We start from the raw sequence: 72,089 nt of genomic DNA, 5'->3' as shown, positions 1-72,089 counted from the left end.
ATCAGGGTCTGACACAAGCTAGTGATGATGCTTTTTTATCTCATTTGGTTTCGATGTGAGTATTTTCCCCAACTCTCACTGGCAAAATTGCAATCACAGCCTCACTGATAACAAGAACATAATTCTTTGTGGTTGCAAAAAGCTGACAACATTTGTATCATGACCTCTTTTTTTTGGAAAAGCTCCCTGTATCACCACTTGATAGACCTATCACGCATCATCAGCCTGTTAATGAGAAGAGCTGAGGCTGAGGCACTCACAGATGCCTATCGAGGGCAGAAAACAAAAAGAGAATGTAAGTAAATATGGACTGTAATTAGTATGACAAGGTTGAAAAAAACAGATAACACACCGCAGCAGCCGAAAGGCCTTTCGCTTTCACACAAGCACATGCACACGCACTCCTGCACACGCACGGCACACACACAGGGAACAAATCAGATGTTTTAATCAGCTTGCTACAGCACATAATGAGGATTCACTAAGCCCCGGTTATCAGCTGCCATCGGCCACTTACTTGTGCCTTCAAAGAGCAGATTTTTCACTTCTTCTACAACCGGCTTAATATAGTAGCTATCAAGAGTGAACACAGTCTGTGCATGGGCAATAAAACCTGAAAAGTGTTAAGTGATGTTTCAGCAAGTGATATATATGCAGTAAAGCAAGGAAGCAATTATGTGCAAGTGGACTAGACACTGCTGCCTATGGGGAAAGCGTGTGGGACCTGAATACACCCTATTTGTCACCACTGTGATTTACAGCAAGGAAATAGAAGAGAATAGTTGTCTCAGGTCTTGGAAATGACAGGAAGGCACATGATCTGCAACGCTTCAGCCCATAAATCTCAACTGTACATGCGATGACCTTACATACCTTACATAACCCCACTGACTCCTACTCTAACAGATACTGTATCAGATTTACCTCTCGGCTTGAGTGCACACACCTTGTGATGCGGCTCGGAGTGCACCTGGCCCGGCCACACCTGCTGCATAGCACAAGGCACATGAATCAGTCAAGTCGGTTACAGGCAGGACTAACTTCCACAGAACATACCGGTATGTCAGAAATCTTTCTCAACCGACCAGGTGTTAGTGCGTGGATGAGTAAGCTGTGTGTGTGGGTGTGTGCGTGTGGAGACGCACAGGATGTGTGCAGGTGGGCCTCCTGGTGCAGTTTCTGGCCTCCTGGCACTGCTGTGACCTCTGGGGGGTGGACTCGGAGATGCAGCCCTCCAGCTGGAGGAGCGATGACCTGAGAACTGAACGGACTGAGAGTCCTCCTGCCCTTGTCTTCCTCCTGCCTGCCGAGTGCAGTGTGTCCTAACTGGGGACACATGTCTGATGATTTCTAAAAACACTATTTTACTCTCAATTTCTTTTTCTACAGCTTGTCTTAACTATTCTTATATTGCACATACAGATGTTAACAGAATGTGATAGTATAGTATTTATTACAGTATTTCTATATATTGTAAATGGTAGCAATCTTGTCCAAGGACACTTTGGAATACAGCCTGGAGGAGCCGGGGATTGAACCAGCTGCCCTCTGGTGAGTTGAGGACCTTCTCTAGCCAGGTCCAATTTCTATGTTCCTATTATGTGTGTTCACAGATTCACAGTTCAGTAGATGAACTTGCATCCATATTTATGAGTTTAACATTTAGACATCTACTTCTTCTAAAAATATTGAATTAGAATTTGACATGATAAAAAAAAAACTTACTGAATATATCTATACAATACATAGAATAACCTCCAGCAAAAGACTGTCCAGCAAAGTGCAGCTGGAACAGGAGGGCCGTCCCTTTACACCGAGGTTGCCATACATGTCAAGCGTAAAGCCAGCTAACTCGAGCCTCTGTAGCAACATCCGGTGCAGCCTGCTGTAAAATAAATTACGTTGTTAGCTGCAGTCTCGCAGGTGAAATGTGCTGCTGCTACAATTATTCTAATGCCAGCATGCCAGAATGCCAGTGCTACCAAATGCTGCTGTCAACCCAGGGGTTTAATTAGTTTGGCACGTGTGCCACTTATAATCACCTGCCATTACCAGCTCTGGCTGCATCTGTTTACACGTCTGTCAGTGGTGGGCAGGAGGTGGGTATGTGTATAGGGCTGGTGGGTGTGTGGGGCGGTTGGATGGCGAGTGTATATTTTGGCAACACAATAGAGCATGGAGACAAAGGGTTTGTTGGTACCTATGAATTTATATATACACATATTTATAGAAAGAGAGACATGAGTAAAACACAGCTGTGCTTTTTGTAAGTGTATTTGAAAAGTGACTGCAGTCAGGACAATTGTATTAGTGGTAAAGACTTGTCAGCAGTCCGTCTGTACAGATGCATTGTGAAAACAGAGGGGAGCAGGGCTTGGTAGTGTCAGTCTGCATTGTGAATAGGGCTACACCTCAGGCTGAATACATCACATTGTGATTTCATGAGAGCTGGAAGAGGTGAAAGACGGAAAAAAAATAAAAAGGGGAAAAAAACTTCAGGGCGGCGAGTGTATCTCGACCCAAAACAGGAGAAATGGAAGTTAAAAGTGAATCGTTCACTCCCCCTGGCGTAGCATTGGCTACCTTTAGGGCTGGAGGAGGAGGAGGAAGAGGAGGAGAGGAAGGAGCCCCCTGGCTCTCAAAGTCATGTGACCACTGAGCTCAATATCTGAAGGATGGACCTCAGGCTGTGTGTTTAGCTACTAGGCCATGAGCTCAAGTGTGTGTTATTGTAGGCTGTGTGTGTGTGTGTGTTTGTGTGCCTGTGTGTAGACATGGCTCCATACATTAGTCTCCACTGTATGTAGGTGTGCAGCATAGTATATTAAGACGTTCCCACTGACAAATCTGTGACTCGGTTCCTCCGATTCACCTATATCTGCCACAGTACAATAGCTCTAACTATCCCTATTCTCTTCAGAAAGTTCAACTCAACACTAAACCGAGGCTTTGATATTGTGCCGCCTCAAAAACATCTGTCGGGACTTGTGTGGCTACACTAATTACAAATATCTGCAGTAATCCGGCGCCGATAAGAGAGTCATTACTCCACCAGACATTTATCACTGTGGGATTGATGACCCATTTCAGAGGCAGTCTTTGTACGGGGAAGTGAAATCACTGATATCCCTTTTATCCTACATCGCTGCTGAAGCCATCCATTCGTCAGGAGGCAAGCTAGTTAGAATTGTAATTAACAGCTATGGACTTTGGCCCTAATAGAATTTTTGCAGGAGACTGAAGATTGACATATGGGGACGATGGAGGGGGGGGCAACTGTGTTTTTCGTTTCTTACTAATTGTCTGTCGAACGGAGCGGCTCCACGCTCTGTCAGCAAAGTGCCACGGCAGCACTCCGGTTTCTCCAAATGCCGAATTTTTGTACATCTGCAGCTGTGTACGCATAGTCACTGAAAGATGTGCATGAGCAGGCACAACGCTTCGATGCAATAATCTGTCACAATCATAGGTCAAACGTAAAATATGCGCTTCCCTACTCAAATACATAAGTTATGGGTCTCCTCAGACTCTTTTTCATTCTCGAGCTCACTTGCACACCCACTCACCTACACACACACACACACGGAGCAGAGCAGCAGATGAGCACAGTGGGTAAGGACCAAAGGTCTGGCCACCTGCCGGCCACGTCCCGTCTCTGTAGCGGTAATGAACAGAGACAGCTTGGGGACCGCCCTGCGAGCTTGTCCCCCCCGCCCCATCTCCCTGCTTCGGGGCAGAGCCGGGGGCCCTGGGGTGACAGGGACGCCAGAGATGTTCCCCGTTCTGACAGGCAGTTCTTACCTGGCCAACTCGCTGTACACATTGGCCTAGGGACACACACACACACACGGACACATACACAAAGACGTGCATGTATTTACACGCGCACTGCAAATGTTCACATGCGTTTATGTACTGACGCATATGCGCGGACTGAAGAATACACACACACTACCACACACACAGACACACACTGACCCGGTGTAATTCCTCCAGCACACGGCTGGTGACAGGAGCAGCTGCGGCCACTACGGCAGACAGATGAAATTTTCATAACTATCTCCTCCAACTTCCCTCCTCACCTTCAGGATAATTTATGACCTGCCTGCCAGCCTTGAAGAGACAATATGCTAGCTATGAAATGAAGTGTTCCAGCGGTGTTGGTTATAATTAACGGAGGAGGGGAGAAAGATGTGTGTATGTGGGGTGGGAAAGGAGGAGGCGGAGGGGGCCTTGCCCAGATGGAGTGGTTGTGGTAGCTGGGAGAAAAAGGGAAAGGATGAAGCATGTGTTGTGCATGCATGTAAAAAAGGCATGTGTGTGTGTTTAAACGCAACATACATTCAGCACCAAAACAAAAGCAAAGTAACCGTCCTGGAGCCCAGCACATTTAAGTTTAACGTCCAAACGAGTGCCTTCAACAAGACACACACAAAACACAGTGTGACTCTTTGCAAGCATGTGATATGCAAATTGTCTGCATGTTTACTGAAGCCATAATTCATTGCTTTGCTCATTAGCTCACTTACCACACACAATCCTGAGTTATTACAGTTTTAACCTGAGGTTTTAAGGAGAACTGCCCCAGGACAAACAGGAGCACCAGCCAAGTGTGCACAACCTCCATCACCCCATAACGCCATGTTCTCACTGTTAGTTTCTCATGCCTGCCACACATCCTCACCCAATCATGCTCTATCAGCTCTCTGGGAAGTTGGGTTTGACCAGAAAAAATGCACTGGTTTTCCTGACTACCAGTAAAACAGGCCCAAACCCATTCCCTCCCTCCTCTCTCCTCACCACATTGTCTTTTCCAAACGCAAATCTTGTTTCCATATTAAAAAAGGCAGCGTTTAATGGGCAACTGTCTCTGCAACAAGTGCCTTTAAACCTCTGTGGGACTTTTAATGACATTTCTAACTCTCTCTTTCTGCCTCTCCGTGCCACACTCTGTTGCCAAACTCTTACGGTGAAATGAATAATTATGAAATGACTGTTTCCATTCAAATCTGTGAGCAATTTAATGCAGGTGTGACTATGCAGAGAAATTAAACAAAGGGAGTGTGACGCAGATCCCTGCCAGTTGAGAGACTTCCATTCCAACGACGAACCACAGAACGAGAGTAAGCATGTTCCTCCACAGCTAATTACTGACTTGCCAGGCAAGATAAAGGTAAGTGCATATTTACACAGGTAAAAGCTGTTTGAACAGTAAGTAGACGGTTACGAAATAGCATCATCCGTCATCTTGTTCTCAGCCTAATCCTGCAAGAATGAGACGCGCTCCGATGTGCTCTCCAGCAGGGGAGCTAACTAGGATGGGAGGCCGATTACTACGGCAACAGCAGCTGTGAGGTTCTGCTGAGGTCAGGACATGTCATGCATAACTGAGTGATTGCTAAACAGGGGTGGGTGCATGAGAGAAGAATTCATAATTTACAATCAAGCACACTCAAACATACACCTCACAAACACTCAGGCCACAGGCGATCTCGCTGCACGCATGTAACCGTTCTCAGGGACCACACAGACATGTTTTAGATAAAGACAGACAAATTAGACGACATCGTCCCGGGCTAACCACTGCGCTTGCGCTAATTACAGGCTGGCCGGCGATGAAAGAGACAGATGACATGTCCTTATTTGTTTTCTCCTCCCGTGCCCTGAACCTAGTAAACACAGTGATGCCGATGACGCCAGAAGTAGGTGGTACGAGGAAAAAGACACGCATACAACAGAGAGGGAGAACATGGTTGTGGGATGAGAGTTCCGCCCACCACACACAGGTGTTTGCCCACCATCAGAGCAAACAAACCCCTGAGGTAAAGGGAAACAAGGGCGCAGCCAGCAAAAACTTCTGGCTGCCAACTGATGCCAAGGAAAACAGACTGAGCAAGCCCTGCCTGTTGTGCTTGCAAAACAGGGCTGCTGTTGTGGGAATGATGTAGAGACAAATGTTGGGCTGCTGTGTGGGAGATCTGATTAACCTGTCACCTCGAGTTGGAACCTACATCACACAGGCCTGGTTGACAACGTGCCCGGACTGACCGGCCACCAACCTGAACATCGGTGTACAATGCCAGCCTCCTTTACTAATTAAAACTATTCAGAAACAGCTTCTTGCTACCTTCTCTTAGCTTGTACCCCTCAAACCCTGTTTTCCCAAACCCATCCACATGAGGCACATGGAATCACAAACTGCCAACCAAAATATTGCCCCCCCATTTACTTGCAATGAAGTGTGGATACACAACCTGAACCATCAGGAACCAACAGGTCCTACAAAAGTTTTGAAATAATATTTGGGATTCTGCACGTGCCGCTAATCTACGAAAAAGTCGGGCTTGGGACAGGTTCGGTCACGTTAACTGGGCTGTCTACTAGCTATTGTCTACTCTGCATTTGCAAGTAATGTGCAAAACAATGGGCTCATGTCAGGTTCGGACTAGGGTTGCAAAGGGGCGGAAAGTTTCCGGTAAATTTCCGGAAACTTTCCATGGGAAGTTAAGCTCGGGAATTTTGAAAAAAAAAAAAAAAAAACGCAAATTAAACGCTGAGCAATAAAAACATCATTCAAAACTCTATTTTAAAGATGTATGGAATGCAGGTTGAATTTCAACCCTCCACTGTGCATTCTTCCATCACATGCACAGATAATTCCCAGCATCCTTCACACTACAGCAGGGCTATTGAGGCCTGCTGTAGTGTGCAGGACTAGTCAGGTAAGTTTCGATGATATTACTGGGGAAAATATATTAGCATGCTGAATGAGGATTGTTCATCTGTTCATCTAGCCTATTTCCATTCATTTATCCATCAATTGTAAAGTATTTTTACAGACGATTACAATTGTTTGTCTAACTATTAATATCTCTGGCATTGCATTAGTGTTTTTTTACAAACTTTTTTCTCATCTTATTCTACAGAACAATGCCACGTGCACCATCTCATGTGAGGAGACATTTTACCCCATCCAATGTAGAAGGAAAGGCTGTATACATTTGCAAATACTGTGCAAAGACCTATGTTAAGAATGACACAACGATGCAGAGGTGTATAGTCAAGTGCCCAAAGTTTCCTCAGGGCTCAAATCAGCCTATGACAAAACAAAATGTTTATATTTATGTCTCTATATGACAAGGTAAATACAGTTAGTATAAATTACCCACAACATTTCCAGTTTATTCACGTTAATTCCCGTTAATTCCCGTATATTCTCGTATATTCCCGTATATTCCCGTATATTCCCGTTAATTCCCATTAATTCCGGTGGAAAGTTTCCAACTTTGAATATTCCCGGAATTTTGCAACCCCAGTTCAGACACAGAGAAAAAAATACCTGTTTTACGCAATACATTTTATCTCTGACTATACGACAGAAAACTGCAGCCTGCGCTTCGCTCTATTGTGCAATGGCAGCTGAAAAGATGACAGCTTAGAGCTCAGTGGGAACCTGCGCCCTGCATATTCTTAAGTGTAAGAGTTTGACTTGTCTTGTGCATGATAGCAATCTATGCATTATGGTGTCTCCCTTTTGACCCACTTCAAGCAGCTCATTGACCACATGAGACAAGGCTGTGCACTGTCCATCTTAATTGTGGACACGACACAGACAATCTTTCCAACTCCCATCTGGGACAGGGGACCTCCATTGTGTCCCAACTCCCTGCTCCACCCCAGTGCACGAATTAGGGTTGGGTCTGTCGGGGACAACACAAAAGAAGTGTCACCACTCCTGGAATGAAGTGCCAGCCAACGAAGGTCTCTCTCCTCCTTTTAATGTGTCACTATGTGTCTCCACAGGGTGCAACTGGTAGCTGACAACACTGGCGGGGTCATCCCTGGCTGGGCACAGCTTCAACCTCAGCTCTATGGCCCCTGCTGGCCCCCGATGACCCTTTGGTTTTGATGACAGACTGGACCTTTTGTGTATCAATGCTCTGTCCAGGTGAGGACAAGAGAGGATGACAATGGCAGGAAACATAAAGCTGATGGAGGCTGGGAGACGGCCCAACAGGGTCACGGGTCAAGATGGACAGCTGAGTGATGAGTGCAGCTGCGTACGCGTGGACCTCCTTCTCTGTCCTTTGGCTCGGCTTGCCATGTCAGCTGATGTCGCCTTTGTGTCGGGATAAAGACCTCACTCACTCTCAACAAGTCGAAGAAAAGTAATAAACACAGGCAACAGATGTACTACGCCACAGATTCAGAGTGTACAGCTATTATAGTGACACCAGAGCTAGTCAGTGTCGGTCAACTACTTGGATTTTCAAAGGGAATGGATTCCCTGGACAGTTGCCTTCCATTTAATTAAAAAAAGATTCTAAGTGCTACCATTTAAAAACAGTTTTGAATTCAGTTCTTAAAATAAAACAAAAACAAAATAAGAACAAGTGTTAATAGTACTTGGAGGCTATTTTTTGTAGCAAATACAAAAATACACCAAACTTTACAAGTTTCCATCATTACCAAGAGGGAGAAAAAGGCTTTTCTTAGGTTATACAGACCAACATCACGACACAGCCACTAGAATTTGCTGACTCTCCCTTGTTTAGCTATTTTCAGTAACAATCTTTTTTCCACTGTTCTAAAACCTGTTATGTCTTAGCACCAAAGCCAATCAAACAATGTACACCTAGTTGGCTGCAAACTACAGCTAAATCAATACATACTGAGCTGTCCCAATGTTTCTGATGCCAAAGGTCAATGGCTGCCTTCTCTTCTACCGACCCTCACAGAAATGGGAGGACAGGGTTTGCCAAGTCAGGCACAAACCCTGCTTTGGGTCATAAACACCTCCGCCTGTTCCTCCTTTTCTCCTCCGAAGAGGTGGGCTAGGTTTGCACTCTGTTAATCTTTCACTATGGGCCGGTTTGCTTTTTACACTGGCTCGCTGGAGAACAGAGGAGGGGAATGAAAGAGGGGTAGTAAAGGACAGGAGTGGATAAAAGAGCAGGAAGAAAAAGCCACAGAGAGGGCCAGATGGGCACCTTCACAGTCCATTTATCAAACCCAATGTGGCCCTCCCCTCCCCTCCCCGCTGCTCTCATGTCCTAAACCCCCATGTAATTCTGTAATGATTTTCATTATCATATAATGACCTTACAAAGCCTACAGCAGTTTGCATGGTCAGTACAAAACTCACAGCTGTTCCCTTCAGAGTTTGCTCGCCGGCTGTGACAAAGCTATATTTTGTTATTTTGTTTTTTTCTGTTGCTCAGGGCAGTGACCTCTAGGCTCTCGAAGGTGAGCATGAGGTCACATCATCCAGGAGGTTCAACAGTAGCCAGTACTGCTAGCATACAGATTCAAAGTAGCATAACAAATATAAATAAATGTTGGCTTTTCTGTGTGCTTCCAGTGTTTGTCGAACAATCACATTTTCTTTACCCCAAATTGTGCAGATATAAATCTATGCATTTTTCAAAATCTTACAATTCCAGTAACAAGTGTTTTGAATCTATTATTCTGGTGGCACCAGGATGTGTCATTTCCTACCCTAATAAACCTGCTCCCTGGCCGCGCCTTGCTTTCAATCTGCACTTCCTGTGTGGCATATACTCAACTCTCTCCACTAAGGTAGAGTCACCCACACACATAATAATCCATCTTTTTCCAGCATACTCATGGGGCATTTACCAAAGGGACACGGAAGGGCAGCATCTATCAAAGAACTCACCATGTGCATCAGGAAAACCCAGTTACCAGAAAAGCTCATAAGAATAAAAAAGCCCTCATAACTTTGTTGGCTCAGAGTGAATGAATGGACTGCGTCTGCTAGCGGGGGAAACTGCAGCATCACTCACTCTGAGTGCCTATAAGTCACTTGTGAAGAACCACTGGTCACCGGGTCCAATTCCTCTTTCTTTCCTTCTTGATAGTGCTAAACAAAAAAAATGCCCAGAGGCAGAAAGTGGCAGCTAGCAGGCGCATGTTCCAGTGCAGAGAATGCTGCTTTAACTGGTGTTTAAGAAACAAAAGTCAGCAAGAAACTTAATCAATCAATGCTGGTTGTTTATGTTTATGCGCCTCTCGCAAGAGTCATCAATCATCCTTTTTTTGCTTCTTTCTATCCTTTTGCAAGCATTATGTGCTGAATGGGAACCATGGAAACAAAAGGCAGTATTATGATAAAAGCTTGCCTGTTGCATATAGTGTGGAAACCTAATTAGGACGCCCAATGGAAAAAAGAAAATCAGCTAAATGAATCAGCAGATTAATTTCAGAAGTCCTATTCTAGCGTGGGTTTTATTGAAAATAAACAAACCTTTCAGTGCATCTGACTTTAATGGAATAAATTACCCCTCTGTGTGTCTGATTCTGTAATATACTGTATCTACTATATCTTTAATTCAAAACAATGACATTGGCTCTGAGTAGGGTGCATGAATGCAAACTTTTTCTTTCACCACGAAGAATCTCTTTTCATCACACACAATTCTCTAACCACTACCAGTTCGTCCCACTTAACATTGCATCGAGCCATGTGTTTGGTTTTGTGTAAATGCTATCTGTTGACAGCCACTTGAAGGGCTGACCCCTGGCTTTTTTCGTAAGTGGGGGCAGCAGTGGGGGGGTTTGGGGGTAGACATTTAATGTGTGTAGCCCTTTACACACACTATATGTGTGTAAATGTGAGAGGAGCTATCAGGAGCAGCTGGAGTTCAAACGTATTGTGTGGGATGCTTGCCCTCAACCCAAACTAATCTAATCAGTCTTTCACTGCTGATAGACTGCGTCTGTCTGCCCCATGTCGACGACCACTGATCGTTTCCTGTCCTGGTCTGTGAAAGAGGGAGACATGGTGAGTAGGTGGTAACGTTGCTTTGTGGGTGGTGGTGTGGAAGATGGCGAGGGGACAGCGCTGATGTTCGGGTTGGGGAGGGGCGTTTGCGGTGAGATGGTTTCTAGCTTTCAGCACCTGCAGCTGGAATGCACTATCAGTGCAGGCCCTACATCAGAGTTGTGAGGCGGTGGGCGTCAACGCAGCAAGGCAAGGTGTGTGGAAACAGCCTGTTTACAAGGCTCATCTGGATGGGGTATAGCTAAGGGTCAACTAGAGGGAACAACTCCAAACAGAGGGGCGCCACGGAAAGATGAGGGCAACAACACGGCAGGAAGTTCACACGCCTTTCAAAAGAAAAGATGGGGCTGTCAGGAATATCTGGTCTACGGATTTGGCCTTTGGCAGTTTTGCTTTCTCTTGGCTCTGGATGATGTTTGTGAGTGTGTTTGTGTGTGTGTGTGCGACACTGAGGTCAAATCTGTCGATTGAGACAATAGGCAGTAAAACATATGCAAGTCGAGTGTTCAAATGTCGGTATTTGTGTGTGTGTGCTGGCTAGTGCTGAGAGGGGGAGTGTCTGAGAGAATGAACAGCTAAAATAACATGCTGTTGTGTGTGTGAGTGTGCGTGTGTGAGGCCTTTCCTTATCGGAATGAACGGTCAGTGTTCTAATCCCTGCACCCTCTGCCCTTATCTGGAAGGAAGGAAGTGACTGGGCTTATCCAAGACACACGTGTCGTTGTGATAGCTGTGATAGCTGCCAGGCCCAAGGACCACAAACAAACAGCGACCACACCACTGCGTATCTGTGGAATTCACATCTGCTCTTCAGAGGGAATCACTGTTGAAGCACGGTGAATGAAAGTGGGACTAACGTAGCGATTCCCGATTAGTTTGTTCCTTCATGTGATCACAGCTGGATCAGTCCCCACAGGTTTAGTAAAACTTGTACATGAGCAGACACAATACACAATAACTCTGGTGCTACAGAGTACAATGAACAACTACTCTTGCCTGTTACATGTCCTGTTAGGTCAAACCAAACAGCATGTATGCATCAAAGTTTGGTTGTGTCCCATTTTTCTTAATTGGTAAGAGGCTATTAATACAAAATTGGCTTCTGTTTTTTTAATGGTTATTGAAGTCTGTGTAATCTATTCACGTTGTAGGCTTTGACCATTCACCCCTATGAAATCATTAAAGTTAATCAAATTTCACTTGAGTAAAATCTGAGTCAAATTGATTAGCAATGTGTTTATTGCTGAACATTATTATGATCTTGCCTATGTTATTTATTCTGAGACTGTTGTGAAGACATTGTTTAGTTTCAGTTTCAACAATTTATGGAACTATTTGAAATGTAATGTAATATTTGATTATTTAACCTATATATATATATTTAATGGTGCATGTAAAAACTACACTTTATATATTATAGACCAGATATAACAAAACATTTCTGTATTTTCTATAAAGCATTTATTATATTGCTTTGTGCAAATCATGGTAACAAAAGTAGACAAAGTACAAGTTAACACTATTTTCTGAGCAGCCCAAAGCAAAATATATGAATATATGACAATGTAAAGCAAAATACTATATAGGAATTTACATATTATGTAGAATAACTTGATTTCTATGATGATGTTTACATTTTGTTAATGTGACAGTGCCCGTGTTTCAGGGTCTTACTTTACCTCTCAATCACATCTGTCATGTGAGAGTTATTTTTCACGTCCAATACGAGGGAACTAAGTTGCCAGAGTTGGTGTTACACTGTGTTACCTGTCTCTCCATGTCTGTCTTTGCTGGTGTCTGTCCGTCAAGGCCGACAGCAGGGTCTCTGCCATCTCCCTCCGTCCCTCCCCTGCAGTGCCCTCCTCCTCCAGCGTGGCCAGGGAGAGCATTGTCTGAAAAGAGAAGTACAAAGTAGGAAATAGATGCATATGCTGAACTGATTCAAAAGATGGTCAAGGCTGCTTTCACTCCTTCGTTGTTTGGTCCAAGCCTCAGACGACAGAACAGAACAGCAGACCAAAACTTAGTCAGACCAAAAGAGGTCTCAGTCCAGATCAAACCATTATTCGTTTTGTTTGCAGTGTGATTTTTTTTTCTGAACACCTCTTTCCTACCAATTGCAGAAGGTTGAGATGATTGAAAAATAATGAAGCAGAAGCCTCTTACAGGATTGCTTATAGTCTTTGCTTCCAATGATTGGTTTGACCGAAGAGGATGTTCATTGTGCTGGTAGTAATAACACACTGATATTACACTGGCAACAACATTAATGAAGTGAACTAGTTCCCCACTCACATGGAAAGATTAAAATTGTATAAGCTCTTAACTCAAAAGTACAGACACAGCCCACATAGATGATGGCAACAGGTTATTCGTACAGTATATAAAAAGTCTTAAGTCTACTACCTCAATTGCACTGTGAAACCAAAACTAACTGGAAACCATGTAAAAGACATGAACCTTGGTTAAGACCATGGTCCAAACCTTCATTTGTGAAAATGCCGTAAATGCCACTTAGCTCACCTTTTTTTTCCAAGTCTGATACAGAAGAAAACAGCTTTCTTTATACAGTGGCTCAACCCATACTGGTTGTTTTACCTCCCGCTGCACACTTGAGCAAGACACATTACTACTTGGCTCTATTAAATCTCCCTCTAAATAATAAAGTGCGTTGAGCGGAAAGACAACCTGAAGCTATTCCCTCCATCCTTGAGCTTCTCTCCTCAGTTTAGAAATTACATAGCTCTGAGCCAAGACTCCATTATAACATCCCTGGGACGGCGACATACAGTAAGTCTAGTATAAAGTCAGTTTCACATCAGAGGACGGGCAAATTACACCCAATATTAGAGTGTGAGTCAATTAATCACGTCCTGCACAGCAGAGTGTAATGTGTGAGTATCCCCCTGTTGAACATGAATTACAGGCCGGCTTAAAGTGTGACGTGGCACATCAGTGCTAATCTGAGACATCCTGGCAAACCTTCGCCTCCAAGTCCTCTGCAGCCTCTAAGCTGGTTGAGAGGGAGTCAAATGAAAAAGGATCTGGCAGCCCAAATTAAATGCAGTGCTGTCAGCCACACTCAAATCCCTCTTTCCCCTCACCGTCTCCCTCTTCTTCTCTACCCTTCACAAACTCGCTCCCTCTCTGAATATCCTTAAATGTCTCCCACCCCCTCCTCCCCTTCCCCTTGCCTCGGAGAAGTGATGGATCTGTAACTCTGACTGACTCTGACGCCTTGTTAAGAACAGTCTCTTCCTGTCACATCTACCAGTCGAGCGTGTTCATTTCTTCCCATTAACAGTCACTCACCTCCCCAGTCATCCAACCCTCTTTTCAAAAAACCTACAATGTAAAGGAACCTTCATTTCTTCCTCTCTCCCTCTTTTTTAATCCCTTTCCGACAATCCACCTGTCTGTCTTAATTCATGTGAAGATAGGTTTGACTGTCTGCCTGTGTGTGTTTCCGAAAGGAGAGGGGTGTGATTTGCCGACAGTGTAATATGCTTACTTCTTCCACACCGCACAGGACAGGTGTCAAAACATATGGCGGCGAGTGACTGATTACACCTGACTATGAGGAGACACCACAGATTACGGTGACCAGGAGGAAGCAGGGTCGGTCGCCTGCCTATGGAAACTGTACCTTTTGGTTTGGATCAAGCCGCGTCCTCCTGGGATGAGTGACAGGCTCAGAAAGTGCCAGAAAGTGCATTCAGACTGTATCACTGTCTCAGTTGGAAGACATCATATTGCTACGCTGGCCATGTAGCACAGTTTCAGTGGTTCAAGCACAGCACTGAAGAGCAAGTGATTCGAAGTTAATCTGAGACGTGCTCTGACGTGCCAGCCTCAGCTGTCTCTCTAAAAACTGGTCTGGGAACAGAACAAGGTGCAAGAAATGAAAGACAGAACAGACCTTTAGCTTTAAATGGGTTGAAAGTAACTCAAAATTTCAGCGACCAAAATAATCCAACCATCCATTATCTATACAGCTATTCTTCTGAAGGTAGGAGCTGGAGCCAATCCCAGCTGACATCGGGCGAGAGACAGGGTGCATCCTGGACAGGTGGCAAACGTATCGCAGGACCAGCACACAGACAAAGATTAACATTCCCAGAGCCAGGATTCGGACCGGAAACCCTACTGCTATGGAACAGTGCAAACAATGCACCTAGCCACTCAAATAATAATTAATTTACTTATATTTTAAACGTTGTATGTGTATATCATCGCCTTTTGTTCAAGGTATTTGTCCCAACTCAATGATGATTAAGACAACACAATAGATCTTAACCCCTGCAAACACACCTCCTCTTCCATTTACCTCACAGGTGATGGCTTGTGGTTTGGGAGTGGTTTGTATGCAAAAGCCATTTGTTCCCAGCTCATCTTTAAGAGGATGTGTGTGCCATTAATACTTGGCATGTGTGTTGCCAAACCTCCTATTTGTGTGTGTTTACATGCCAGAGTGTGTGTGTGTGTGTTTGTCTGATCTTGTGTTTAGAAGAGCTGCTGCTGAGAGAGATCTTCAGGTTTAGCCCCAGGCTGATCCCGAGGCCATTCAGCCACCCCACCGGTTGTTTACTGGTCAAGCCAGGCCTCAGTCAGCTCTGCCCGGACTACAGCTCTTTGTCTGTGGGTCTGTGTTCTCAATAATCAGCCCCCTCTTTCCTCCTATTTACCCCTCGATGACAGTAGCTGTCCTCAGCCTCCACCTCTCTCAGCCTGACGCTGACCACAGATGTCCCCCTGACCCAGGCCACATCCCGAGGTGAACAAGAGGACATGGAGGACCTAGGTGCCCCCAACCCCTGGTCCCCAGACCACCAAACTCAACCTTGTCTATTTTACTACAGATGGGCATAAACATTTCTGGTGCTGTGCAGAAGGAGGGTAGGTAAACAAACACGCAGCTATAGGCCTAGGTGATATTTTCGTTGGTGGAGAGTAGTGATGATAGCGTTCTAAGCGAAGGCTGGCTTGAGGGCAGCCTGGGGCGGCTCACTAACACCTCAAGCCAGGACTGTATCTTAACACCAACAAGCATCTGTCTATTCTTTCACATAACAACATGTCATTCACTCAACGCAGGGTAACAGAACTGGGAAGATGGTTGATACACTCAGTGCAATATGGTGTACATGCCTTTAAACTTTATATAACATCTGTCACGGCTCACATGATAGCAAAGAAACAAGTGCTCAATGGCAGGAGGGTTAAAAAAAGATGCATGCCAAAGTGAAGGTTTACACTCCATAAAACAAAGCTACTAGCTGAGCACCACAGTGTCTGAGAAGCTATTAACACCTTGTGAAATGTCTTAGCTGACTTCAGACCAGCATTTTCAGGGGGACCCAGAGCACTCTTTCGCTCACTGGCACTCAGTTATATAAGACAACTTTTTACGCCTGCAGGCCACAAACACTTGCAAATCCCCAAATTGACCTCCCTTATTTACCATTTCAAGCCAGAGGAGTGATTTTTAGCACAGATTATAGACTTTCCAAACGATGGATGGTTCCCTAAAAAAAAGGCAGGTGGTAAACAAATGTAAAAGTAACACCAAACATTCTAGCCGGTGGATGATGTTAATTTGCCACCATGGTGCCTCCGCTCCTGCAGTAAGTGCACCTCTGTCCATCAGACTGGCAACCTCTGCCGCCCTGACATTAGCATGTGTAACAGGCCCAGCAACAGGCCAGCAGACTCCCCTGTCTCTGTGTGTGCCAACACGTCTGTGTGCCCATATGGAGGCAGGCGTGGCCCTAACTAGTAATGTGTTCTAGTGTTTGTGACTGCTGAACCGCCACCGGGGGCCTTTAAATCATAGAAATAGGAAGCAAGAACTTGAAACCTCGGAAAATCAGCTCACTACATAAAAAGTTAAAATTTACCATGTTTAGGAGCCAATATAATCAAGACTATGTTTCTCTATAGGGAGTGAGAGATGGTTAAATTAAGTTATTTTCAGCTGCAGAGGATGCTGTTAATCATGTGGCCTGGACCAAACTGCCCATCCATCCATCCTTTATCTGTACTACCACTCTTTTGAGGGTCACAGGTGGATCAGGAGGCAATCCCAGGTGACATTGGGAAAGAGGCCGAGTCCACACTAAACAGGTTGCCGGCGAATTGCAGGGCCAATATATAGAGAAAACAAACACACACTCACATCTACTGTCAATTTAGAGTGTCAATTTAACCTAGCCCCAATCTGCATGTCTTTGGACTGTGGGAGGAAGCCAGTACGTAGAAAACCCACACAGACATCGGGTGAACATGCAAACTCGTGGCCAAACCGGGATACCAACCCTCATGCTGTGAGGCAAAAGTGCTAAATTTAACACATTTGGGACATGGGATGGTTAATCCAAATGGACTTTGCTATGCAGTACAGATATTAATTATAAAGAAAGAAAAACAGCGGACAACATTGTCTTTGGCTTCATACTTGTCTCAAGCCTTGTCTATAACCTCTACCAAATCTTCAAGATCAGGGAGAATTCAACTTGGTCCCCAGGACACTGAGAGCTCTGACGATTTTCATTTAAGCCATTAGCTAAAAGACCGATTAACATCTAAGAATAACACCGGCTGAATGACTTTGGCAAATACCCTAATATCCTGGACAGAGAGCAACTTTTTTCAACCACAGCAATTACATGAGATTTGTAAAATGAATTATTCATAGTCCAACATCCCTTGCTGTCATTCCTCCCTAACCTGACTTCCTGTAGCCCATCTATATGGCCAGCACATCTCCAGACACTCCACTGACATCTGCTGCCACAGATTTAAGCTCAGCCGCTCTGACATCTGATTTCATAGGTCTTAGGAGTGGGAGTTTGGCAGACTCCTAGCTGTCTCCATCCCCCCCTAATACAAGAAACCAATATCAACTTGACCGCTGGTGGAAAAAAGCATCAGGCACCTTGCTCGGGGTAATGGATAGCTTCTGCTCACTGATATAAACAACTGGGGAGCTGTGATCCTGCAGTTCCAGTCTGGACAAGGGATCTGTGTGTGTGTTTGGTACACGCTACCGCTGAGTTACTTTGCTCTTAGGGGGGGAAAACAGACAGGGGCTCTCCACCAGTGGAAAAATTATATTAGTCCGGGAAGAAATAAACCAAGACCACATTCACCTTTCTGTGACATCACACCTAAAGTCATAAAGTGTGTGTGTGTGTGTGTGTGTGTGTGTGTGTCTGTGTTTTATTTTCTTGCCATCTGCCTGCTGTCACATGATTACAGATGGCTCAAAATTGAGGCCTATCTGAAATTAAATTTGCTCAGCTTCCATTACGTAAGATTGGTTGATAAAGTGTGTGTGTGTGTTTGTGTGTCGGCGTCTGCGTGTGTTTGTGTCGGGGAACAGTGAAAGAAAGAAAATGTTCTAAAATATATAAAGTCTCTGTAAGATTATTCAACAAAATATTTTCTTTATGTGTGAAATTATATGTTTATTTGCGATTAAATAATCTGTAAAACTCTCATAACTCCAATTTTCAGAGCCATGCCTCAAGGGACCTTCAAAAAGGTTTGTTCCAACTAAAATAATTCCTAATGATGTAATAACTAGAATGGCACTTATTGTGCATACCTCCACCAAAGCCCACCGGTCGTCTTATAAAACCACATTTAAATGCATTAGATTCAGAGTTTTATTTCTATCAGCACCAAATTGCACACATTCATAAATATCAGCCCGCTAAACAAACCTTTTTTTTTTCAAAATCCGCAAATTATTCGGAGAAATCATTGAGAATGTTAAAAAATGCCCTAGCTTGCGTTGTCTTAGAATGTTAAAATAAGTTCCTGCATCCGCCCCACGATTAAGAACCGCACAACAATTTAATGGATCCCTCCCTGACCAATACCACATCCTTATATCAAGTTTTTAGTAATCTATGTAATTTTATTTTGGATTTTAACTTATTCTAGAAAACTTTCCAAAAGAATTCTATTCAAAGTCTATCTAGATGTTTTTAAAATGGGATGAGATGGTGTGAATGCCTTTAAAGAAGATCTAGTGATGCCTAATTTTACTTTGTTAGTGTGTGCCCATTTGTGTGTGGTTGCGTCATCGGGTTCTCGCTATCACCGTGGTGATAGACACTGAGGCTTTTCTGCCAGATTGACCCTTGCAAGGCTGCAGGCACCATCAATTATGTCAGCCAGTAAAATGGGCTTCGCTACGCACAGCAGATTATATGGAGTGTAAAACATTAGAAAAATGTGTCTGAAACATCAGAGTAACATGTTTGAAGTGACAAAGAGTCTGGGGGTGGGAGTGGGGGTGAACCTCACAAAAAGGGAAGACCCCTGACAAGTGATTTTGTTTGAAGACATTGTAGCACACACAAGTGGGCAGGGACGCTCTCTATGGCCCCTAGGGCTGTCCATCTTCTGGGCCGAATACAAGCAGAATGGGAGGACATATGCTTTCCACAGGGTCAAATGAAGCAGAACTCGCAGGCTTTTGTGGCACTGCTTTTTTGGTGGAGAGAAGAAAAGGAAAAGCTGTTGTCGGGTCGTCGTCCAGCGGGCCCACAAATATCACATAAAAATTCACCGGTCTGTTTCTTGCTGAAGCTTTTGTCTGCGCCTCATGATAAGGAGCATGGATCCAGTTTGCCTTAATGGCTAAAGCACATAGTTCTCAGTCTGAATGAGGTCTCCAGAAGGCTGGGGCAGGACACACACACACACAAACACACACACACACACACACACACACACACACTCACACACACACACACACACACACACATAAACATTTGTTCAAACTCCTCACTGGCCTGGCAAGAATGCATCATCCATCCATCACAAGAGAGCTTGGAGAGGTGCTTTGACTAATTCAGGACAATGAAGACAGAGCTGGACAGAGATGTCTGCGATGAGCGTGACACTAAAGCACCTTCTACTCTGTTAAAATTCCCTTTCTCTCTTTCAGTGTATGAAAGCCGAGTCTAGATTCTCGCTCTAGATAGCAGATTGGGATCAGCGCCTCACTCTCCTGCCAGTAAAAAGCTTTTTGCTGACTGGGGCCAAAGCCAGCCCTAGAGTTACAGTGTTACATACACACGCCGCACCATACTTTATGTCTTCAAAAAATGCTAAACCAATAAAAAGGGTTTCCATCCATCTAGACACACGCTCACATAGAGCAGTTTAGTTTTTTTGTGGGGGTTGGAGATATTTACAAAGTTTTGATTGACTACAAAAAAGTCTGAAGTTTAGTGATTTTCCAAATCTTTGCATCTGTCTGCAGGCTGCTGTGTTGAAACCAAACAATCTGTTGTATGTCTGATCAAACGTCAGCGGTGAATTAGAGGCAGAATATGTCAAAAGTAGGACAGAAACTGCAAAAAAATACATATTCAATAAAAGGAGTTGAGTTGGACAAGCAGACAATCAGTTTTGTTTCTCATATTATTCCAGAATTCAATTACGTGAGCTCAGTTATTTGTTTAATATAACATCAGTACTCATGGATAGCAAATAGTCTCTTTTGCATCATTGTGCCTCAATAACAGGAGTGTGTTTAATCTGCTGCTTCTCTATGGATATTGACTAGCAGCCCCCCCCCCCCCCTCTTTTTTTGCCGTATACAATTCTCTCCCCACTACATGGCTCTGCAGTAATAGACAAAGGCACACACCATGAAGCACTAACATTTAACTGGATTATGGACTCACATCCTCTATAAAATGCTGTCTACTTCAATCTGGCAAAGACGTCACAGACGCTGGCGGTTTTTTACATTCGCCGCCACATGTTCTACACAAAGCATACATGCTTGAAAAAGAATGCCACTGAGGAGTATATCAGTGTAATCTAATTAATTAAATGGACTTAAAAGTGAATTCACTACATGTCGGAGTGAGTTACATCTTGTACCTGACAAGAATAAAGCCTCTATGGTTATGTATACTGACATCATTGTTTTTCTTTCTATTCATCATTTTCATGACATTTTTTGTTGGCCCCAACTATACTGTTTTGTTTTGCTGGGTATTGAAACTTTGGATCAGCATTTGAACGGAGCCCCTGATGACTTCACAAATCATGTTCAGGGATGAGGTAATGTTTTAAGTTTTACTCTGTGTTAGGTAGCAAATGATAAATCCTGATATGAATGACCAATACAAACTGAGGAAGGAAAAACAACCATGTCGCTAACTGGCTAGCAGTGTGTGTTTCTTCATCCTATAACCTTGAATAACTTTGGAGATTTCTCTGGGTTTAAACATTGATGGAAACATTTGGATAATGTAAGTACACAAGTCAACTAAATAGATGACATATGTTATTTCTTTTTATTGTAATGATAAATTGTTACATGTTATATTTTCAACAGTAAAGAGGTCATTTTAAAAGGTTTGAATACACTGTTGTTACAAGGAAAAGGGGTATGTTGATGTTACTCAAGTGTTTCTAAACAACATGATTTTCCACACATTTACAAAGTGCCCCCTACCCACTGTGTTATGTATGCATGTACATGTGATTGCTACCCACCCAGGGAGGCTGATGAGAGCGGCTAAAGGGTGTTTATGAGACTGTTAGCCAGGAGAGAATGCCGCCCTGCAGCTCATACCCAAATAAAAGAGCCATTTATTACATCCAACATGACCCTCTCATTACACACAAATAGGAATTAATGAGCGCTATATCGGGCGCTCCCAGCGGAGTGAGGCGGGGCCCGCTAAAGGACTTGCGTTAATTACACTGTCCTACATCTCACCCATTTAACACCACCCATCAGATCGCACTATCTGCAAAGGAAGGATAAAAGGGTGGAAGAGTTTCACTACCTGCAGGGATGGACACTCTCAGGATCACCAGTGTGGTACAGCTAGAAGCGTTGTATTCGTAAAACAACAAAAAAGTTAGAGCTGATTACTTTCTCAATAAACCGCAATATAGGAGTAAATATAAAAAAAGCTCATATAATGTTTCTTGTTTCTTCTTGTGACTGCCTGATTCTTACATCGATTCCTGTTGGTTAGGAAGGTCACAGAAACACTGGTTGTTATGGCTTTATGACAGTGAGTAGACAGAGCAGCTACCAGAGGTGGAAGAAGTACTCAATCATATTACTTAAGTAAAGGTACTTATAATAACTTATTATATTATAGACAAAAATTTACTAATTTAAAAGTAAAAGTACCAAATTAACTTTGTTTACTTGAGTAAAGTAAGTACTTTGAATATCCAAAGTAAAACTAATTGCCAAATGTTACCGGTTTGCTCAGATTGGATCAATGGTCCATTTCCCCTCTAAGTAGTGATCACAAATACAGCTACACGATAAATGTACCTAAGTTTAGTTACAAAGTAAATGTACTCTGTTACATTCCACCACTGGCTGTTACCGTGTGAGTGGTCATTTAAAAGTTATTACCCAAACAATCACTCAGTTACAGAATAATTACAGTGGTTGTGCTTACACCTGACTAAACAATGCAATTATTGCTTATAACAGACATGGGTGTGTTCACCTATCATTATCATTATTAAAAATGATTGATATAAATTAAACAAAGAGACTGAATAAACTGTGTGAGTAAACACATCGGAGAAAACACACATTCTGAATCAGGTTTGATCTCTGCTCGGTTTATCCTCTGTATAGTGTACTTGGCTTATACACAGATACAAATGAAGAAGTCAAGCTCACAGGACGTGTCTTTCCTCCTGACTCTACTCACATCACCTTGTCTACAGCCTCTGCTTTTTTTTTTCTCCATTCTGGTTTCACTTCAATCTTCACCGTTATCTCTCTGTTCCCCCTCACCTCGGTTAATGCTCCAACCCCCCCTCCGATGTTTTCATCTTTGCTGCGCCTCCTCCACCTCCCCCCAAAGAAATTATACAATCATCGTGAACAATCTTTTCCCACATATCTTCCTCTTCTTTGCATCTCTTCAAGCAAATCAAACAATTTTACACCTTCTTACCATCAGTATCGCCCCATTCTCTGTGTTAATTGTATTGAAAGGTGGCTTTATGTACTCGAAAACCCCCGACACAAAAGATGCTCCTGCGTCTTTCAAGCATTACAGAGGCGCTGGGATATCAAGTGCAAAATTTGAACAGAGAGATGATTATGGATTAAATCTTGTTCACCGACATGTTATGTGTGATTCAGTAACAAAGCCATGTATGACTTTGTAGCTTTGAGCCTTTGTCTACCAACTTTAAAAAAATACTCCAATTGTTAACAGACAAATTAATTAAGTTTGTTCTACATAAAGTTAAAAGTTATATTTACACAGTTGCTGAAAGGCATTTTAGAGGTTTTTTTGCTTGTTACCCATTGAAGTAATTTTACTTATGCAGTGCATTTTTTACTGAGGTTTTTGAATACACCTGTGTGAAATAATATTTTCAGAAAATTCCATTATACAATAGCTTTACTCTTTTTTTGTTCCTTAATAGGTTCAAGGAGGGATTTTTTTTTTATTGTTCGATTTGAGAAAACTATACAGGGGTGGGCTGTTTTCATTTTCATCAATCGCCTTAATTTATTGTTTCACTGTGTGTGGGGGGGGGGGGGGGCGATACGACGTCCTCGGAGACTGTGACTGTGATTAGGGACTGCGTGAGTAAATGTGAAATGAATGTGAGTTGACCTGCAGTTAACCAAGAAGAAGAATATCAACAACAGGCAGTGACGAGATTAAGATTCACATGGTTTTATTAAAAGTGCATTCACAGGGTTCAGAGTTTTACGGCTATTTTTTTATTCACTCCATTTTTCTGAACTCAGAATGTGTATTGCTGTTTCTGAACATGATCAATATTGAAGGCCATGTACTCAGTATTCAATATGATTAATGCTGCAATAACTTGCCATACATTGAACAAGACTAGAAGTTACTCTCGTTTTCTTTAGTGACAAAACATTTTTTTTTTTTGTTGTGTATATCATAATTTCTTTAACTCCACTACTTTGACACGAATCCCAGCAAAAGTAAAAAATTACACCTGGATCAAACTGCTAGAATAATTATATGTCAAGAGCTGGTTAGTTGTAATGTCTCCAGTCAGCTATAAGAGGGGTGGGCTTGTGTGATGCTCTGAAATCTTCTCTTTCATCTTTTTATACTTTCTCCCCCATCAAGGCACTATTGCAACTCACAAACACAAACACACACACAAACAGACACATACACACACATTCCATCCTTGCATCTCTCTCTGTTGGTATGACACAGGAAGAAGCCGGGCCCCGGAGCCAACCCCGCCGTCCACACTGAATGCGATTAAGCTGAGCAGTGATTAATCTGGGCTGCCCCATAATTCCTCTTTACTACTTTAATGGATGTTATCTCTCCTCCTCTGAAGGCTTATCTTGCTGATCGGGGCCAAGGAAGAAGAGAAGGAAGAGGAAGAGGAGGGGGTGGCCCTGTAGTGGAAGGGAGGGGGGGAAATCAAACCAAATCCATACAGAGGTAAGTAAATGAATAAGTAAGTAAATAAGCAAGTAAATAAATAAATGCGGGGATTGAGGGAGCTGCTAAGCGGATCAGGCAGATCAGTCTCTGTAAAGTGCTCATTTGTTTTCTAAGAAGACGAGACAAGCCGCCTTCAAAGCCCGCTGATACAGTAAAAACGCTGTCAACATCACAATTCACAGACAAACAAAATAAATTATCCAAACCACTGTCAATAAAACTCCCCACCCCCTCACTGTAAAAACGAGGTGTACTCCAATCATTGGCACAAAGACAACCAAAACAAAAAAAAAAGAAGAGGGATTTTTCGATGAGCTCACCCTCTTTGCTACGTGCCGGTGAACCAGTGACATTGTTTCATTTGCGGTTTTCCGCATTGTGCCACTCGATGATCAGTCAAGCAAAGCTCCTCTGATACATTCTAAATCCATTCATTCACCGCACAGGAACAGGTTTGCTCAGGTCTCACTCGACAGGAGGAATGAAAACGCAACGTGAGGTTTCAGGAACAAGGTGCTACATCCTGTTATTGAGAAATAATTACACACTCATATGAAGCATCATTTTAATCATTTTAAATGAGATCGTGCTCCACAAGGAAATGTACCCAAGGAGATCAAATGAACTGGCACACTCTGAACTATGACCACAATTGCAATTATGACTGGCAGCGCAGAATGTGTGTGTGTGTGTGTGTGTGTGTGTGTGTGTGTGTGTGTGTGTGTGTGTGTGTGTGTGTGTGTGTGTGTACATATTTGTGCACATTTCAATGAACCACTTTTATTCTAGGCCGCAACATTCAAAAGCAACTGAACACTGTAGTACTGCGATGTGCAGTAGCTTCAAAATAAATCCATGAAAGGAGGCTTACAAAATCTAATTTTCAACTGCAAAACCGCTCCCCCGTCAAACTTCCACGAGTCAAATGAAAACACCACAAAGTTTCTTTTAAACTGTGTGTTTATTACGAGTGTGTCTCTTTCGCTGTTTTTGTCCTTCCACGTCTTTGTAGAAGTCGGCGGAGGAGTGACAGGGTTAAACCTGTTCATCGCTCCTCTTCCTTTTTCTTTTTTTCCTTCCTCCGCTCTGGCTTACAGCGATGTTGCAGCGAGATTCTGTCATAGACAAATCTCTGTGGGATACCATTCACCACTAGTGTACATCTTTAGGTACAAAGCTGCTGGCTGCATTGGCTCCAGGTAACATAAACGCTCCCTTCAAGCCACCGCGTATCTGCCCATGAAAATTCTCTAAAGGGCTTTAAGCATTTACGCAGAACACTATCAGGCACTGCCGAAAATTCAGCTTACCCTGTTGAATAGGGACTTCAAAGAGAATTGCAAATACCTTTGCACCGCTACATTTTCTCCCTTCTCCGTCGCTCCGTCTCTTCCTGCTTCTTTTCATTTTATATTTCCAAACACAAGCTGCTGCATGATGTAAAATGTATTATCAGCCATATATTTCCTCTTTAAATGAATAATAACAATAATCTTTGAGTAATTTCTTTTTTATACGGCTCTGTCTAAATAGGGCAAAGCAAAGCAAGCTAATATAGAGCTGCGGGTAAACAAGGCCGTGCAATAATGAACGCGTGGATTAGGCCTCTAGCCTATGTTGTGTGATAAGGAGAAACAGCTGCTGGAATCCAGGTAAGAGCACATATTGACTGTTAATGAAGGATAAACTACTGTGCACTTCTGCTCACTCACACTGTGGACATACATATAAAGTTACATGTACACAAACACACACATGCACAGACTGCACGCTTAAAGATCCACAAAGAATTGGAATATTATAAATAAATAAGCCTATTTGCACAGTAAAGAGCTTAAAATGCAAAACAATATGTTGCATAAACAGTGCGATTTAATGTAGGAGATAATAAATGGCTTCATAATGAGCAATAAAAAATGGTCTTTAAACAGTTTACTGCTTAGTTCACACTTATAATTAATCTGGGTTCCATGTGTGCATATAAAGTGGGTATAAAACTGACTGTGCAAGTAAAACAGCGAGAGGGAGAGAAAAATGACGGCGAGTAAACATCTGCAACATGATGCTGCTCTGGCCTCGCTGGCCAACATGTGCCGTCTATTCCCCCCCCCCCCAGCTGGACCGGCAGGGAGAGCTCACCGAATAATACATTACCAAAAATTGCTCCCCGAAATTATTTACGGCGCAACGCACAACAGACACCATAACATTTATAATGTTTTACAAAGCCATCAAATAAGTGGAGAAGGGATTAATTGCCCCGGCCCGACCTTAAAATAATTATTTTGAGCGGTGCAACTCTAAACTCCAATGAAATTGATACACTTTGATAATTAGATTCTTGGCACTGACCCGCTGAAGTCAATAAAGGTTATTAAGGCCAATTGCTGTCTAAACGCATTACGGGCAGGGTAAACTGTCCGTCGGAGGCCCCTGCTACTCCAGCGCCAATATGATAATCCATTCTCCGTCCTGGGGTTTCTTCCCCTGCGCCTGTGTCTCCACTCTGCCATACAAAACCAGATTGGATTCGCTTAACCTTTCCAGGACTTTGATCAAATGAGCTCACACAGCAATAACATTTACATTGACCCCCCCACCCCATCCCTCCTCCCCCCAACACACACACACACAACCTCTCTCTCTCTCTCTCTCTCTTTTTTCTTCCTCCCTGTGTCTGCCTCTACGGTCTCTCCCTACAGCTCACTATCCCTCCCGCCCTCTCCTACCGTCTCCCAAGCGCCCTCCCTCCACACGCGCCGGGTCAATAACCTAATCAGCTATCGATGGCGACCTGGCCAGGCTGTGTACAATTGCAGTGCAACCCTCCTCGCCGGCTCAGATTGTTTGCAAAGACTGTTATTAAAGGGAGGGGAGAAGATGAAATGGTCACCAAGCACATCCTCGCACAAATACACACACACACACACACACACAGATCCACACAGGTATGCATGGAAAAAGCCATGCAGCCTCTGTTATAAATCAGAGGTAGGTTTAGTCACATAATGAGAAAATAAAAGTGTGTACGGCACATATTTGTGTGTGTGTGTGTGACCAAACCATTGGAAAACAGGGAGTGACAGGCCGGGTGAACAGAGTAGAGGAAGACATGGCCCCGATACTACTTCCTGTTTTGTACATTTTGAATTATACAAATGTATTCAACGGAGTGGATCCCATTTATTATGAAAGTAGATTAATTTCCTTGATATGTGTTGAAAAGATTTCCATCTACAAGGCTCGTTCTCCTGTCAACTAAGGGGGAAAGTGTGAGGGAGAGACAAGGAGATGTGGCGGGAGAGTGGAAGCGAGAGAACAAGAGGAAGAAAGAACATAGCGAGAGAGAGAGAAAGAGGGAGACGGAGTGCACTGAAATCTCTTTGCATCCGTGGTGGCTTTTGAAGTTGCGAGATGAGCAGCCACAGAAGTCAGGAAAGTGACAAATTAGGGAAAAAGCTGTACTGTGCAAGCAGAGCTGCTAAATCAATTAAAGTCATGCAGAGTGCATACATTAACATCACTGGCACGCACACACACACCCACACGCGTGCACGGACACACACACACACACACATGTGCATGCACACACAGGACAGGGAGACGTAAAATAAATAAGAGGGAGATGTGCTCGTGGGCTCGTTTCTGTCGTTTCTCCCCCACAGCGAAAAGAGGAAAAGATAAAAAAAATACCACACCGGTATTTAAAATATTCTGCATAAAGCCAAGACTCTCTGTCTATTGTCAGTCACACAGAAGCTATTCATTGTTGCTAGTTTAAAGATGTGTCACTTCTGTATGATAGCCATGATAGCAGCGTCCTGAGGGAACACAAGGCTGAGAAGCAGGCAGGTCTAAATGGAGTCCAGCACCCTGAATCAAAAGGGAAAATAAAACCTTTATGTTAATGTTCTTTTTCCATCCCTCCAGAAACAACCTTTACCTTAAATACACTGAAACCCCCACATTCACACATACACACAATACCCTTCCCTGTACCTGGGCTTGAAATCGATTCAGAAACCTCTACTTTTTTGTGTCTATCAGGGAACCACATGAATTCATGAGGTACCAAAAAAGAGGCGCGCGAGCCAGTGGACTTGTTTTGTTTCGATTTCCTTATATATTTATTTATGTATTTTATCAGAATGTCATTCAAATGGAAGGATAAGCATTTGCATGACAACAGGCTGAGGAGCAGAGAGGGAGCCCCAGGGAGAGACAGTATCCATAAACAGGAGCTGGTCCCCCCCACATTGCAATATTCTCCGCACAGACTAACAAACGCATACATAGCCCTGCGCATCCCACAACACTGTGTGCTAAATATGACAATAAAGAGGGGAAGGCTGCACTGTTTGTATTGCTATTTTAGCAGGATAAAACAATAGGCTGTTTTATTGCTACAGCGCAGCGTATAAAACAACACATTTTATAAACTCTATTTAAAGAGACATGTATTTGTTATTTTAAAACAACCCGTGGTGATATATCAAATTTGACAAAAATAGTGCTGTATTAAAATATCCTCTGCAGGCAGGAACAGAAAAAAATCTAAATAAATAAATGGCAAACAGGCATCTGCACCGGGCGGGTCACTCGTATTTCAGTAAATTACACTGCGCTGTCAATTTTCAGCTTCAAAATGTAAAATATATGCAATAAAATAACGCAGAGAGGAACCAACATAATTTAAATAACTCAAAGTAATTTAGAGAAATGTGTTTTAATCTGGCTGCAGAGAAGCCACAGCTATCAAAAGCTCCAAAGGGAAAATCTATAAGTCAGTCTATAAAGTGCTTTTCATCAGCGTATCAGGGGTCGATGCATGTATGTAAATATTGCTTGCCAGAGCAATAATGTTGTCTTTCATCACAATAGTGAATCGTTACATTTATGCGCTCACCAGTGTATTATTTTCTACACAGGTTCAATAAGCATTTCTGCAGGAGACATTTACTTGATATTGTGCGGGTTGACACAATGCAATTAATAGTGCAATCAAATAACTCAAGACTGTAGAATTAAATCTGCTATAAACACATCAAAGTAATGTAAAATGTAAAAAAAAAAATTGTATAGACACAGGATAAATAAACATATTTAATAATTTTATTCTACTAACTTTTACAAGAAATGAAGCATTTTTCACTTTCTTTTTTTTGCTATATCTTATAAATTCTGATGCTGAATTTCACAAATCAACACGTGGAAACGTTTGGACGTTCACACACTGGGGCTTCGCTCGCCCGTGAGACAGAAACCGAGACGCAGCAGCAGAGCCAAAGACCTCACATCTCACTGATGCCCTTTTCTAAATACAGGTCCAAATCACACACTTCATCTGGGCCCGGAGGTGGAGCTCTAGATGAGTTTAGCCCCTGTCTACTAACTCCCCCCCAACCCACCCTCGCCAACCCGCTGCCAGGCCGTTTGACTGAGAGAGAGAGAGAGAGAGAGGGAGGGAGAGACTATGACTAGAGCTGGGCAGTGTCAGCAGCAGCAGCAGTACTGTTCTCCAGCCCCTGTCTTTATCCCCGCCTGAGCATTAGATGTGATTACTGCTCAGCACTCGACACTGACAGAGACAGAGAGCTCCCAGAGACAGCAGGAACGGGCGAGAGACATAAAGACACATACAGAGGAAGAGGGAGAGAGAGAGAGGGAGAGAGCAGGGAGGAAAAAAGGAGCACAGCTCTTTCTGCCGCTGCTACAGTGATACAAGAGTGCCCCCTGCTGCTTCTGGTGTCTGGGTGTTAAACACACACACACACACACACACACACACACACACACAAGTGAACACACACACTCTGAAATCAAGCTATGAAAGAAGGATTGCGTAGAACATGTGGGGAGGGAGAGAAAACGAGACCAAGCATGTATCTGTGTGTGTGATAGTGTGCTGTATATCTACTGTGTGTGCGTGTATGGCACATATGTACAGCACAGAGGAGTGAGTAAGATTACTTAATTATAAATCTGACATTACTAAGTGATTCCTTTTCTAACTAATAGCTGTGTGCCCATGTTCCTCTCTAATAAAACTTCTGTGAGGCTTCGACAAACACATGACGCTTCCTTCACAATGCACCGCGGTGGGAAGTGAGACAATCCATCATGTAATTTACTCACACACCCTTCTCTTGTGAGGAGCGTTATGTGGCGACAGATCACAAGCGGAGACATGTTGTGCGCTTGGAGTTCAAAACCCTATTATTATTATTATCATTATTATTATGCCTTTAAGGATATCTTTGATCGCTCATATTTTTGGCATGTTGCCTTCAGATGTAATATTAAAATCAGGGTCTTGAATGGAACAGGTTTTGGATAGTTAACTTTTTTTTATTATCTATTCACACCTATGTTTTGCATCTATTTTCTAAAACAAGAATGGCATCAGTGTAAAGCCGGACACACACACACACACAATGTTTTAAGCTAGAGACACAGCCTTCAAATTAAGATGGAAATACGTGTCACTTGAACAATGTGAGTGGCACAGAATTGACGATACTCAGTGAAGTGTCAGAGTTTTAAATCCAGACAGTGAGGCTGCAGTGTGACCGGTAGTGTGTCTCTCTGTGCAGACCTTACCATGGTCTCCAGGAGTTTCCAGTCATTCTCCAGCTGCTCCATTGGTCTGGTCCACCAGCTGCAGAAGCGGGCGTAGCGCCGGCCCTGAAACCAGTACTGCCGCAGCCACTCGAACTCCACCTGCGAGACACACACACACACACACATATGTTCACACACAATAAAATGCTAGTTCAAACGGTCAATTTCCCCAAAACTTCTTAGTCTTCTTAGTTTACTTCTACTTCTTACTTCTTATCTCAGCATTTTTTCTAAAATATTAAAACTTTACACATTACAGCATAACATAAATTGAATGTGGATGAAAATATTATTTCATATTACTGCAAATTATAAAAGCATCATGTCATGAATTTACACATGTAACTTAAAGTCACACATGTTTGTAAAAATGTAATACATGAAAAACTGCTGCTGTGGCGAATCTTTCGACAGATTTATTCCACAATTATTTGTCAACTTAGAACAGTAAAAGTCAAACTGGTCTAAACTATTTTTCGTAACTTAAGAATGCAACCTCTATAACAAGCTCGCAAGTTATATACACTACTTTAATGAATAACGTAACTTACTAAATTGAGTAAATATCCGATTTGAAAGAAATCTTTTCTTTTCTTTCTTTTTTTTTTTTTCTGTCCAATTTAAATTCCAACATTTCTGCTCGTAAAAAAAATGTTTCATTAATTTAGGAAATTTCTTAAAAACTGATACAAAATATAAAAGATATAAAGTCTGTGAGAGATGACATTTTTGCATGATTTTAGGCATAAAGAAAATAAATGTTGCCTTAATATATGTTTTTGTTCCTTCAAACTGAGGGAGATATTCTCATTAAATAATTTCATCCTGCATTCAGTCCTTTTTAAAAATGTCCCTGTACAGTGAGGACACATTTTTTTAATTACAGGCGTGAAAAACAATACAAACATTGGTCGTCTCTGTGACTAAACTCTCACCCTTACCAAACACAGAGAACACACACGCAACACATTCACACACAAATTTGAGTGTATCAAGTCACACACACACACACACACACACACACACACACACACACACACACACACACACACACACACACACACACACACACACACACACACACACACACACACACACACACACACACACACACACACACACACACACACACAGAAAGAGACACACACACACACACACACACACACAGAAAGAGACACACCTTCAAGTCAGCACACCTGAGAACTCCACCCTCTTCCTCTTCTCCTCATTCTCTTCCCTTCCTTCCCCTCCTCTCCCCACACCCTCTCTCCATCTGGAGATGACAGTCCCGGCTGCCGAACCGCTCCCCTCTCCTCCGCTGGGAGTGTTTTTCTTTCCTGCTCTTTTGAAGTGCTGATTTAATCCTCGCAAGGATGCTTCATGTAGCCAGGTGTAGCCCTATCTATTTCTAAGTGTGTCTCTCTGTGTGCGTGTTTGTGTGTTTGTAGCTGCATGAGGATCAGTGTGTCGTGTGCCCCCGCAAGTGTCTGTCTACATAGGTGCGTTAGTGGCTTTGTTAATGTCTGTGCATACAATTGCTGCTGCGAGGGTGTATGTCAGAGATTGCCCCAATTGCTGCAAACGCAAATGTGAGACGTTGCGAGTTGCCCTCCCCCAAAACGTCCTACAAAGCATCATCCACCCAAAACAATGCACGCTCTATTACATTTTTGACGCAGACAACTGTACAACACAAAACGTAGTCGCATACAAAGGACTCGCATATCAGAAGGGACTGAGAGCGCTATTGTTCCTTTTCTGAAAACGACTTTGTTTATTGTTCTTCTAACACAGCATTAGTGACTGAGTACAGCAGAGTATTTTTTATAGCTATGAACTCACATAGCGACTAAAAGCTTTGAGCATTAGTTCTCCCAAAAAGGTGCAAGGATTCAACGGGTGAATATGACCGTTTGCCTCTCGTTGTTTCGGTTCACTGATGTATCTGGCACCGATCATTCTACTCATGTAGCACAGACTTTTTTGGGATGAGCCTGTCATCAACTCTCATCTAACCCTGTCTCTGACAAATTATGTTCATATACAATTAATTTGTACTGGTTAATGAGTTCAGAGCAATGTCAGCTCCCAATAAAAAACACTGCACTCTCATACATTTCAATGAGGCCAGTCCACTGTTTCAGTGGGCAAGGGGTCAAACGCCCCACAGTCATCTGGCACGTCCCTGTCACGTGAACATACTTCTATTGTTTACCTCACATTTTTGCAAGGAAAGACTATTGGGCACCATGTTAACTAGAATCGCACTCCGCAGATACGTCTTCCAAGGCCCAACAGGCCTGTTGTGCAGCAAATTGCACACACTCCTCGATATTAAGTGCCTAAATGTACCTACATAAATGTAAAGTTAAAGAACTTGATAAGTAATTCCTGAATCCACACTAAAATCAAAGGCTTCTTTCCTGAGCCGTACCACATCCTTGCACCAAGTTTCATGGTAATCCTCTGAGTAATTGTTGCAAAATCTTGTCTAAAAACAAGGATTCGAACAAACCAACAAACAAACGGACAGGGTTGGACACATAACCTCCTTAGCAGAGGTAAGAAGATCTATTCCCCAGCTACTATGGCTGTGGTGCAAAAAAGCTATTACAAAAGGTACTGTAGTCAAATCAAATCCACACTATCCAGGTTCATGCTTATTATGTCAGTGAGACTGAAATATTAGAATTGTTGATATTTTCAAGTGATGAATAGATGACAGGTCACTTACCATCCTGCCCCCTGAGCAGGTTCAAACAAAGGGAAATCATTATTTGAATAAACAACTTGAGTGAGGTCTGTGTTGGGTAGAAGCTGCAAACAGTATCATCCTGCCATTTGCCTCCAAAGGGCTCTGATCACAGCGGGGATGACATGCAAGGACTGGGGCATGTCAGGGAGAATACACAGCCAGTGGCACTGCTCAGCAGCCTCTCAGTCACTCCATACAACACACCCTTCAAAGAAATGTCATCCTTTATGGTCCCTTCAACACCCTCCGAATCCACTCCCCTTCGATCACTACAGCTCAAACACACAACAAAGCCTTTGAGCGCTGATATCGGACGTCCTTTTCTTTCTATCTGTCCCTCCTTCCATCTCTATGATTGTCTGCCTGTCCTTTAGTGAGAAGAAACCAACCTGTGTCTCCACTTTGAGCCGACATGGCTGCCTGTCCCCCACTGCGCAGGCCAGTGGTAGCCACAAAGCTGGCCATCTAAAGCGACTTAGGAGTGCTGGCCAGTGTGGCATTTGGAGTCTGGCCACCCAGCTGAGAGTTACCAAGAGGGGAACGCTGACTAAATGCCACCTTTCCAGGCAGACAGATCGAAAGTGTGTGTTAAAGAGAGAGTGGTTGTTGGGGCTGGTTTTTGCCTCTCTGAGATGGCGCATGGGGAGCGAGAGGGGAGCTAGTGGCTCCCCTGCGGCAGTCACTGTCATCTCTCCAGGTGATGGACACACTAACTACACATTAGCCCCACATTAGTCGACCGGTCGCCCACCATGGCAACTCTGGAGTTAAAGCCAAGTAGCCCCCTTTTTTCCCATTTAATGAGGCGCACCTTCACGGTATTCCCTGAGCGGGTCCAATCAATTTCCAGGCCAGGGCCCGGAGGTTGGAACTGATGAGAATGGGATCGATCCCACTCTGCCGTCCTCTGTTTACCTTTGCCGGCCTCCTCACACATCAGCTGAGTCCACCCAGCTCACAGTTTACTCTAATCACACTCTTGCAAGAGTGGTCATACAACGGATAGGTTATACTGTACAAACACATATCGCTGTATACATTTCGACTTCTATTTATATCCATAAAATTGTGTTAAATTCTTTAACTCTGTCCCACAGAGGTAGGCAAAAGACGTCCTGCTGGCTTAGCTGCCAATGGAAGAGAGTTCCTCTAAATCAATGTGACTAATCACTAAATTACAGTGGAATCAGTTCACTAAACTGTGGTTAAATCCCGATTTTGGAGAACGCAGAGCAAGTGAGTCCCAAATACCTTTAAAGCATTTTATCCCTTGTGGGAAGATCTTTATTCTTGTTGCACTTTCTAAACAAACTTACAAAGTACAAAGACATTAAAACACCCAATAAACCTGCAGAATGAACAATAAACATGCCTCACGTGAATTAGAAACAGTGTCAAAGGGTAATAAAACTGGTAAATCCAGGAGGAATAACAAGCACAGACTGCAAACTGCAAGCCTAATATATTTTGAGAAGTGATTTATAAGATTACAATGATATTGCCACGATAAGCCCCTCAGCTAAGGTGTTCCAAGACCTGAGAGCCTGGGGGACACATTCTGGCCTGGAAAACAGGACGTAGGAAGGTCACACACTCCTGCTTCCACACGGTTTACTTTCTGCCAGAACATGTGCGGAAACCTTGTCCCACCCTTCAATATTTACAGTGGGGGTCTAGCATCATTAGAGGGGGTCCCTCAGGGCACTCTGTCACACACCCACCTGGGAAGTGACACAGTGGCTTTAAATGAGACAAGACGTTTGTTTCTGGGATTAGCATTTCAAAGACAAACATGCACACGGGGGCCGTGTGGCGATGCAATGTTAGACTACCCCCCCACCCCCGCAGAAGACAGGAGGTAAGATTAAAAAGAGACAGCGAGAAGGGCCGTGCCTAACAAACAGGTTGGAACTTCAGTTCTCCTCAGTTCTGTCGCCGTCTCCCTTCGAACGCCTACTTCGACTCGACATCCCGGCCCATCCCCGTACACGCAGACTCAGATGGCAGACGCTCTGGTTCATCACAGTCAGATGTCAGATCCTCCCGTGTCAACCTCCTTCCCAGTTGCACCGCATTGCACGATGTCTGTGACACGTCAGCCGGGTGCTAACTTGCTGTTTAGCGCTTTTAAGGAGAGGCCCATAAGGCGCCGCTCAGGTCAGGCCGCCTGCGTGTCTCCTGCTTGTTCACTTTTTGGTCGCCCGTGTCAAACACGACCTGCGCAATATGCACCCGCCAAGAACCGAAGTGTGCCACCATCATAAATAACTCCACCAACAATACATCACATAAGTGGGTGTTCTGCTCTCGTGGGCAACTCCAAACAAATGGCCACATCGATCATTGTGAGCGCCAGGTAGGGTGGGCTTGAGCCCCCGAGAGTAACCCCCCTCCCCCCACCCCTTACTTAAACATTTACACACACACATAGGTTTTTCTAAATAGCATTGTGTTTTCCTGAATAAACCTTCTTTGTCCTCCTGGCGAGGGACAATACTTGGTAATCCTGTGGCGCTATGCGGCAAACTAGCAGGTGCTGCTAGTTCAACTAGCGCAGCACTCCCCCTGACACAGACAGCCCTATTGTTTGGCAGTGCTGAATAATTAATATTGTCTACAACCTTTAAACAACCTTACGTCAGACTCATCTGTCATGGCGTCCCACTGAGAGGCCTGGGCGCTAGCATTCGGCTAGGATGTGCGCTCTGAGCCCAGGGGTGTAAAGGGGGAGAGGTGAAGTGCTATATTAACTGTTGGCCTGCGGCGGGCTAACACAGGCGGTTGATGGCTCCGCAGACGGCCCCTCGCGTTCTTCTTTTTTGACCTCACTCCATCCCTCAATACCCCAAGCCAGCATCACTCATTATTGTGTGTGAAAAGGGGTTAAGGAGGGGAGTGGGGCATGACTCCATCTTTAGATAACATATGGAGAGGCTATTGCCTTACAATCCATCACAGGCCTGGACAAATGAGAACAACCTGGAATTCATATTGGAGGCCCTTCCTTGAGTAGAAACAACAAGGTAAGTAGAAGGGGGGGCTGGCCAGCTCACATTCAGTTGTTTACAAAGCTTTCACCTGTTAGGAGACAACTGAAAGCATGGTCAGGAACTCCCATGATGCAAAGGGAATGGAGAAGACAAATCAAACCATTCTTAGCCATCTAAGTCTTTTGTTTGAGTGCTGGATTTTAATTTCAATTGAGTTACTTGGGATAGTAGCAAAGTATAAAAAAAACTGGTTTTGATATTATCCCACTAGATCAACTAAATAGTATTGATGATGATCCATATCAACTTCATTGTCTTTTTTTTTTTAGGGGGGGTTGTTCTTTTTCATGTATTTTGATTTGATTATTTCTGTTGGTTAATGGACTATTCCTGGTTGTACTGGTACTGTGTTCTGATTGTTTTCTATTGCGTGTATTTGTTTAGGTGGGGTCTAGTGCAGGTTTCTTGGTTTTATCACAACACCAACATTAGGAAAAGTAAAGAGAAAAACACTACAGAACATGATGGACTTGACTTCACATAAAACTACTATAGGAAAGAGGTGAGGGTGGGTGTGTAAGTGTTTCTCCCGCAGTCTCAACGTCCAGAGTTCAATCTGAATATTTACAAAGTCCGGTTCAGTCTCCCCACACGCCCAACACAGTTTAATTCAATCCTGTTCAAACAACGAAAAACAGATACAACAAAAATCAGTTCCGGATGTTACTGCGAATCTTCATAAACCAATAACTCAGGAAAGTTAACACAAAGAAAAGCGTCTGTGTCCCTGCAGTAACAACAGCGTTCATATAAACAATATGTTCAGGGAACTCTCTGTACTGTCGATGGTCAAGTCAAACAAAACCTGCTCCGGAGCAGGTTATGTTTGAGTTAACAGATCAATGTTTAGAAAACCACCATCTACTGACCAATCATCTCGGTTTATGGTATCACCATTCCTACAAGATCCCATGGAGCTTAGTGGGTAGATCAAGAGATGCTCTTAAGTGGACTAACACATTCAGAGACCAACAAACCCTTTGACTTTGCATGTTGACTTTTTGTATTATGGCCGAGGGTAAGCTCCACAGCTGGAGTATAAGTGGAGAGGATCCCTTCTGTCTTCTTCATTTCACTCTTTTCTGTTGACTGCAGATATGTCGAACCATTTTATAGTGCTTTATTTACCAATATCTACATACAAAGTCTCTTATCTTAGTATACTTTCTGTACTTATAAGATATGAGAATAAGTCTACTCACCAATTTGAATTACATTTTAATATTTCTTTTCTATTTGATCCCAAGTCCATTTCACATTGTGTTGTAGTGAACTTGCTCAGGAAAACCAAGGTTGACTAAGTTGAGAACCACCATTGCTTAGTCTGATTGCGGTTTTTAGGCTTAATAAAGCCAGATAATGAAAAGATATCTTTAGGTATGTTGAATTCCAGGTATTTCCAAACACTGGTTTAGGTCTCGTGCTTAAATGTGGAATATCAGGATAAATCAGGGTGACAGCAGGTTTCAATAAAATTGAACACATATAGACTAAACAGTGTCTGTGCAAATAAACCTTCAGAGTTCCACACACTCAAAAAGGAAAACATGGAAAGACCACAGACTAATGTGCGCCCAAACATGCAAGACACGCACACATATACAGACACACATGAACACACGCATGTTAAAAAGAAAGAAAACACACCACCATGTCCCCACCTCATTGTGAATCTCCTCACAGTGCTGTAGCGTTGTTGGCAGCAGGGCCAGCAGGCTGTGGGAGCCTGTCTCTGGGTCAGTGTGCAGGTTAGACAGGGCCTCTTGGCAGCGGGACTGGATGTAGGTCAGGGTCCCACTGGAACACTGGTAGGGAAGGGACAGAGCCAGTGTTGTACAAATAATGTCCATGCAGGGTTTACGCCTTCAACCCGTGGTAGACAAGGTCTCAATGACTACTTTATACTCTACAATTAAATACATTGACTTCTTGAGTATAATTGTGTTAAAAAAATTGTACAGTTCTTATTTAAGTGATCATTTGTACATTTTTAGTGGAGTGGAGGACTTATGCATATGTGCTTGTCTGAAATGCTAACACAGCCCGTCAAGCCAAATAAGGTTAGGTTGTCTTTGTGTAATTTTTTTATTTACATCCTGTTTTATTTTGTATTCTGACCTTTCCTCGTTTCAGACACTTTACCTCCTCCCTGTCTTCGTCTTTCTACCGCTGTGTCAAGAGTGCCAGCATTTATTCCATTTATATTGCGTTTGTTGACCATAGCCAGTTTTTTGGCTTGTTTGCTTCACTGCCTGCTTTCCTGTGTACCAACCATTTTTTGTATTATGGTCTTTCAGTTTACCTGTTGCCCTCTGAGTCCTGCTTTTTAGCCCCACCTCCTTCTAGTCATTACAAAAGCTTTACTAAAATATAGATTCTAAATTTTTTTCCTCATAAATTATTAAAAAATATTAAAATTTCACAAAAAATATACATTTAAGATACATTTTATCTCTAAAATATAACAACAAATGTTTTGAGAAGACACCAGTTGAAGTCCTTCCCTAAAACAGCGTCTAAGCACCAGCAGCCGACTTCATTGAAACCGATAAAGGATATGGCAATACACAATAAGTTTGAAACAGTCGTGTTTTCCTTCTCAGGCCTGTTTGCTTCTCACCTCGGCCACTCTGTGTGTGGAGCTGAAGCGTGCAGAGTCTCCAGCTAGGACACAGTGCTGGTGGGTACTGTTCAGGTCATCTGGTAAATACAGGAAACAGAAAACCATCAGAACACTGTACCAGCACAACCAGAAATAGTCCATTAATCCAACAGATATAATCAAACCAAAATACAATAAGCGCAACGAGTGCTAGAAGATGTCGTACTTTGATATGGGGTTTATATTTATTGCAATAAAGAATAGAGGAAACCATATAAAGCAAAATAACTGATAAAAACAGAAAAACAGATCAAAGGCAGAGTGATAATGAACATGACAAGTAAATCACCTTGTACTCTCAGATAGATTGCGTTTGGTCCAGCACTGAATCGAATAGAATGAGCAGCACTGTACTATAATTTTAATTAACAAACAAAACCAGATCCCACTCAATCTGTCAAGATGGAAGATCCACACCGACAAACATTTGTCCAATATCGCAGGAGCTTTACAAAGAGGCCTTACTGCTGTTTCCTGTGTATCCCTCCATGTGTTTCTTTGTGTGTATAGATGTTTCTCAGCTCTGCCATTATTTGCCTCATACCAATAATTAATTTAGCCATGACAGAGCTGTCATTCACAGCACATGTGCATATTTACACCCGCCTTGAGCAAGAGTACACCGGCTAATGCCTGTGATTTGAAAGTCAAACAGCCAAATGCTTTGGGAGAAAGATATTATTGTTTGGTGGGAGGAAAAAAAAGGATGGTGACAAACAAAACAACTTGCCGGTGTTTTCTTCACCCTGATGAGATTGTGAGGGATTAGGTCTCTGGGCAGAATTACTCTGCGTCTTTAAAACTGTTTATATCCAATAACAAATTATCTCCATCAATCTGTTCTTTTCTTGGCGCGTCTGATGCGTCAGTGGGATCAGGAGGGAGTAGAGGCAAACTCGATAACTGTAATAAATATTTATCTTTCTTTCAACCCCTGCGCCTGCTGCCACTTGTCCTCCTTTTCCAGGAAGCAGGCTTTTAAATATATTGGGTCAACTCTTTCCCCCAGTCCCTCTGTGCATTGGGAGCAGGAAATCTGATTATTGAACAGGCCTGGTGTCAAGACTTGCATTGTTCTTTTTTAACCACTGAAATTCCATTTGGGTGGAAATGATGGTGATTCAATTTGCCTCCAGCAGCTCAGACATTAGCAGTTCAAAAGGGCCACCCTGCGACAAATATTGCTGAAAAGACATTATGGTGTCTGTGGATGTACACCATTGTAGTTTTCTTTTAACACCACAAAACTACTTATCATATGGTGTATGTCACCAAAACACAGGTGTGATTTATATCCCCTTTTTAGTGGTGATCGTTCTGTTGCCGTGTACATGTAGGTGTCGGAGACGTGAGTGAAGCCATGTGCTTCCTTCAATAAGCAGGGGACAGGATTCTTTGCATGTGTGAGAGCATTTATTTTTGTGCACATGAGCTGTGCAAATTTATAGGTGCGTGCATATGTCCGTGCACCGTGCCAAGTCTTTAATGCAGGTAGACGGACAAAAGCGAAAGACGGCCAAGGACTGTGTGAGCTGCTATCGTTGTGCAGCAGTTGGCCTCTCAAGGGCGTGCTCACCAAGTGGAGCATAAATCCCCACTGATCCGCGACAGTCAAGTCCCATTAGAATGGTCTGCACAACAGCCCATCACTCTATTATCATGGCTGGCCTGAAACGGACTGTTCTATTGTAAATCTTATCCAGCTAAAGGAGGGTGGCTTCAAGCCCTTTATATTAGGTACAGACACTGCCGCTCACGCATGAAAACATTGTAGCTTCAAAGAGTCAACTTCTGGAATTGATTAAAACATTCCTCGTTCTCACTTGGACAGGAACTTATTCAAATTGACAAATACTGACTAGTAGAGTATTTTAGTGCTACTATAGTCACACTATAACAGATGATCGATAGGTAATCCGATGTTCGGTTAGACACAGTGATATGTTTCTCAAATATGTTTTAGATTTGATTTAGATTGATAAGATCTGTCTTCATCCAATAACCTGTCACAACGTCCTAAATATCTACAACCTTTACACCTGGAAATGGTCAGTTTGTACTAGTAACACTGACCTATCCTTTCAAGTACCATAAGATTGGATGGAACTTATTTGTGAATTTGTCATCTTCAATTTTAAAGTCCTCATGTCCTCAGTTGCTTTAAATACTGTTTGACAAACTCGTATCAGGCTGTCATATGCCCTTTACTCAAAATGGCCTCTGTCTAGCCTCTACCATAAAGGCCTGATTGATGGAGGGCTGCTGAGATCGTCGTCCTTATATGACAGCATTCTGTCTAGTTGTCCAAGAATAAGCTAAGTTAGTCCTTCATCCTCCATCTCGAGGCAGACCTTTCACATTTTGTCTCACAGATATCAATAGAGCTACTGTAACTATGCAAATACCATACACTTTTGAATATTGTGAATATTATCATGTGGCAAATAATATGAATCCTTCTATTGCTGACACTAGTAACAACAATAAACCTCTGCAACTCTTGAAATACAAAGTTAAATATTGTATAAACAACAAGTTTTTAACATTTAAATTTTCTTGTAGCTAATCCAAACCTCTCCTCTAGGAACTGTGCATTTTTTGTAAAAATAAATATCTTCTAAGTTTAGAAATTGATCTGTTGCTAAAAGACAAAATTAAACCCAACAAATAGAACACAAAGACCTTATATGGAGCATTTATATGTACTAAATATAGGCTTTGAGATTATTTAGGTTACATCCTCCTAACTCTAAACCCTTCATTTCAGAATTAACATCTTCACAGTGCATTTATGATATTGACATTTCAACAGAGGGCACAGGTAGTAGATCAGTCTCATCATAGAAAAACACTGACAGCATATGTGATTGTATCTAAGAAGGATATACTTATTTGCTGTTGAAGGGATCAAAACAGTGATCTTTTAATCACACAAAAGCTTCTAATCACAAGGTCAAATACTTATGCAATATTCATCATATATGTAGGCTAACAGATTAGACCAAATAAAATGAAAAAATATGGGAATAAAGAAGATTATCTTGGTGTATTGATTTTACACAAATATTACTATAATATCACTAATAATAATGCTTTGGTAGCTGTTGTGAGTCCAGCAGGTGGAAGGATGGAGTTTTAAAACACATGCAGGAGACACATCTGTTGAAGGACAAACAGTTAGAACTAAAACGTCAATGGAAGAGAGGACTGATTGTGAGGGATAATAACACAATATCATAAATTATTGCAATATTGTTGTCATCAATATAACTGGTTCCATGCGTATCGATATATTGCTTATGAATGAAAGGATGCATAATTGATCTACCTCACACAAATGTTTCAGTGTTGATCAAGTGATTGTCATTCCCTCCTCATGCAAATATCTGATTTTAAACTTAAAATAAATAATAATGTGACATTTATGATAATCATCCACATGTTTTTATCTTGATATATGTGACAGAATGTCCTCACATTCAGAAAAGATGCATAAGCTGGGAAGGCCAAAGAGAGGAGGGTGAAGGTTTCTGCAGCAGCCAAAAGCATTAAGCTTTGATTTACACCCCTGTGGCCTGCTGCCTGTCCTCTCCATAGAGACATAGTCAGCAATGGGTCACAGGACTTCAAAAAATAACATTTGGTTTTCCTAACCTCTCTAATGCACACAATTTCATGGAACCTTAAAGCTCTGTGTTCGGGCCAAGTAACCCCACTCGCACACGCATGCACACGCACTGACGCACACACACACCCACACACACCTCAGCTCCATTCCACAGCATGGGAAGTGAGACTGGAGTGGCATCCTTCTGCCATGGGTCATTTGGGACAAAGTAGAAGAAACACTAAAACACAGGGAAACAAAAGGGTTCCTCCCTCCAAAGTCAGACACGGTGGTGAGTGTGGCTGAGTTGTGTGAGCAACGCGTTTACATGAGCATATGCGTGTGTGTAGTGTAAGATTTACTACCTCTCATGTAATAGCAGTCTCCAGACTCCAGTGGCAGCGTGAGGCCAGGTGTGTGGATGTCCCAGGCCACCTTGAGCCCAATCCTCCAGCTTGCCTTCTCATCACTGCTTCCTTCACTGCTCTCACCTGTCAGACACACACAGCTCAACTCACTGTTACATTCAATTTTACAATTATCTCCACATTCCAGGCATTGCATTGATGCTTTCATCCACTGGGTGTAGAAATGTCATAAGTGTAGTTCTATTTCAGATGCAGTTTTCAGACATCAACTCCGAATCAAGTTTGCTTTTCACATATGAAGAACACAGTAGGGTATTGTCTGGGTTCGATACATTTACACCAATAGGAACATCCGAGACATTCAGGTGGCGCCTGGGTAGAGCCCACAGGAGGCAAAACAATATGTATAAATTCGGCTAGAGAAAGAGCAGTGTTTTTGTTTACATCAGATTGAAGATGGGAGAAGAAGCCACTGCCTTAGCTGTAGAGTTTGTTGTTGACAAAATGTCAGAGATAGTGTCAGAAGAGTAAGTAGAATTAGTTTATATATATATTCTTGTAATTTTACACTGTACGATTTTCCAGTTGTATTCTTACATGGGTTCACTCCGACAACAAAAATGTATTGATTAAGAGCAATATTAATGTTATGAATTAATATAGTATAATGAACTATTTTTTAGCACATCCACAAATGTAAAAACATTAAAAGGAAAATTTAAATGAGTGTAATCAAGTCCAATAGCAATGACCATTTATAAATTGTTGCCAAAAAAACAAGTCAAATGAAACAATATAAAGCATTACTACTTTGAACAGTAATAAATGTAATGGTTGAATCCATACCACCCAAACAATGGATGTTAGATGTGTGGAAGAATCACTTAGAAGGCGAGTAGAAGTGATATGTGTGGCTGTGATCTTATTGGCTGTTAGCACAGGATCTTTACGCTATCATTATGCTGTGCAAGAGGAAATAGTTGGATAAAAGCCCTTGATGGTCTTTAGTGTGTTATTAGACAGTAGGTATCCTATGATACTCCTGTTTCTGGGGCCATTCACTGTAACCACCTCCCCTGTTCTCCTCTCCCCTTCCATTCTTACATGGCGTACTAAGAAAACAAGATTTGGCTTGGCTGGCCAACACCCTTCAACAAAATCAATACTAAAGTCTTTCTAGGCCTCTCTACCCCACGGCTGCCTTTTCCTTTGCTCAGCACGGATAAATAGTAACTTAATTTCCAGCCATTGTGCTCTGAGAGCCAGCTAATGACAGCACTCCCCAAGGCTTCAGGAATGGTGGAAGATCATCCTCCATGTGCTGGAAAACGCTCAGTCGTGGCAGATTCCTTTGGATCAGCGCAGCAGAGGAAAAAACACAGCTCAGAACACTTGTCTGGCTGGGCAAAAAACAAGGTGAGGCTGCTCAAAGAGAAATAAAAAAGGCTCTCTCAGGTGTCGTGCAAAGATTTTATCTCCGTAAATCTAAGATACCTAATGTGCTGTGTTTCTTTCTTCTCGAAAAGAGCAGCATTCCTCGAGGTAACAATTTCATTAGCTGGTTCTGTGAGCCGTGAGCAGCAGCAACTGGAATATATCGCTGTGGCGCTCGGCTCAGACTTTCCTCTCTAAAGTCTGGAGCTGAGGGGTCACTCAGAGCTCGAGACGACACAGCTGCTATGCACAGCAATATGATTCAGCACACTGTTTGAAGCTCGTGTTCACGGGGTCAGAGTTGAAATGGCTTAGAACAAATCATCGAAGCAGACCTCCAGAGCAGGTGTTTCTGGTTAAGAAACCCCAATGAAGAAAGAGCAGCTGTAAAGTGTGTTGGGATGTCAGAGCAGTTGGCACTACACCTGTGTGATACTGTAAAATTAAAGTTTCAGGACACAGATGAGAGTGCTCACCTTTAACAGTGCAGTGCATGTACAGCAGTGGTTCTTAAACTGGGGAGGGGGGGGCATAGAGCAACGACAGGAGGGAGGGGTGAATGCCGAAGGGGAACATTTGGAGTGAAACTAAAGCTGTTTTCAGACATAAACTCCGGAAAATGTCTGGACAAATGGGTTCATACACCATCCAGACTTCACCTTTCACATATGTGCAATGCAGCAGGAAATAGTCCAGGTCAGACACAGTCACAACAACAGGGAAATGTCCTGAGCGCTCAGGTGAGGGGGGGTGTCTGGGTAGTTCCTCCAGGATATAGCCTAACGTATAAATTCTGCTGCAGAAGTCATGTGTTTTTGTTCAAAGCACATAGACAAAAGAGCTCTTAAATCTTCTCTTTCTTCTTCTAGGTCTTCTACATGTATGGCACCTCTCTTTTATTCTTGGATATTTATATTCTTCAGTTATTTTTTTCAGTTTGACATCTATTGGGTAATAGAAACATCATCAACGTGCCCACTTTTCTCTGGACATAATCCGGTTGTATTCTCACATATCTCACACAGAGTTTTTACTAGGGGGCTGGTGGGAAAAACTCCAGAGAATGTTTGGACCAACTGAGTCACACATATTTGCATTATTAGAAACAGCCCCTACAGATAATATCAGGACAATGACCTGAGTTCAGTACATGTCTGCAGCTTAAGATAAATGAAAATTGCAGTTGAAAAAAAATAAAGAAAGAAATCCAGACTAATGCACAAAGAGGCTTCATTAATCGGTTAGTGTTCTGAGTATCGTTTTTACATTAAAACAAATTGATTGTATGGTTTTGCATTGCATTGTATTACATACTATCCAAATTTCTCTGAAAGAATAATAGAAATTACAACAACCTTAATTTAGGTATAACACTATTCACGTGGTGGTTCTCTCCTCTTCAGCTGTTTTGAATATTCTCTAGAAAGCAAAGTTCTCCCCTGGCTTACACTCTATCAACTCCATCAGCAAATACGATAAGCTCTTGAAGAAGTGCACATTCCATAATTAGGAGACAACGTATTATCCATTACGTACAGTCAGGAACACTTTTCAAAGCAGGGCTCATTATTCCATATCAGATAATTGCACATTGATCATTTCTTGGGGAAATGATTTAGATGAGATGCAGCGCGTGTGATAAGGCCTGTTTGCTAGACTGCACCATTGAGCGCACGTTAAGAGCTCAGATCTAAATGTCTGTGATCTCCCGACGCAAAGTCAGTGATAAGGCTGTCGGCGGCAAGCTGGTGATGACATTTGATAATGCCCTGACACTATCACACAGACAGATCTAATGGTTGCCTCACCGGAGGCCATGTGTACAGCTGCCACAGCGCGGCTGTAGGGCCATAATACACAAGGTTAGCTGCATCTGATCCACTATAAAGCAACTGAGATAAGTTGATGGGATGCTGAAGTGAAAAAAGGAATCTTAATTTCAGAAACCGACTCACATGATCTACTTTGAATAACGGTGTTTAAGAGTTAAATAATAGATTCTAAAGTGTTTCATCTGAGGTTCACAATGTTCAGTCTTTGTCACACAGCTATAACCCTTACCTTTGTCATTGTGACAGCTATAGCTGTAAACGGCCACTGGCGAATGAGAGACCAGGTTCTCATCGTGGTGCCACCCTACCGCCATTTTCCCCATGCCGTAGTAGGGCTCCTCTTTCAGATGGCTCATAGCTTCTGGGTCCATGTAGTTGAGTAAGGTGACATTGAACTTGACCAGACCGGTGCATACCTGTGGCGGACTGGGCTGGGAACATCCCTGCTTACTTGGCTGTTCCTCCTTGTCCTCAAGGTGGGGATCTGACAGGCTGTGCTTCAGATGGGACACAGGTTTCTCCTGGAGCCCCAGTCCAACAGGTTCAGTCTCTGTGCCCATGATGGTCTTGGTCGCCCAGCTCTGACATTTTCCTTCACTTAGTTCTAGGTGTTCTGCTGCAACACTGGATTCACTTGGTTTGACCTGGGAGGACTCTCCCTCCTCACTGCTGTGTTTGGACTCAATGTCCCACTCCTCACTCTGCTTGGACTCTGTGTCCCCTTCCTCACTCTGTCGGGACTCGGAGTCCCCTCCTTCACTGTTCTTGGAGTCTTCACTATGTTTAGATTCCGTGTCACCCTCTTTACCCTGTTTGGCATCTACCTCTCCCTTTGCACATTGCGTTACCTTGTCTCCTTCTCCTTGAGACACGTCTGAGCAGAACAAGGTGTTAAGCTCCCACAATGCCTTGCAAGCAGCACTCAAGTCAGGATCACAACAGTTAAGTCCTTTGACCTCAGCTTCCTCACTGTGCCAGGGGATGGCAAAGAGCCGCGTGTCAAGATAGCGATAGGTGTGGCCAGGCTCCCCCAGCAGAACCCGTGACACGGCAGTGAATACATCTCGTTCACGGACGCGAACCAGATCCCTCAGTAGGCAGCCCTTACTTCTCAGGGTGAGCATAGCTGCCTGCACCCGGCCATGGAGCTCAGCAGGCAGCGAGCAGGATCTCCTCAGAACCAGGCCGCTGTAACTGGAATCCCACTGGGAAACAGAAGACACTTTCATCAAAATGACACTAACACAATTTTACTAACTTTACATTTTACTAACATTTTCTGAGTGTGGCTGACTCACCAGGTGCTGAAAGCCCCGGTCTGAAGGTCCCAGAAAGGGGATCTTCTGATCTCCCAACTCATGGAGTAGCTTCCGCCTCTGTGGAGCAGAACACAGCAGAACAAGCTGATAAGAACAAGCTGCAATAATCTGTTGCATTTAGCTACTTTGTGTTTTTTAACAAACTAACTTTGATGTCTAAGTTAAAAATGGCATGGACTTTTCTTTTCTAATCTGTATAGAGCTTTTCGCCAGAGGTAGGAGGTAGATCAGCAAAAATGACTTCTATAACCCAATTTAGAAAGCCAAAGCCAAACTCCAGAATACTTTTAGTTTTTGCATGCACCCCTATTTGGTAGAAGTCTGACATGTCCTAACAGAAATCACACAACTGAATCAAAAGGGACTTTACGTTTCTGTTAATGAACAAGATTTAACAATTGATGCATTCAATCCCAGCCACCATATCACAGAAACCTGGTAACTACTCATTTTCATTGACGTCTCACAGTTTTATGATTTCTTGCGAATGCTGCTGTGGGGGTTCCTCACAACCTTATAAAAGTTGGCCTGTGCCATACAGGGCTGCTCCAATATAACTGTTATAACCTGGTGGACGGATCAAAGTGCCTTTCATTGGGCCACATTCCACTCTGACCTGTAAATCCAATGGCAACTGGCATAAAAACTGTATTCCCAAATAAATTTCACAACCGTTTCCCCAGCCTGCCCCATTCTTCCCTCCTGTGTGAGCTTGTGAGAGTGTTACTGTGTGTTCACACGGTCAGTCTCTGTATGGTGTCTCAGCACCAGTAGAAGGACAACTGTCACCAGAACGCCTCCATCTTTTTACATCTCTTAAAGTTTTTGGGGACAAGCCTGTTGATTCATCAAAATAAGTTCTGACTTTTAAAGGAAAATAAAATTTCCTGGTAATAACCCCGAAGTACAGGTATAAAGAAGATGTGTCCCACCTTAAAAGGGAGCTGGATCAAAAAAGAGGGCAAGTGGTGAAACTAGGTGCATTAAAGACAGGACAGAGGAAAACAAATCCAAATAATGGAGGCAGAAGAAATGGGAGGGCATCAGATCTGAGGAATTTTGGCGATTTTACCTTCAGGGCTGAATCTTTACCTTAGGCTAAACAACACAACACCTACAGAAAGTTGTTTTAGAGGATACACATGAGTGTACAGGCCTTCCAAGTTATTCTGGAACAAAAAAAACAGTCTTGCAGACAGTTGGAATCTAAAAAACAAAACAACATGCACTATTCATGGCCAGACTGCATTCAAAGGCTGTTGGAAGAAATTGACAACCTGACACACATTCATTGGTGTCAAATTCTAACTCGTGACAGAAGCTCAAGATATCAAGGTGAGGCTCTGGGCTGTAGTTGTATGAGCATGCATCTGTGTGTATCTTTGTGTGTATCTTTGTGAGTGTGTGTGTGTGTGTGTGTGTGTGTGTGTGTGTGTGTGTGTGTGTGTGTGTGTGTGTGTGTGTCCTGGCATACATCGACTGTAGCTGTGTGCATTTGCGCAAATAAGTGAGAAATTATTGCAGACTGTTTTATTCAGAGTGCACAAAGCACTACTCTATACACAAACAGGAAAGTACTGTATGTGAGTGGGAGTGTGAGGGTTTGTTTGTGTGTGTGTGAGGCTCCCGTGCACACACACACACACAAACACACACACACAGACACACACACACACACACACACACACAGCTGGGGCAGCAAGCATGATGCCTCAACCCCAAATACACACAACCAGTGCTGTCACACACTTGTCAAATACATCAAGCTACTCAGAAATTCCACAGTTAAAAAAAGAAAGACAAGAAGTTACCGGAGCCCTCTGAAGCAGATGGACTCTTGCAGTATCAGAGAACCGCAGTGTCTGTCTCCCTGTCTCTGTGTCTGCGCCTGATTCTAGGAGGAAAACCAGGAGGTGCAAGAAAAGGTCTGCGTTTCCACTCAGACCCAAGAAACAAGATTACCAATCCCATAATAACGCGGATACTTCACGCTCGCCGTGCCAACCGTCTGCGCTGAGTGATATATCTGATGCTTTTTTTCCCATTTTTTAAATCTCTCTCTTCCTTGATGGGATTATTTCTTCAGCCAGACTGTTTATCACAGAAAAACATATTAGGTAGAATGGAACTCAATTGGTTTGCTTTGATCTTGGCCTATAAGAGATATCAAACTGTGTACCAGATATTTATTTATTTCGTTCATTACCCTTCTGTAACACTTCATCGGACACTTTCTTCAAAGCGTTTTTTGCAGAGTAGATTAATGTCCAGCACTAAGCATCGATAGCTCAAAATAGCCACATAACAGCGCTGCTGCGAGGATAAAAGCTCCTTCAGTCTAACTTGTGTCTGCCACAGAGTTTCCATTGGAACGCACTGAATGTGGTACGGCAGCTGAGGGAGGACACATGAACCTTAATACTGCAGATAAAAGCTACAATGTCCAAGTAACTCACATTATCAACCCATGTAGTAGCATGTCTCGCTTTTTCTAAAACACACGTCTGACCTTTCATCTCTTAAAATCCCAGTGCCCCTTCTAAACCTTCCTGTTTGCTTGGCCTGTGGTAATGCTGCTTGCTGCTTTCTTTCTGAAACTGTAGAAGTCACCTGTAGTAATTGAGCTACTGCAAGTCAAGAGCAGTCCTCTTGCCCATGAAGCCACACCGCTGCTGCACAAGAGCTGTTCACCTGTCTATTCAGAGAACTGCAGAATCAGTTGTTTGTGTCATTGTCGTGAATGAGCAGTTGTCATGATCAACAACGTCACTAATGTTGATGAGTCCAAGTCACAGACACTGGTCGACCGTGAACAAGTCCCAATCACGCTAAATTATTGGGACCTTAACAATACACATTTCCATTTGAAGCTGGTGAGGTGAATGGTTCTCGAGATATGCAAGCTACAAGCAGACAGACAGACAGAGATTACTTGAATTACTGCATAGATCAAGTGTTGAACCAATTATTCATATGAAATCAATATGATGAGGTTCACCACATTTAAAGTGAAAGGACGGGGGTGCCTCCCTCAACACAGGTGCCTCAGAGTGCAGACCGACAGAAAACCTTTGATCTCCAACAGGTCAGCTCGACTGCCATGAGAGATAGCTGTGTAACAGAGCTCTGTGTTTAAACAGCAAACCATTGGTGCTTGTGTGACACCCAATTCATAACTGCTCTTCTTCTGCAAAAGTGAAGGTGAATCAACAGTTCTGACAAGCCGGCTGTAAAACGTCGGAGTCAAACAGACAGACTGCCCGTGGACATCAAAGACGCTTCCTCCTTGCTCCATTTGGCGGTGGATCGAAGAATGTAGGGAGCTGGTGCGAAGCGACAGAAGGTGCTGGCAGAAAGGACCAGGGAGTGCCCACTGACCCAGAGCAACTGGGTCTGAATGCATACTGAATTGAAACGGTTTGTAGAAGCCTTGAATTTAGTTTTGAATGTTTTTTTGTTTTTTTTTTACTGCAGAGCAATTAAAAAATATATATATAAAACCCAAGACCGTGACAATACTCAAGTTTGATCCATACAGGTCAACATCTACCTCATCTTTGGAGTAGGTCACTTACTTGAACTATAGTGAGATTACACATCACCTAGGTGCAATCTTAAACAAATAACTGCACAAGCAGACCCATACAGGGAAAGGTTCCAACATTTTCTTCCTAAAATAAGCCGCTGCCTCCAAATGCACAAAATGAAAAATCCAAAGCTCTAGTTGATAGTGTGGGAAATGTCAACTATTTTTGCAGATTATACTGCATTTCTTGCATGCCACACTGAAACAATACTCATGGCAAAAGATTAACCATTTCCCTCCTCTGACATTTTGTTTACAGCCACTTGTGGCACTCATTTATTTTAGGAATACAAGCTAGAAGCTGTGACTCAGTGTGATGGCAAACTGGCCGAACTAGTAAATGGCTAACTGGAATGTGTGGGACTTGACCTCAGAGTAGAGCTGTCGGTAATGTGTAAGCCCATGTCTGCGCACCCCCTGCTCAAAAACAGGCCATGAATATGAATTGGACTGTGAGAATCAGAGGTGAACTGTAATGTATTTACAGATTAAGTTTGGTTTGTGTCCATTTAAACTCATGAATATTGCAATATTATTGTAAGTTATTGAGCACGTTAGCATCGTAAATCATTCCGATTTTCCAAGAAATGATACATTGATGTTGATTAATAAAAATCTGGCATATTTAGGGGACTGATATCTATAATAAATTCATTGCAGCTGGATTCATTTAAGGGGACTGTTGGGCCTTATCTGATGTATACACTCTACTCAGTGCCATTCTACTTTTGTTTTGTATTTCAGTCAAAATTAGAAAGGAAACTGAAAGACAAAACTAAATCCTGAAACATCTGAGGATTAATGCTTCTCCATTAACCACCTGCATATTTTTCAAATCACTGCAGTGAACATTGTGTATAAATCGACAGACACGTTCAGCATGTATTCGGAAGGGGTCCGCAGGTGGGGTAAGTGATGACAAATGGCAGACAGGCGGTCTCTGGCCCGTTAGCGGTTGTCGGAGGTTGAAGGCTGCGTTGTTCATTTCACCTCACGGCAGGTCGGCGGGGGACGTGATCATTAATATTACAAGTTTACCATCCATCTAGCTGAGCCCATTTCAAGGGCTGGCGCTGGGCAGACCTTTCACGCCCTGTTTATAACACTGATCTAAGCACATTAACAGAGCTGTGGGGGAACCACTGCCAGTCGTTAATTAGATTCACACTCATACACACAAACGCAATGGGACCACCTTTATGGGGGTCCAGTCACGTTTGAAAAATGTCACACGTGCAAGATAAGGTAAACTAACACATACCCGGTGTGCCAGTTTAACTCAACATCAAAAGGCCTGTCCTATTCTCTCTTTGTGAGCCATGTGTACACTTTCTCCCACACATACTTACTTAAAGCTTCTCTTGCAGTCATCCCAAGGTACATGTAATTCTGTCAGCAATAGAGTATGTGCGCATGTGAGAAAAGGAAGAGATGAAGGGAGGAAAAAGAATTGGACCTCATCTGTTTTTTGAACTCTCCCACTCTCTATCTCTCTCGCTGCACCTGACAGGCTTACTGAGAGACCAGGGTTTCCAGATCAATCATTCAAAAGTATTTACAAATGCACAAAGCCAAACACAGACAGGTTGGCACATGGCCACTCTGTTTAAGTGCTTTTCAATGTGTCTGTGGTGTCAACTTCTATTTCACACCTATCTACACCTCAAAGGGGGGAAGAAAAGATGTTTCTGTGACCTTTAGCAAATGTCAAATCTGGAGAGAAGAGAAGGAGAGAAAGCGAGGAGGCCGATCTAAAGGATCTGTCGATGTATGCCTTACATAACCTTTTTATTTATCTGGGAGACACTGACTGAGCATGCTCTTTATCAGAAACATACTAGCTGCTTCACACTTGCATACCTACACAATTGCACACATAGGAGCTGCACACTACATCTAATGATTTCTGCGAGTAAACAAAAAGTTTCTCTGTTCTTTGCTGTAGCAACTGGGGGTTAAATGTCTTGTTCAAGGAAATCTTAAGGTGTACACTTAGATTAAGATTTAAACTACCATCCTTGTTGTCGCAGGAGTAAAATGTCCAATTTCTACAAATTCTTGGCTACTATTGGCAACGTGAGGGGCCATTTGCTCGTTTTCCATTGTTAGTTTTGCGGCCAAGCCATAATTCTTCCATTAAGATATTGCCGATTGAGGAAAGCGTTTTAGTTTTCTCTTTCAAATTACAAAAATGCTTTCATGAGGTCAGCGGTTTTCCATGTGGAATGGCCAGTTGCAATGCAGGCACAGTCCCTTGGTATTCAGACAGGATCCAATTCAGCGAGAGAGAATAGGGCCGGGGGAAAAAGTGAGAAAATGTGGACAGGAGAGAGAGATGGAGGGAGGAAAGAGAAGAGAGGATGGAGGCTGTTGATTGAAAGACTGTGATTAGCAGTTTTCAGCAGGGGCACCAGGGCCATTGAGTTGTTCTAACAGGGCTGCCGCGTCTCGAGGTGCAGTCAAGGAGAAGTCAGTGCTTTAGAAAGCTCCCTCGATTCTCCATTCCCCCCCCTCCCTCATTCACTCCCACCACCCACGCCACACTTTTCCTGTCCCTCCAAAAAAAATCAATATGGCTGTGTAAAGTGCAGCCTGGCCCAGGGGGAGGGCCGGCTCGTTGTAGGGGCTAGATGCAGGGCTTTAGGGGAGGACAAGAAGCGTCCTCCAGGACGGTCCCAGAGGCAGTGTCAAGGACAGGACCTGAGGACAAGAGGACCGAGGCCATCGTATTGCCCTTTCCCTCTGCCTCATACCCCCCCTCTCTGTCCCCCTCCCTCTCTCCCTCGTTGTGGCTCAGCGGGGCAGAAGAGATCGATAAGCAGGTGGAGCATTTAAAATCCCCAGCTCCAGAGGCTGACTTTACACTCCTCAGAGCCCGGCAGACCAGCACATCGCTCAGGGTATAGAGCAGCTGGATGGATGGACGTGTTGCTGTTACTATGGTCACACCTGGCCATTGAAAGGTTTGTGATTTGTGACAATAAACAATTCAATAGCACTTAGCCATACACAGTGTCTGAAGGGTGAAGAGCCAGACTATTCACAAACACTGCCATCGTCTCAACATGTCACAGATCCGTAACATTCACGCAAGTCAGGCAGCTATAGTCCTGCTGTATTTAGGGCCACACTGCACCTACGATATACTGTTACTTATAGAACAAGGCATCAAAGATGGCTTAAAAAAACTGGGGTGTCCCTCATTTCCATACAGTAGGCTTGACGAAGACGCCTGTACATGATGTGGATGAAGTGTGCAAGGAGGATTTCAGTCGTGCCGCGTGTCTCCGTGTGTGAGTGACTGATCACAGTAGAAGTGGCTTGTGTCTCTAATCCAGTACCACTGTTAGACAGTGCAAAGACCCGGCTCTGTGTACCGCAGCACCGACTGATCAAACCCATCATGTGACAAGCAACCTCTTCAAATGACGATGATTTCCCAGCTCTGTGTCCTTTCGACTCCATATTAGATCATCTTCTGACACTGCCGAGTCTGGTACTTCATCTGGGATAAAGATGATGTGCAATCCGACCCAAGGGGTTGAGAGTCAAGGGTAAACGATGGGCTAAGACTGGGGAACTATGCGGAATTGGCTGACAGCTGTGACAATTATGATGTGGTATATTATAACCTTATGCTAAACCTAAGATTTGATACTTGGCAAAACACTTCATGGATCATTTACCATCAACTCGGCTGTGTGTCACATTCAGTGCAGCAGAAGATTGTGAAACATATTAAAAATAGAGAGGATCCTGTTGACTTCAGTTGTTCCAAACCCAGTTCCCCATTCAACAAACTGTGATGAGCCGTTTAACTTTTCTGCAATCAAATAGATCATGTATTTTTCTGCAGACAACTAGGGCAATCTTTTGAATAATTTTTTTCAAATGTATTCAATAAAAACCTGATATTTCAATATGGTATTATTAGCAAGCTAATGTCATTTTTAATGCTGACAGTCACCTAAGCCACCAGAAAAACATATGGTACTAAACAGATGTGGACTGAACATCTAGGACAGGTCCAATTCTCAGTCATGTCGTCTTTGACCCAGATAAACTGGCATTATGATGATGTGACCTTAGATTAATATTGAATTAAGGCCAGAATATAATTTGTAGCTGTTTACATGACCGTCAGCCTGTCTTCCTGGAATCCTGTAGCAGATAAGTTGGGTGTAATGGCATTAGCCAAATCCTGAAGTATAGCAGACGGCACTTGTCTTGCTTGAGAAGCCACGTCATTTCTTTATTTATTTTTCCTTCACTCATTCCGAACAAAGGGAAATATTCTACCAGGAATTGAATAGCTTAATCCTCTTTTCACTCTTCCCAGTAGCTTGAATGGTGACAGATTAACATCCTGGAGGTTTACAAACCCAGCCATTTGAAAATGTAATTGCTGGCACCACACGGCATGCATGTGTTTAAGTTGAGGGTTAATATTAAAGCTCAAAATATGCACTGGAGGGCCGGAGGGAATGTGGCCAAACCCAAGCCACTTGGCTCTTTCACGTATGTATCAGGGAGTCGCAAGTTGTCCCAAACCCTAGCAAGGTGCCAAAGTTACTGTTCACTTTTGCTAATTATTACAGCCAATCAGAGGGGTTAACGGGGCGGAGCCTGGCCAAACCATGTTCTGGGGCATTTAACAGCTGGCAGGAACGGAGGTGAATGCATTACATACTGCCCTCATCCAATAATAATAAAACACCCTGACATCTGAGGTGTACTTAGCACAGAGGGGAGGGGGGAAGTGAGGGAGGCAACAGAGGAGGGAGGAAGAGGCTGCTCGTGGGGTGAGAGCATCTGATAACATGATGGCCAGGGGGTAAACAGATAAAGTGACCCAGGTCAGAGGGATTCAGTATCAGTGGCATATTGTTCTCTTCTTTCAAGGACGTGTCAGCGAGCACAAATCCTTTCCAAAGAACAGCACGATACAGTAACATGATGATCTTCAAGAAGCAAGTGTGGATTTTAATTACTTTAACGTCTTGTTCCCAAAACCCAATCAAGCAAACCCTTCACCAGGCTTCAGGTGACCCTGCTGTCTGTTCAGCTTGGGGGGGGGGGGGGAGTACGCCTGTAACACTGCACTGGTAGGCTGGTGGCCCTGGGCTCCTAGGTCCCCTCCCCTCATTAGCCCAGGTATAAATCACCCCCTGCCGGTGCCCAGAGGTGAGAGGGATGAGAGTTGAGGTGAGCTTGAAATAATGCTTATGTCACAGCAGGTCAGCCCTCCATTACGGCCGTTTCAAAAACTATTAATCTTGCTTGTAGTCAGTGGCCTAGAAATAATTACTTCATCTAACCCATGTAATACAGCATGACCAGCAGTCGAGCCTGGTCAATTTGAGGCTGGGGAGGCAAGGTGGGGGGGTAAGAGGAGAGGAGAGTGTGGGGTGGGGAGTGCACAAATTACCGGGCCCTGTCTCCTGCTCCTGGGTGACTGATGTCCTGCTCACTTCAGCTGTGGCCTTTTACACTGATTTAGATAGATACACATGCGTGCGCACTGAGAGGCGGATCATGTACAAGCACACATATGTATGCACATTAGTGCATGATTAAATACACACACACACTCACTTTGACAAGGGAACACACAGATCACATTATTTTAAACAAGGGCTCATCAAGGCACATAACAACATAATTTGTTTTGGTAAAGCATACAGAAGTGACTCTATGAAACTAGACCATCCACTGGCCCCTGCCACAAAAGTATATGATGTTTGATCAAATGTATCAACAAGTTTTTATGACGAATTGTACCAGTTGAAATCCAACTTAAACTGAGCTTCAAAATGTAATTTGTCATCAACAAACGAGAGGGAAACTGAAAGATAAATGAAATTTATTTGGAAATCATTTATTTTACAAAAACACAAAGTATGTAAGCAAAAAATGCCGCAAGTTATCTTTCGGAATCAATTTCGAAAGCCAAGATATTACACACAGGCATTCCCAGCATGGCGGATGCAAAGATTTGGTGGTTGTGTTTGTCCATCTTCCTCTAGTCTATGCTGCTCAACACTGCCCCCTTGAGTGGCTCCACAGCTACAGATACAATCACCTGTCTCCCTGGTGAAGAACTGATCCAACACCCCCCCCCGAGAGAAAAAACAATAAATGCTACGATTGGAGAAACCTACACTGTAGGAGCTACTGCAAATTCGGCCTCCATGAGCGTCCCAGGAAGTATGTATGAAATGACATGACATAAATAAATGCAGCGCTCCAGTGGCTGTCACAACTGGCATTGCAGGTGCAAATTTAATTAGTCAAGGTGAAGTATCCCTTGTTGTCTGAGAAGAGGGGGGGGGGGGTCCTCACCATGCACGACTGTAAACACACGCTATAGCCTAATCAGGTGTCACCACAGCATTTGATCAGCCCGCAAAAACTTGTCACGAATCCCCGGCAGAGAGTGGGCCGAGCAGGAGAACAAAAGGAAAGAGCTGTCACGAGAGAACAGGGTGGTGGTGGTGATGGCAGCAGCGGTGGATGAAGAGAGTTTGCCCATTAGCAGTCTCTGTTGCCGAGCTCTCTCCCGCTCCCCTTAAAGTCTCTCCTTCGCCAGTTTTCCTGTTTTTCTCTGTGTGGCTACCTGCAGTAGATACTCCTCACTGCATCCCAGCGCAGTTCTGTGCTGGAAAATCTCAACCACAGCTGTCATGCTCGCGCTTCACAACCGCCAACAAAGCTTCCAAAAGAAAACCCCCAAAGTAGTACACTACTTTTGTTTACCTACCGAAAAATTCACACGTGTACAGAGATCCAAGCTGTGTTCATTTTGTTTTTATCAAGTACCACTAAGTAGATGGTTCTCCTGTAAAGCAGGAGGACTAGAGGAGAAGAACTAGAGGCAGACATGCTGCTCTTCTCCCGCCCAGCGCCTCCGGGCTGCGTTCAGGCAGTGCAGGAACGTGCGCAACATTAGATACTGTTTACCTCTCGGTTCGGCTGATATTGAATACATTAGCCGATTGAACCTCATAAGAAACACAGGCGAGTGACAAGGCCCAATCGTCTTTGCGACTACCATGGTAACTGAGATTACAGGCTAACAAAGAGCAGACAGGACGAAAAAAATATTTAAAACCCGAATAGTGATACATAAATTAATTAAAGGACAAAAAAACAAGTGGAGAATTAAAGTTTGAACATCTGTCAGCGACTTAGCTTCCCAACGTAATACCAGTGTTAGAACATTTATACCCTTGAAGTTAATGATCCCCTCTTTAATTGACAGTCAAGGAAAACTGGCTGCGGCAGCATCCTGCCGAGACTCCGATAAGAGGCCCCCCTTCCCCCTCCCAAAAATAAAAAAAAAAAAAAAAAAAAAACAGTTTAAAGAACCTTGGCACTAATCCCTATTGTCATCCCAGCGCAGCAGAAGGACTTACAAACACAGATAACTCTGCAGAAGCTGTCTATTTCTCAGGAGTTATGGGGACAGGCGAGCTGCTGTGTGCCTCAAATCAGTCACTCAGATTAGCCCAATCCCTCTGTGCTGTCAGTCAGCCGAGACACTAGCCTGTCATCGCATTTACATGAGTCCATCTCCTGAGTGACACTGCACCCTATATATGACAATGGCTGTGGGGAAGGGGTCCACTCGTTGATAGTGGGTGTACAGTATGGCAGACGGGCTGTTGTTGGATTAAGCTCATGGTGTGCGCTGCGCTCGTGTCTTCACTGACACTCCAACAACACGTTTAAGGAGTCTTAACCATTGCCGTTTCTCTGTAGTTGCGAGAATGTGGGAGATGTGTGTCAGATGAGGCACAAGCATAAACCTACAATGACACTCGTATACACACAGTGGGATAAACTTAAAAAACTTGGAAATACAGAATTACTTTTAGAAAAAAAAACACACAAGCTTACCTAGTGTATGTCTCCCCAAAGTTGGACTCAAGCATGACTGTAATCCACCTACTTTACTTAACATGGTGAAGCTCAAAGAACTAGAGAGGAAACAACATAAAAACTAAGTGTGTGCAATAGAAAACATCTGGATCAGTCTTCATCATGATGGAGATTAAAAGGCCAACACTGGCTAATATCTCTAGAAAGTAAAATTAGATACCACAAGCATTGGATTGTTAAATAAAAAACGGGTTACTTCCTGTGGAGTAGGGTTTTTTTGTGCTACTTGAATGCACCTGAGAGCACACAATGTGCTGGCTGTTTTTTATGCCTCTGTGGCTCACTCCACTTCAGCCAGTCCTGCAACAAATGACAGTGGATGCCCTCTACATAACAGGGCCAGGGCAAGCATGACACAGGGGTTGACAACTGAACCCTCAAACTCCCTAACCCCTACCCCTGCCATACACACACCCACACACACAGTAGCTCTGAAAACAGCCCTGACATGACCGCTCAGCCGCCTTCTCTAACCCCTCCTTGTGTTTTTTCTCTCCCCATCTCACTGGAGACAACCCTCAATTCAAGAACGTTTTAGCAAGGCAAGTGGATGTGACCCGCTGCCCCCCAGTCAGGCTCATCTGAATAAACAGAGTTGAAGAAACAGGCAGAGGGGGAGAAATCTGCCTACATTATGATAGGAGGAGAGAGGATGGGAATCAGCCAAGGGGCTCCTTTCTTTATGCACGTTTGATCAAGTGCTTGACAGCGGCAGTGGATGGAATTACGGACTGTTGAACAAAAGTGCTGTGGGTGTAAGTGTGTGTGGGAGGAGGTGTGTATGTGTCTGTGCAGTCCAGTCTGGACAGCTGGGTTTCCATGGCCTGACAGTGTTAGGCTTGTGACAAGCCTGCCGCACCACACCACCACCACCACCACCACCACCACATACAACGCGCCCGCCAGCCTTCGCAGTCCATCACTCAGGACGGCCGAGGGAAGTGCCGTGAGAAGAGGTCAGACGTGGCGGAAAAGAGGGAGGGAGGAGTGAGGAGAAGAGGATGAGGATGACGAGGAGGAAGGGAGGGCTGGTCAGGGGTTAAGTGTGGAGAAGACAGCAATGAAAGGCAACTGTCATGCACCAGTGCTCACCCAGGAGCACCTGTCTTGAGGAGAACATGCAAAGTGTGCCGGTCACGTCCCGACAATACCCCCACTTTTCTACACAGACACACAAATCAACACACACTCACACACACACATAAACACACGTACACACATTCAAGCTCTCAGCAAAGGGCTGATGCTCCGCCATTGGAAAGGCATCGCCTGTCTTGACAGAATGCCAGTCAAGCTGTCGCTGGCTGCTTCGCATATGCAAGGAAAAGTTAGGCTGATGAGGAAAAAACACAGGGGCTCAGAGGAAGAATCACTGAGACATGAACAGACTACCTGAAGTGAGCAGACACTTCTCAAAGGCTTGATACAGAGTAAATGCTGGAACGAGCAAAAAAAAAAAAAAAAAAGACCCATGGAAGAAAATCCAGGACATAAACTCTATGGAGAATCTTACAAACACAAAGTAAACTTCAAATCCTGTGTGTGTCCTAACAACTTTTGATTAGTGTTGGTGTTTATTGTTGACATGTAAAGTGAGTGCAGGTAAACAGGAGTAAGGAAGGGTAACACAGCAAAGTACAAGGTACCCAGGCTGCCGATGCTAAATTAACTTAGCTGAAACCCGGTGGTTCATGAAAATATTAACCAAATTAACCGACATGAGAGACTAAGTCTTAAAAATGAAACAAGTTATTATTATAAATTGGTTGGAGGCTTTCTAAATGTTAGTTTTGATACATTTCTGGTATATACGTATAACTATATATATATACATATACATACATACGTATACATATGTGTACATACATATATGAGGCTTATTACCGTGAGCTGGCTAACTGCTAAAATCTGGTTATGGCTAAAACAGGAACTTCCTATTCTCTCAGCTAAAGCCCAGGTATTTTAACACATTTTCATTGCTCACATTTATGGAAAGGAACTTATGATGTACAAATTAACAGTCACTATTTACAGCACCTTGTGAACCTGGCATCCTGCAGCTTTTGTGAATGAAGGGTTTTGGACGTTCCATTGAAACCAGATGTTGGGCAGCACCATAGCAGCAGGCACTTTTATTGGAAAGGTGAGTCATTACAAAGGAAAATAAATTCACAAATAAACAGCATGAAGAAGGCTCTGTCCTGTGCAGGTGGCTTTGCGTAGTGAAATCATGTTTATTGACTTTCTCTATAATTAGCAACAACCAGGGCAGCAAGGATGTATTTCAGGTAACAGTGATTACTGACTTTTTGCAAGTCTGATGCAATATCTCTGTAAATTTACCCAAAACTTGTGGTGCTTAAGAAAAACATATTTAACACAATGAGTAATGTACTCTTAGCATTCAAACCAGTAACAGTGCCAGATATTTATATGGAGTGTGTACACAAACACACAACAACAAACATTCAAAGACATATACACCTCAAACCTACCCTGATCAGCCCAAAGATAGTAGGAATAACACAAACTCACACTCTCTCTCACAAATGGAAAATAACGACTCATCCGGATCATAGCCTCGAGTGGCTAATGAACTCCCAGGAGGCTCTAGCCTCTGTGTATGAGGTGAGAGGGTCATTCCCATGTTTATTCAGGAACAGTCCAATGAGCCACCACCATCTATTGATTGAACTGATTATTCTGTGTCTCTCTTGTGACGGGACACATGCATGACAGATGAACCCTACTTGGGCAGGTCACATGCGATATAATCTCATTGAATCTGACGGCTGATCTGGTCGGCCAGTTTGCATGAGCCACACCGCGGCCTTGTTTGTGAATATGCTGACATCTGTGGCTAATGCCTCAACACTAATATGAGGTGCTCTGCACGGGCTGTCAGACACAGAGGCTGTCAAGGGCTGTTTGGACAATCCTAATGACTTGCTTCCAAAGAAGGAAGCCAACGGCGTAGCAAATGCTAAATAAAGGAAAACACCCAAGTATTGGTGCCTAAGGTGTTAAATCATTTTAATATTGCTTAATCTTTTTTGCCCAAAAAGGTTTAGTTTCAAAAATACTATTCAGTAAGTATATTACACCAGCAGATTTTGCTGGTAGGTGTCAGCTGGTGGCTGGTGGAAACCTTTGCACATTTCCCCTTTGCTTAAAGTATGACTCACTGTGGCATTCAATCTCCACGGCACATCAAACTGCAATGTCTAGCATGAGGATATCTCTGTTATTCCATTTAAAAGTACAACAAGATCACAGGTCTGAAACCACATATGGGAGTCTGCGGCATCTCAGCCATGTACCCTGAGACAATGAATGCAGGCAGAGCTGTAAAAGTTGATATCCTTCCTGATGTGAACCAAATGCAGACATTGTGCACTTTAAAAATGTCATGCATTCAAAAACAGACTGCTATTTAAAAAAAAGATGGTAGGAAGTAAAAGACTGACGTGCAGGGTTTTGTCCACATTACGAGAAGCTAACCTGGCCTTTATATGGGGGACAATAAAAAGGCATCAACAAAGTGACTAGTAGACACTAAAAAGAAATGTATTGCATCATTTTCACTTTAGGAAACATCTTGTTAATTTATAAAAGTCACTTATGTGAAATTCAATTGAAGAATTTAATAATTACATCACAGATGCGGAACAAGGAAAATCATTCAATGTCCAATTCTTCCATTACTGGCTTCTTTAAATATAATGCCTAGGTTACATTACACCTTCGAGAATTTGAGACTGTAAATGCACACACAACTTCCTAAGCTTTAATTGTTCAATATAATAAAAGATGTAGTAAATACGCACTGATCTTATCTCAGTTTCCCTCTAAGTTATGATAGTGCTGCAGCTGCACCAAACTGTAACATAAATACATTAGAGGTTTCCTACATTGTCTGAATTGGTTTGAAATGAGGCTTGACTAACCCGGCTGATCTATAAACACCTCAGTCCAAATATATGAGCCAAAGATCAAATAGGCAAGACAAGGTAAAGACATGTAGAGGAAAAGCTCAGCAGCAGACTAATCAGCCCCCTCCAACACTCACATAGCAGATCAATGAAAGACCTGGGGCCTTGGGCCTGCACTATATTACACACCAAAACTTCATATTCATTCATTGATTTTACTTTTCAGAATAGTATATCACTGAACTCCAATGGGAGCGAAAAACAGAGGCTAGGGCTGAGGTCAACCCCAGTGTGGACAGATGTTTGCACAATATTGATAGTGCACGCAAAAAGAAATGACTAAATATCCGGATCAATAGCTAGTTTCCATAGCCACGACAGGTTGTTCCAGATGGAAATATATAAACAGTTCTTTACGGCTACAGGAGTGGCCCTAACGAACAGGGCCAAATGTCCCCCTTAAGGTAAAGTCTTTGATTAGCCAAGGCCAGAGGTGACAAGAAGGGTCTGCCGATCTGAGATGCCACTCTTCCAATGGCCCGGGATGCTAATGCACACAGGGGCCCAGTAAAGAGACCAAGGACATGAAAGATCATAAGCCCTGGGCAAAGTGCTCTGTGCTGCCTGACCCTCTTACTCATTTGTAATGATGATGGGTCCGAGCTACACCATTGTCAGTCATGGTCAAATAAGGTAAATGTCCCACGTTTCTTATATCTTTTCTATATTTTTTCATATTAAGCCACGATTAATTCTGTAATAACCAGAAGTAGAACTGGGAGTGTGGGTCTTTGCACGTGGAATTCTTCCATTTCCAACCACATGACGCATTAACGAAGTAGAGTTATACTATATGTCGAGCACCGTGTAATCAAATCAGTCCAATGGCCTGCTGCTGCTGCTGCTGATGACGGCACGAGGGCTTCCTGCTCTTATTTACAGCACAGCACAATTAGTGAGAACAACACCCAACCTCACAGCTTCCCCCTGCTCCACAGTGGCCAATGGGGCCATAAAGAGGGTGGAACCACATCATTGCCTGCTCCTTAATTAAATGAAAGCTGTTAGGTTCATTTGCCTGCTTTTTTTACACATTGAACTGGCCGGCCCACCACTGAAGACCTCCCAGACGCCATCCCTGCTTGGCCCTAAATCATGACTGCATAAACGGCCCAGTGGGTCCCTCCTGGCCACACAGTGGCGGCCCAGCGGCAAGGCCAGAGCAGGGCAGGCAGCGGATCAACACCTAGCCGGCGATAAGTAATTCTGTAGAGGATTAGCAGCATGATAGCCTGATCAATACTTTGTGCTCAGGCCATTAGGAATGCAGCAAGGAAATGACCCCCTCCGGTAATAAAGCAGGGCATCTGGGTTCTCCTTCATTTGCTAGCTCCATTAGTGTAATGGTATCATTATCTGCCACAGCCGTATTTTTCTGAGGCCTGGCTTTTCCACAGCTCGACTGGCGGGGGTCTGATGAAGCTGATGAAGCCCCCATGCAGTGTTCCCCTTTCTCCCGTTCCACTCGGAGAGCAGGTGTAAATCTAGCTCTGTGGAAGCTTATGTGCTATCCTGCCTTAGGTATCCATACCATGTTTTATGTCAGTACCAAACACTATTTCTCCATTATTGGCTCATTAATAGAGCGAGCAGCATGTAGCTTGGGTTAAGAGGGAGAAAAAGATGGCCGGCAGAGCACAAAGCTGCTGAATGTGCTGAATCTGACACCCCCCCTCTTGCTAAAACACCAGGCCTGACATGACAGGACGTCGGCATTAGTCACCATAAATCGTTTCCTTTACACTAATTCACCAGCTCACATTTTGTGGGGGAGAATTGATTAACCATGTCTGGATGTGTGGCCACATAATCAGCTTTTACCTCGCTAGTTGTTAATTTAACACAATTGCCAAGGGAAACACAAACCATTTTAATGAGTGTTCAGAAATTAAATACCCTAAACAGCTTGCACTAGGTGACACAACCAGAGCAAACCAATGAGGCTGATCTAAGCAATGGGCTGGGCTCAGCCCGAGACCTCAAAACATCTGGTGACCCTGTGTGATCATTACTTAGCATGCCGCTTACACACACACACACACACACAAACTCACACTTCCTGTTTCGGCACAGCACTTTATACTTGTCATCACTGTCCAAATGGCGAGCTTGCATCAAAGACAGAATTAGAACATCGGGTTAAGGGACAGGGTCAGTGCTGTTTTCACACTTGCCAAGACATGAGTGGAAATTCATCCTGCGATGACAACATTGATAAAACATAATGAAATGTTTTCAATTCATTGGGGTACAAGGCGAGTTGAATGCTGCCATGTGGAGGAAACTCATGAAACTGTAGCTACTTGAGAAAATTGTGCAATGGACAAACATACTAAAAGATCTAGTTGAAAATCAGTTGTGTGTCAAACAATCTCTGATGGATCGTGTAATTTCACTAATGCAAAAAACATTAAGAGTTCAGATTTTCAATTGAAATAAATGTGAACAGCTACTCTCAATTTGTTATTCTTTTTCACCTCAAAATATCTATGTGTTGATGGCATCCAACCTGTCAGTAAGTTACTCTGACTGGCTCCAGTGGGATTTTTTCTAAGGAGGTTGTGCATTCATCTGGCACAAACCTGTTGGTGCTGGTGTTCTCTCACTCAGAATGGCAGTGAACCCATCATAGCTCATCTCTCACTTTGTGCAAGTTATCCTAACTGTATCATTATAAAACTGGCCAAAATGTATGCAGCTACTTCCTTGGCTGCTCTATAGTCATATAGTCATTTTGCAATTACAATTCCTCTTGCTCATCCTTTTATTTATCTACAGAGAAAGGAAGCTAAGCCATTAGGTCTGTGCAGTGCTGCCTGACTGCCTGAGGGCCAGCTGGAATGAGTTCTCTCTCTGAGCCACTCATCTGGCCGCCATGGCTGCTTTCATAAACAGGAGGAGCCGCGTCCTACATAGTTTCACTGCTGTCTAACATGATCCAAACACATGTGCCACAGCAGACGGTATCCAAGTCAGGAGATAAGAAGAGAAAGCAGACAGAGAGGTAGACAGACAGACACGGTGACTATGGGCCAAACACAGCTCAAGATGCCTGAGGCACAGATGAGTCCTTTCCTTCCTTTCCCTAAGTTTCTCAGTAAATGCAAAAGTCCCCGGTTATACAGCTCTGTGAAAGCCTGATTAAGCCCAGGTCAGCACGAAACTCAGCTTAACGCAGCAGCACACGCAAAAAAAAAAACAGTTGGTCCTCACATGTTTAAAAAACGCATCCGTCTCTGTTCACATCATTGCTGCCTCCAGACATGCACCGCCTGCAGTCCAGACATTTGCCTCAAGTTTTCCGAAGGGGCTATATGTCAGAACGCAAATGTTTGAGTCAGTTGTTCCTCACATTTGACAAAAGTATTGCTGCCAGCCCCTGAGTAAAATGTCAGAGTGAGCCCATGAGGGAATGCAGAAGGAAAATGTCCAGAAGATTCACTGCGAGGGATTGGGAGTGTTTGTGATGTTTCTAACACAGCAAGGCCACAAAATAAGAATAAAAAACAAAATTGAAATAAGGTCAGAATACAAATATCTTCAAAAGGTAGAAAACATCGACAAAGTCCACAAGATTCAAGAGTTTTTAGCACTAAGGGCCGACACTCTGTAAACAAAGTTGTGATTTCCACAGCTCAAAGTATATGTTCCATCCTGCCTCCTGTGAGCTGGACCCAGGTACGACTCGCCTGGATGTTCCTGACATGTTCCTTAAGTTTTCCGAAGGGGCTCTATAGGGGCTTGGACTGCAACACACCCTCCTCCAACCACTGAACATTTGAACATTCGTACATTTGCACTGACTGTTACTTTGTTTTTTACTACTGTATTATCCCACCTATAGTGTATTCATATTTATATATATTTATATTTTTATCCTGCTCATAGTGTATTCATCGTCCCTATATCTTACAATTCCTGTTAATGCTGTAATATTCCATATTTATTTCTACTGTACAGATCTTATTTATTTACATTTTCACTTTAATATGCACAATACTCTGCACTTTTACTGCCTTTTTTTTGCACTTCTGGTTAGACGCTAAACTGCATTTCGTTGCATATGTACTTGTACTGTGCAATGACAATAAAGTTGAATCTAATCTAATATGTCAGAACGCAATGGTTTGAGTCAGTTGCTCCTCACATTTGACAAAAGTTTTTCTGCCAGCCCCTGAGTAAAATGTCCAGAAGATTCACTAAGAGCGATTGGGAGTGTTTGTGATGTTTCTAACACAGCCAGGCCACACAAGAAAAACACAACAAAATTCAATTAAGGTAAGAATATAAATATCTTCTACAGGTAGAAAACGACAAAGTCAACAAGATTCAAGTTGAGTTGATTCAAAGTTCGAGTTTTTAGCACTAAGGGCCGAAGCCGGGGTTGATGCTCTGTAAACAAAGTTGTGATTTCCTCAGCTAAAAGTAGGGATGGGGGGGAAAATCGATTCAGTTACAAATCGCGATTCTTGTGAATGACAATTTAAAATCGCCATGCTGCCTCCCAAATCGATATTTTTAACAATAAAAAAGAAGATTGTTTTTTTTTTTTTAAAACATATATTTATTGTTTTTTACGGGGGGATATATCGGGGGAGCAACATCATCCCAGAGCATGTTAACCAGCTCTTGTTTTTGCACAAGAATCTAAACATACCCAAGCACTAGCTTTGCATAGCCTAAATGCAAACAACAATGAAGCATAGCCTACTTTTTGTTTATTTCAAAGTTTATATTTGAAGTAAACTTTTATTCATTCTATTTAATTTACCTTTTATTTATTGTTTAAATTAATATTGTTTAGCATTTCTTAATCTGTCAATTTGTGTGCAGTTGACAAGGGCTATACAAAAATAGGGCACATTTTTTTATGTTCTCTATTGGCTGCCAGGCATACATTAAGTTAATGTTAATATTTGAAATAAAACTTGTAAAGCTCTAAGTGAAATTGACTGTTGTATTTGAAGGTATGATTCAACTTTTTTCCATGGTCCAGTATTTAAAAAAAAAAAATAACCAAAAGAAATCGCAGGAAATCGCAATATGGAATTGCAATACCCACAGAATCGCAATACATATCGTATCGCCACCTAAGTATCGTGATAGTATCGTATCGGGAGGTCACTGCCGATTCCCGTCCCTAGCTAAAAGTATACGTTACATCCAACCTCCTGTGAGCTGGACCCAGGTACGACTCTCCTGGATGCTGCTGACATGTTCCTGTCGAACCCAAACAATCTCCTGCTGGTTCGTCTGAAGTGAAAGACAAACACGCCAACTCTCTGCACACCTTATGTCTGTAAACTCGTGGTGCACACATGTAATGAATGGTCATACCTCACTGGACTCCAGCCCTTTAACACAGGTAAGCCTGGGATTAAAAATAAAACCCACATCAGTCAATAAGTTAGCAAGTGTTTCTCCGAGCACTGTCCTCCACAGCTGTGCACTGCTGGCCAGATGTGAAACACACTACACACTAACAACCATTTGTTGTTACTGGGCATCAACACAAGATTCACTCTTCACAACCGAACGACACCTCCAAGATTCAGCTTTAAAGTTGCCTCTTGATTTGTATTGTTATTGTTATTAACTCGAATGAACCTATGGGATAGTTATGATGTTTACTGTTTATTCATCATGAGCACCCTTGCAGCTTTCTAGTGTCAGATTGGCACTTTGATGTGCGATGAGACACAAGCAGCCTCTCATCAGCAGGGATCAAACTGCGTGGTAATGGAACTGTAAGTCTTCATTGTGTCGATTTGAGGGGGTAAAAAAAATGAAAACACACTAAAGGAAAGAGGCAGGGGAGGTATTCGCTGAGGTTCGCGACTTCTAGCGTTCGGAGCGCGGCCGGCAGCACCACACCCGGAGCGGCGGAGATTCACCGAGCGACAGGAAACAGAAACACGCCGCAGCGAAGGAGGAAAACGCCATCAATACCTTTCTTCTCTTCTCCCCCTCACTGTCACCCGATCGTTTCATCTTCCTGGAGTTGTGTTTACGCTGCCTTGCTCTCTCACCGAGGGGGACGCCGGGCAATGTAGTTCGACCCGGAACAGATAGCTCGCCGGGTTCATCAGGGGACATGGGGTTTGTGAGGACAGACCCTGGTGGTGTCTTAGAAACAGAGCTGCTGTCCACGGTGTCTGCGGGAATTGTCTTTCATTGAGACATTCTGTGAGGACACGCTGACCACAAGGCAGAGAGAACTACAAGTCCCAGAGCGGACGTGGCGCGCAGCGGAAGCAGCTTCGGCAAGCTCCAGAGTTTGCGCGGCGCAGGTACAGATCTGTAAACTATAGATCATCATGTTTCCTGTCAGGAAAGCTTCACTGCTCGCTTTGAATGGTTGTGATATCAACACAAACACAATATCAACACAAATACATATGTGATATTTACGTATAAAAATAAGAAGGAGAAGAAGAACACGACAACTTGAGTACCTTGAAAGGTGGTATTCAAATCAAAGCTATTATGACCCCTCTTCAAAATAAAAGTCACTAAATAAAATAGCTTACATAGTTAATATTATTATTACCAGTACAATTATAATACATTTTTAAATTAATTAATTTTCCTTCCTCCTTAAAGAAGCCTTGGGTATCTGAAAGGTGCTATATAAATCCAAGTTCTGATTGCAATTGTTATTATTAGTAGTAATAGTAGTAGTGGTAATAGTAGTAGTAGTAGTAGTAGTAGTAGTAGTAGTAGTAGTAGTAGTAGTAGTAGTAGTAGTAGTAGCAGTAGTGGTGGTGTTGGTGGTAGTATAGTTATTTGTCTTTTGTTTGTTTGTATTTTCTCTAATTCTGTAAAGCAGCTTTGGGTATGTTGAAAGGTGCTATTTATATTTGATATATTATGGTAATTGGTAATTATCATTATTATTATTGTGTACTATTAGTCATAGTAGTAGCTGTAATATTATTATCGCAGTGCAACAACTTTTTGAAGTTTTAAATTTTATTAACACAAAGGTTTTTAATATCTGACTAACTTCAATATTTTCCTTGAAAAGATCCTGGTCTGGTCTTCAGGGTGGATATTCCATATGTTTCTCCCTTGTTTTAGTAGATCAAAAGCAGTGCCACTTTCATCTCTGACTATGTGTAAAAATAGCAATCACGCTTTGAACATGCTCCAGTTCAAGTCCCGCCAACCTTCTTTTAACTTTGGCATGCATCTCAAATCCAGGTGCTTCTCCAGTGGAGTGGGCTTCAACCACGTCAGCCCTTTTCAACTCACTACCGAGCATGAAAGAGCACCGTAAACGCACAGCTATGTCTCTGTGGCTGCCTTGGTGTAACACCCCCAGTTAAAGCGCCCCTCTGAGGGTTCATCCAGATCGCTCATAACATGTTTTGAATAGTGCTGAAATGTGTTCTGTCCATTGTTTCACGGAGAGCACATGTGAAAGACATGAGGGAGTTTCACGGATGGGGCAGCGGCGTGGCGCAGGGGTCTGAAACACCTGCTACATATTACCATTACAGACTTTGATCAGTGTCTTCATTAGTTCCCTTTGTAATCTCTTTTCTTTTATGGTAGAGCTGACCCAAGTGAGCCGCTTACAGTGATTTAACACACATGTTTCTTTCACCTGTCTTGTAAAATGCTCAAAAGCTCCACCACTCTCAAGGATGTCGGTGTCTCTGGCATCCCTTCCTAATAAACGCACTGGGCTCTTTTGATTCTTGCTAATAACCTACATTTCCTCTCCTCTGTCCTCGTCTTCCAAAGGGAGAAGACACTTGAAAAATATCCTTGGACTCGTTCTATGAAAACCAAATCCATGTGCACGCATATAGGTTTTTTTCACATGAACATATGTCAGCCTATAGTCCCTCTTTAGAGCTTGTTGTAAATAATTCCTCCTTTTTTTTATCCCTCATGTCAAAATCCGCCTTCGTCTGACCTGCATCACCCCCAATCTATCATTACACTGTGTTCTTTATATGCGTCGAACTATCATTCACATATTCCCACTGTCAATCATCTTTATGGTTAACATTTGAGGGAACAGAACGGCTCCCTGCTTGACTTTCTTTGGCGGAGTTTTGTCAGATTTGGGGCTCTTTGAGCGATCATAATGTACCGACTCTTGTCCAATAAATCATGCGGAGGCTCGGGTGTTTAATTTCGTTGCTGGTGGCCCATTGGTGGAGCGGTGTCAAGAGTCCTCACAACCCCCATGGATGGAGAAATGTATTGTATGTGCACAGTGGGCCCTGTTAAATTATTCACAAAGTGTATAAACCATTGAAATCGTGCAGTCTAGTTCTCGGTAATGGAGGTTTGTGGAATCATTTCGCAGCCGGTGTGAAACTTGCATTGATCATAATTAGACAGGCTGCTTTAAAAATGTATTTTAATACACTCACTAGTTACTTTATTAAACCCTCAATACAATTCATCCGACAGAAAACCTCATTACTTTTAAACACAATTTATATTTTTGGTAATATGCTCAGAGTCAGATGAGAATCAATCAATCAATCAATCAATCAATCAATACATGTACAGTAAAGTTTCACATGTGTAGCAAAGTCTACACTATTATAAATGTTCTATAACTTTTTCTTTTCAATATAAATCCACACTTCTCCATTCTCTCCATGAAGCCGATCCATCACTGCAGTA

General features: G+C 43.1%; 1 protein-coding gene across 1 annotated transcript; it reads right to left on the bottom strand.

Moving 5' to 3' along the window:
* Positions 1-12,341: 12,341 nt before the first annotated feature.
* Positions 12,342-69,451, bottom strand: fto (FTO alpha-ketoglutarate dependent dioxygenase). Its single transcript, XM_061068057.1, has 8 exons — positions 69,390-69,451; positions 47,901-47,978; positions 46,832-47,807; positions 43,334-43,459; positions 39,320-39,399; positions 38,361-38,504; positions 30,874-30,993; positions 12,342-12,696 (listed from the first exon to the last, which is right to left on the bottom strand). Exons 1-8 carry the CDS (start codon positions 69,429-69,431, stop codon positions 12,568-12,570), a joined length of 1,695 nt encoding a protein of 564 aa, XP_060924040.1. The 5' UTR covers positions 69,432-69,451; the 3' UTR covers positions 12,342-12,567.
* Between the last annotated feature and the right edge of the window lie 2,638 nt (positions 69,452-72,089).

Source organism: Limanda limanda, chromosome 3 (assembly GCF_963576545.1).
Source record: "Limanda limanda chromosome 3, fLimLim1.1, whole genome shotgun sequence".
NCBI classification, from domain to species: Eukaryota; Metazoa; Chordata; class Actinopteri; order Pleuronectiformes; family Pleuronectidae; genus Limanda; species Limanda limanda.
Note: the sequence above shows the minus strand (reverse complement) of the source record. Positions and strands in the feature narration are given on the sequence as shown.

Bases quoted from the DNA above. Each gene is read 5' to 3' on its own strand.
- fto (XM_061068057.1), bottom strand. From the start codon at position 69,431: ATGAAACGATCGGGTGACAGTGAGGGGGAGAAGAGAAGAAAG. The intron at 47,979-69,389 runs GTATTGATGGCG...TCTGCTCCACAG, and splicing joins AGGGGGAGAAGAGAAGAAAG to AGGCGGAAGCTACTCCATGA. The intron at 39,400-43,333 runs GTAGTAAATCTT...TGTATTTACCAG, and splicing joins AGACTGCTATTACATGAGAG to ATGACCTGAACAGTACCCAC.